Below are 70,357 nucleotides of genomic sequence, written 5' to 3' on the forward strand. Positions count from 1 at the left end.
GTATACCAACCTGCCATGGATGACTGCCAGAAACTTGCATCCACATCTGTATTTCCTTAACTGGTACCTAGGTAGCTTTAGTTAAGGAAGCCAGTCATCCAGGCAGGAGGAAGAAGAGCCAATGAAAATGAGAGAGAAATAACTGTCAGAAAGCTAGACTTACTAGTGACCCAATGAAGGGAATGAGGAAGAGTCAAAACCAGCCTAAGGTCCCATAGGATGTGGCCCCATCCACCAAGGCATTCTTATTTCATTATTCCTGCCCCAATTTTCCTCATTTGTAATACAATCTCATAGGGTTATTTTGAGGACCAAATGAGAAAGTATGTAAAGTGCTAAAACAGGGCCTGGCCTGCAGTAAGTTCTCAGGAAATTTTAGCTACATATAGTTACACTTCCCAATTTCCTACTCTAACCAGCCTGCACATCTTCATCCCAGATTCCAAATCCTTGTTCATGTTGGTACTTCTGTCTGGAATGGCCTTTCTAGTCTCCTCCACTTACACAGGCTACAGCATCCTATTCAGGCCCTACTTTCTCCAAAAGGCCTTCTGTGTACAAATATGACGTTTACCACCCATTCAACTCATCTTGATTAAGTAACAATGTTGCTTTGGCAGCTAACCATCTTATACCTTTAAGAAGCTATTTCTTAATTTTGGTGTGTTTTTCAGTGCCTAATACAGTGCTACACTGTAGATGTTCAGTAACTCCTGCTTGAAGAAAGGAAGGGGAAAAAAATCTGGATTCTGGGCAATAAAAAGGTCACCTGAACCTTGAAGCAGTGCTTCTCAACTCCGGTTTCCCAGTATGCGGAGAGGTCTTGCCAGGATGATCACAAAATGCTCTGCAATTCTCAAAACAAGATTACGTTTAATTATACTTTAGTTCTAAAGCAAACCTAAATCTGTCACACAGCACCTTCTGAAGAACGGAGTGTTATGAAATCAAACAATTATAGGGACAACACAACCCCCAAAGGTCTGGGAACCATTGATAATGCTGCATCTGGTAGACTGGTAAGGACAGAAGCAGACAGACAGCAGACAGCAGCAAAGGCAGTGAGAAATGGGTGCAGAGCATAGAAAACTCAATAGTATCTATTCCACATTGGGCACATACATTGATATTGTCAACAATCCTGTCAGGGAGGGATCATTATCTCCAGATCTGCCTGACTTCCAAGCCATGCCCTTTCCCTAATCCTCCTTGCCAATTCTGTTAATGAGAAGGGGTGCTGCATTTGGAGATGTTGTGTGGCCAAGTAAATATGCCTTCTTGGCCATCTTCATAGAGATGGTACTCTTTGCTGCTTGAGGGAAGGTAATGGATTTTATTTTAGGAAGCTGGGAGGGCCTCAAGGGGACAAGAATAAGGAGGGATGGAAGTTGGGGGTGAGAGGTGAGCCTCAGGCCTGGGGAGTAATCTACAGGACGTAGTTTAAGGGAAACCAATTAGCTCTCCTTGTCCCCAGATATCTCCTGCCCAACATATTAAGGTGCTAGGAATCAGCACCATTATGGTCTTATGGTTTAAGGCCTTATTTTCAGCAGGCCTTTAAGATATATGCATTACATGAAAAGAATAGTGAAAACAGGCCTATCAACACAGAAATACTAATTAGTTTATCAGATTAGTCATCACCTGGAGTGACATGACAGTAGGGCATCAGGATCTGATAGAATGAGACAAGGGCAGATTTAGAAAGTAGGAAGGAAAGGTCCACAGCTTGGAGTGTGTTTCTGAAATCACTCTGAAAGGGGGAGGGTGGTGGTAATGGGCACCTGGTGTGGACTGAGGGAAAGGGGAAGTGGAAAGATACGAAAGGTAAACTTAGCCTGCTTCCAAATGTTGGCTTTATCAAGCACCCTAAGTATGCTTTCACCTCCAGACACTGAACTCAAAGTGTCACAGGGTGAGGGAGGTGAGTGGGCAACTTGGATGCACATGGAAATCTGGAATACTACAGGCTACAACTATACTTCCAGCTTCCAGGAGCCACAGAGCTAAACCAGGCGCAAGGGGTACAAAAGTGCCACTTTCCAGATGAGAGGCAGGTGGGCTCCTCGTCAGCCCCTGACACATGTGGCTCAGCCCTGGCAGCTTAACAAGTACCATCCACCATCTCTTGCATCCTGGGAGAAGGCTCCTCTGCACAAATCCAGTCCACCCTCTGCGCAGCATTTTTCCTTTGGCCGGGAAGGGAACCGATCCTGAAAGCCACTAGAGGGCAGTATATAGCAGGGACCCTGTGCAGGAAGAGCATAGCCGCTACAGGGAAGGGTGGGCTCCTGGTGGTACCGCCAACCCCTACCATCCCCCAGGCCCTGACACTCTCCTTCCAGTGCAGTCCAACTTCCTCGGAGCTTCCATTCCTAACTCAGGGGCAGTTGCCTGCCTGGATTCCAGGTGTCTGCTGCGTTGGACCCAGAGGTTCCAGAAACACCCAGTCCAGGAAAGCAGAGCTAGAAATAATGGGAGAGGGGAGAGGGGAAAGGTGGAGGAAGCCAGTAGAAACAACAACCAGGACAGCTGATCAGGAAGGGGGCTCAGGTTTTAATTCCTATGTGCCCTTGCTTGGAGAGCCTATGCCCCCTCTACCCCCATACATCTGGGCTCAGCCCATCAGGAAGGATAGGTTCTAGCTCTCTGTCCAGGTTCTTTCTCTTGATCAAGAGTGTGTGGGGACTATCAGTTATGAATTAGCTAGGGATTCCCATGAGTCATCAGTTGGTCCAGTTACATCCCCCCAAAAAACATCAGCCCCATGTAGACCCCTTACACCAGAGTAGGATGGGGATTACGGTGATTCTTGAGGGAGGGACCAGGACTGCAGGCTAAAAATTGGGGGTCAGAATTCTTTAAGTATCAGTACCCACAGTGGCCTGAGCCACCTTTGGAGCCCCTATGAACAGAAAAAGGACATTTTTGGGTTTTCTTGTTCCTTGGGTAACCCTGGTCCCTCCAACAGTCGGTATGCAAACATGTGGGCAGAATGCTAGTCCTCTCTGGGTGGGAGAAAGAACTAGCAGCCTAGAAAAGGGCAGACTCTTCTGGTCTCTGTTGCTGGTCGATTGGGATGCCTCCTCTGAGAGGAGGAAGCAGGGTGGGACGACCTGCTGGGGAAGGAGAGGGGAATGGGAAGTAAAGTATGGTTCCCTTTCTCCATACCCCCTTCCCCCAATCTGGAGGTAAATCACCATCTGAATAGAGATCTTTCCCAATAAGCTCCTGGAAGCCTTCCTTTTATTAGCCCACTTGTAGGAAAATGTCAGATGTCAGATTGGCTCCCCTGTCAGATAACTGTTAACGTCGTGCCCCAGCCCCTCATCTTGCCAGGCGGGGCAAGCAGATCATTATATTACAATTTATAAATAGAAAATAAAATAAAATAATCGGGTGGGGCTGAGGCACTGGGGAAGAAGAGGAGAAATAGTCCTCGTCGACGAGTACCCATCATCAACCCCACCTACCTAGGACCCAACCTCTCAGTTAGAGGTTGCCCCTAAACCATCGCATCCATTTTTCTCCCTAACCCTCCCTCCCTCCCAATCAGCATCGTCTGCTGCCCACACCCCCAGATCTCAGCCCGCACACTCCCGTTTAGGCGGATGCCACGAGGTTTCTATGCCTGGAGCGCTCAGTCCAGCAGCTCCTCCGCCAAGCGATAGAGGAACCGAGAGTACCAATGCATGCCAGTTGGCTGGACGGCCCCGCCCGGAAGCAGCGCCCCCAGCGCGTGCAGCAGGCGCAGAGGAGCAAAGGCGCGGTGCGCCCACTGGTGACTCTCCAGAACCGCGTAGCACGAGGCCAGGACATCATTGACCAGCAGCGTCCCGTGCGCTGTGAGCGGTGCGAACACACCCACGGCTTCCTCCCGCGCCACTCGGGCCACGCGCGCAGGCCGAAGGGCGTCCCCGCCTGGCGCCAGCACCGAGTCCCCAGCGCGCAGCCGGCGCGCGAACACCGGTGCAAAGTCGCTTGGCTCGGGCGCGGGCCCTCGAGCGGCGAACACCAGGTGCCAGGGAGTGAGCAACAGCTTGCGCGGGGGCCGCTCGGTCTCCACAGCCACGAAAGAGGCCCGGCGCTGCAAGTCCCGGTCCAGGAAGAGCAGCACGGGCGTGGGCACCACCCGGCCTGCCGCGTCTGCCGCCAGCACCCAGTCACCGCGGTGCAGTTCCCGCAGCCCCTTCCGCTCGCCGCTCCGCAGGCGCACGGTGGCATTTCCCGGAAAGCAGCCGCCTGCCCTGACCGCCAGTGAGTTATCTGGAGGGGACAAGCAGAGAGAGGATTGGAGACCAGTTCTAGAATGTTAGTACAGATTGTCAAAGACGTGGGTCAAGCCCAGCGCAGACCTCACCAGTCCCGGAACAACATGCAAGTTCCAACGGATCTGGTCCTAACCTGGGCAGAAATGGAAGGGGGGTTTACAACACTAACGCCCGCGTGGTGTCCCCTAGAGTCGCAACAGGGCTGTGCACCCTCAGTTTCCCGGAGGGACCTCACCACCCACCCCATACTGTACCGGCTTTGACAGACACGTGGACGTGGTTGCGGGACTCGTAATAGACCCAGTCGAAGCCGGCTTCCACTGCCAGGCGCGCCAGCAACCCATACTTATTGCGGTCGCGGTCGGACGTGGTGATATCCAGGGCACGTCCTTCGTAGTGAAGTGAGTCCTGAGCGTGGTGGCCGTCCTCGTCCCAGCCCTCGGTCACCCGTAGGCGCACTCCGGGCCACATGTTCATCACCGCAATGGCCAGCGCGTTCACGCGCTCTTTACAACGCTGGCGGGGAATAAAGGAGTCAGTCTCCTCGGTACCACTACCACCAGCATGGGGGCTAAAGCGACCTGGACGGGCGGGTTAATTCTTCGTTTTCCCGACACCCCTCCAGTCCCTCCCAGATTTTGAGTGTCCTGAGGAAGTGAGAATCTGAATGGGTGTAGTCGCTAATCTATGCTCTCCAGAGCGTCGTTGGCGAACTGTGGGGTCACCCCTGAGATCAAGAGGGAGCGCCCAAACCTAGTTCTTTCCCCCACTTTTAATTTCCGCCCCTCATCCCTAGTTGTTCTGGGACCTCAGTTCAACCTGGGAGAGGGAAAGAGTGGAAAGAGCGGGTGTAAGCTTGGTCAGGGAGGGGTTGAGCAGCCCGGCTCCGCGAGAGGAGCCCCTGTTTTGGCCTGGACCCCGCCCCAAGCCCCGGCTGCCCTCCCTCAGCCTGATTCATCTTTTGTTTCGTTGCCTTCCCTGGCACCGGGCATCGCTTCCTTCCTTCCTTCCTCCTCCTCCTTTCAGCCCCTAGCATTAACCCTTTCGTGGTGCGAGTGCCCCCCACAGAGGTGCCCAAGCGGAGCCGTGCGGGATCTAGGCTGCTGGAAAAAGGGTTGGGTTGGCGGGGGCTGCGCGAAGTACAATGGCCATTCTCCCGGATGACTTAACCGAGCGAGAATCCCGGGCCGAGGCCGGGGACGCGCCGGGAGAAGCGGACTCAGCAGCTCCATCCACAAAGGCGCTTTTCAGCCGCCCCGGCTCAGGGAGAGGAAAGGGCAGAAAGCCGCGCCCCCCATCCCTGCTCCGGCCCGCCGGGTCCCCTCCCCCAGCGCGGCCAGCCCTCCCAGTTCCAGCTCAGGCTCCGCCAGCCCTGAGAGCCCCCCATCTCTCCGTCTCTGCTCCGGAGGCAGCGCAGAAAGGCGTGGGAGTAACACCTGAGAATAACGCGAGCAGCCCTTGCGCGGATCTGGGGGGCCCCCTGCAGGGTGGGAGTGGAGAGGAGGAAAAGCAGCAGCGGCTGGAAGCCTGCGCCGGGGGAGTGAGACCACGGTTATCTCGGCCGCTCCAGTCTGGGAGCCGGAGACCTTGGCGCGCACCACAGCACGGACCTCGCGGGAGGAGGCACAGAGAGGACAGCTTCCTTTTCTTCTCCCCGCTCTGACCTCTCCTCGGACTTGGTTTTCTCCTAACTGCCAGAGGGACGTTTCCCCCCTGCCCTTCTTCCCGAGTCTTCTACACCTCCGCAGGGTTGGAGAGGAGGGGAGGGGGAAGACAGGAAAAGTGGTAACTCCTTCCAACTTTTTGTCGTTTTGTCCCCTAAGGAGGCCCTGAGGCCTTGACCTGCGGGGGCAGCAGCCCAGTGCAGAGCCAACTCAATGGAGGCCTTTTGCAGCCAGGGTGTGGGAGATAAGCAGGACCGAGGGGGGTTCCCAGGCCTGTCAGAGCCTCTCCTGGGCCTATCCCTTGTTCTGCCCCCTCTGCTGCAGGTGGAAACCAGAGGAAAGGGCCAGGATATTCCATCCCTGGCCAGGAGGGAAGGAGTATCCCCTTCCCAATCTCTGGGTAGGAGGAATGCTTCAGGGCAAGAGCAAGAAGGAATTCTTTCTCCCCTGGACAGGTTTTCCTAACAAAGTAACCTGGAAAACTATGGCAGTTAATCAGAGGAAATCCGTACCCCTCCCTCTCCCCCCCACCTCCCCACTCCATACACAATTAGGTGGTGTAATGGAAAGTGTATAGGACTTAGAATCAGGAGTCCTGAATTCTAGTCCCAGGCATGCCACTAATTAGTTTCAAGATCTTGATTAAATCACTTTTCCTCCTGGGGCCCAGCTCTCAGATGTAAAAATCGGAGGGGGGGTGGTGGAAGAATGTGACCTCCAAGTTTCCTTCCAGCTCTGACATTTGAGATCACAGAGCAGAGGTGGTCCTTCACACCTCACCCTAGGTTGGTTAGGTTCTGGTTTGCAGCAGATGCTTAATACATGGTAGTTGAATTCATTTTAACCCTTTAATTCCAAGGAAAGTCCCTGAGCTACGCTGAGTTTGAGGGACACAGGAACCCTATGATTCTCAGGTGGGCCCATCTGTTCTTCCCATCAAAGATCACTTTTCACTCCAGGACAGTCGTTTAGACTCTAGAATAGCTTTACTTGGTTCTGGGATGCCTCCCCCGCACCAAAGACAATTCTTGCCCAACCCCTCCTCAGGTAGATGGCCTGATGACCTGACCCTTGGTCACCCCTTTCCCAGCCCCTTCAGTCTCTTGGGCCCACAGAGCTTTAACACAATCAGGTCAGGAACCAGGCTAAGGGTAGAGCTTTCTGTCTGCTGCCTAGCCAGCTCCTGGCCCCCAGCTCACCCCAGCCCTTCCTGCCTGGCTCGGTAGCTGACCCCCGGTCCACGCCTCAGCCATTTCCCGTCTCGCCTGCCGCCATCCTCCTTTCCCCGCCCTCCCTGTCTCTCCCAGCTTCACTCTCACTAGTCCCTTCTCCCCCTCCCCATGCAGCCTCTCCCTGGATCCCTCCTGATCACTCAGTACAGCCAGCAGAGGTGTGTGTGTGTGTGAGTGTGTGTGTTTTGGTGGTGGGGGGCGGGTGAGGGGTGAGGAGTGTAGGTAGGTCCTTGAGATCAAGGTCTCTATAGATGAAGTCCAGCTCACACCATCCCCCGTCCCCTCCGCCAGCTGCCGGAGGAGAGCAGAGAAATTGGCGGTGCCCTCGAGCAGGTGGGGAGAGGCCTTCCTTACCTCGGTCATCAAGCGGTCTGCACCACTGTTCTCCTCATCCTTGAAGATGATGTCGGGGTTGTAGTTAGGCACCAGGTCCCGGAAGCGCTCAGAGCCTCTTGTCACCCTCCCCTCGGCCGGCCCACTGGCGCCCAGGGTCCGCTCGGGCACGCTGGGCACAAATTGCTTGTAGAGCAGCGGCACGAGCTGTTTGCGCACGTAGCGGCGCCGGCCAACCGGCCCCCGGCCCGGCCCACAGCTCTGGGCCGGCAGCGCCAGAAGTGCCAAGCAGCACAGGGGCACCAGACTGGCCGGCAGCGCCATGGATGCAGCGGACTCGGGCCAAAAGGGAACGTTCTTGTCCTCACCAGCTCGCTCGTCAGTTGGGCATCTCCCCCTGCACCAGAGAGCGCAGCAGGCAGAGCTGCCCCCAGAGTGCCCTAGAGCTCTTGTGGCTCAGCACACCTGGCTGCCGCTAGCTCTGCCTACATACCTCCGGGGGGTCTGGAACCTGCTACTGACCGGCCATCATAGCAGGGAAGGGGGGTCGTGGGTAAGTGCCAACCCTGCCGGGCTCTGCCGTCAGGCTCCGGCTCTGCCAGAACGCCGGGGCTCCGCCTTAAGTGGCCCCTGGCCCCGCCCCCCGCCCTTCTCCCAGGACCGTCCCGCCCCCTACCACCGGGGCGGGGGCTCTAGTCGGCCACCGCTGGTCCACTTCGTTTCCACCACCCTGGAAACCAGGCAGGCACCTGCCTAGGAAATTCTAACAGCCGTACAGTCCTTGGCTGCCTGGATAAGCATCCCTCTACCTCTAAGCCTATGTGTGGCACCAAACCACCCTCCTCTGATACTCGAATTGGATCTTTGCTCTCCCCAAGCCTACCCTAGCAGGCCATGTCCCCCGCTATCACCTAGGAGCTATGGGATCCAATTTCTGCCCAAGGCCAGCCAAGCCCTTTGGGCACACAACCACAGCCTCCCTTCTGTGGTCCTCCCCCAACCTCCCTCACTTCCATCTCTCCTCCTTAGCAGTAACCAAGACTGGAAGGGCTGGATACCAGGGGACCATTTTCCCTGGTAGCTTTGCAGTCTTCTGCTGGGAGCTTCCCCAGAATCAGGAACAGAGCTTCATAGCTATAGTCTGGTTTAGGACTTCAAACTTTTGTCCCCTCTCTTATCCTTGCCAAACACCCAACTTGTGGATTGGAAACTGCTGGAGGGCAGTGGGTACTTAAAGTCATAGTCTCTAACAGGCTAATGATCTCTTCCCTTTACCCTCCATCTAGTCACCTCTTTATCTTTCTCCTTCTCTGCACCCCCTGGAGCCATTCGGGTCTCATCTCAGAGGCTTTGAGCCTGCAACAACACTTCACCCATTAATCTACTATCGTTTAGAAATCTTTCTCTAAGAAACCTTCCCTGATGTCCTGACACTGGACCTCTATGTTTCCTTGAGAACCAGTAATTAACTGCCATCCATTGTGGTATGGTATTAAAATTATGTCACCCTTACTACACAAAGCAGTTCTTAAGCACAAACTTAAACACAATCTTAGCTGAGCACCTGGCCTGTAGCAGGGTGCTCAGCCAGTATTTGTGGCAACTACACTCTTAGTTTTTCTTTGTATTCCATACTCACTCCTCACTCAGCTCCATGGCTAGCATGCACAGGAACTTTGTGTACATTAGAAAAAAGCAGCCCTTCCTCAAGCCACCTGATTGCCATTTGCAAGAAAAGTCATAGTAACTATACATACAGTGACTGTGAGGTGAATGGTGCCCCTAGAAGTTGTGCAATGTACAATCTACATAACCATGAGCAGAAACTTTGCCTCTACCCCCAACATAGCAGTGGGGCTTGCAGAGTATTCAAGGCACTGATAGCCTCGGGAAAGATGGAGTTAGGTTCTTCTCTGAGAATCATAAACCCTTGTCAGGCAGTCACTTCTTTTACTCTACATCCAATAGGCAGGTCAAGGAGGAAAGGGCTGGTGTAGGGGGGAAGGGGATATTATATAGGGGGATGTTATCCCATTCCTACACTGATGCCCACCTACCCCCAATAACCAAGGCACAGAAATAAGGCCTGGGCATAGGGAAAAGTCAGGTGACCAGCCAGCTTTAAGGAAGGCTAAGGGAGGAGGAGCTTCCCACTGCCTAATTGTATGGTCTAACACCAGACCCAAGTCCCCAAAAGTCACTGAGGATGCGGATGGAGGGGAAGGGAAAGGATGGTTGGAAGGACCCCTCTGTTTCTCTCTGTAGACTCAGGACTGGTGGGAGCAAAGCTGTTCAAACAGACACAGAGACAGACCCTTTAAAAAACCAAAGCAAACCCTGGGATCAACTTTATTGCTGATGGTTGTGGTCTCTTCCTCCCTATGCCCCCGTCTCTCCAGTGGTCCATAGCTCTTCCAGGATAGCACAGGGCTTAGGCTCTGCTGGGCCAGAGGCAAGGGAGACAATCTGCCTCCCAAGTCTGCCCCCAGCTCAGTCCCTCCCCTGCCCCCACCCCACCCTATTGCACATCAAATCATGTAAACATGGCTATGGGCATGGCCCGGAACAGCAGTGAGGCAGATTGACGTGTAAACGAATTTGGGACCAGGAGCCAGGCCCAGTCACCCAGCCCCACCTCACGCTGGGGCCCACAGTTAAATCTGGAAAAGCAGGGGGGCCTGGTCCCAAACTCTGGCTCAGATGATGCAACAGTGCAGACAGCTCAGCTCCCCTATTCCACCCACCCTCTCAGATTCCAGGTCCTGAGGTCCACCCACCCCTGGGCACCCCTCCAGGCCTGGGCAGCAGATGGCAGTGTCCAGTTTTCTCCCTCCCACCCCCAGCTGGAGGTCACTGGTGCTGGGTCTTCCTAGATGCCCGGGGGAAACCGGAGACCGGCAACGGCAGTCTGTCCAGCCCTGCGGAAGAGGCAGGGTGGGCTGTCAAAAGCGGGGTATAGGTTCAGTCCTCAGGGATAAGACAACCAAGCCACAGAATGGGTGGATGAGGTATGCTGCAAACAAAGCAGACAGCATGCCATCTCCCCTGTTGGGATGACCACTGTTCCAGAGGGCTCCACCCCACAACCACCCTACCAGCCTCACCCCCACTCCCTCTCACCAAAGGCCCGGATCAGCTCTGCCCGCACAGCTGCGGTGAAGGTTTTCACCAAACAGAGAGTGGTGAGGCCCGCGAAGGCTGCGTTGTAGAGGAACACGATGTAGAAATTGCCCAGCCAGTTGAAGCGTCCAAAGTCACCCAGAAGGTCCAAACGAGTGAGCCCTGAAGTACAAAGGCCAGGATGGGACGTAGGCTCCCCAACCCTTCCCTGGCTCAGAGCCCAGCTTTCTGCTGCCTCCTGGTGGCCACATCTCAACACTGCAACTGATAGGTTGGCTTCTATTCATTAGTTATTCCTGTCTCCCAAGCTCTGTCTCAGGGACAGTTCAGGGCTGTTGAAGAAAGTGTCAGCAGCTAGGCTTGCTTTAACTTCGCTTCCAGAGTTTGGCATCTTCTCCTCCCATGGGGGGTCCCCTCTGGCTCCAGGAGTCCTGAGGAGCACCCTGGGCCTGCTACTTGTTCCTGGGCCAGGAGCCAACAAGCAGGTCACCAAATGTTTTTTTCAGTAGACAGAGCAGTGCGGAGGCTAAGAGCTCTGACTCTGATCATGGCTGCTTTGGTTCATATCCGAACTCCACCCTATCTAACTGTGTGATCTGGGGCAAACTCCTTAAACATCTGTGCCTCAGTTTCTTCAACTATAAAGTAGAGAAAATAATGGGACTGTGAGAATTAAATGAGACAACACACATAAAGCACTATATGTGCCAGGCACTATTCCAACACTTACCGAGCCCCTAACAATAATAATATAATCATCATAAATTTAAATTCTGGAGCCCTGCCCCCCCCACTTAAAAAATATTCCTACCAGCATCCAACCTAAAGGAACTAACTGGTGGACCCAGAGGCCAAGTTTCCTAAGTTACCATGGCATAAGTACAAATGGTAGAGTAGAGAGAATATGAACTTAAGAATCAAATAGAACTGATTTAAATACTAAATCATGTACAGTATATGGATGATGATGGCGGGGAGGTGGGGAACCTATGCAACTCCCCTACTACCTTGGGTGAACCAGTTACACTTTTGAACATTTTCACCAGGTAATGCTAGATCATAGCTAAAGATGGGAGAAGAACTGAGCATGTTATTTGATGCCCAACGTGTAGAAAAAGCACTGGACTGGGGTTCAGGAGACAGAGGATCTAGCCTGACTTGGCTTTGCTTCAAACTAGCTGTATAACTCTGGGTAAATCAATTAGCTTTTCTGTTTCTCATTTTTTTTCTTTTTTTTTTTTAATCTTAGTTTGGCCACGCAGCACGGCAAGCCAGGATCTTATTTCCCTGACCAGGGATGGAACCCACACCCCCTGAAGTGGAAGCTGGACCGCCGGTAAAGTCCCTGTTTTTCGTGTTTTAAATGAGAATGTTGGGACTTCCCTGGCGGTCCAGTGGTTAAGACTCCGTGCTTCCACTGCAGGGGGCGAGGGTTGATCCCTCATGCCACAGAAAAAGAAAGAACTGTTTATCAGATGATCCACTGCAAAAGAAGATTTGGGGGAAAGTGGTGCTTCTCCACCAAAAAAAAAATGGAAGTAAGTAGGGGAGGCTGTGGGATGGATGTAGCAAATGGAAAAAGTATGAGCTTTGAAGCAACACTACTCTGAAGCTCAGCATAGCATTTTATAGAACCTCTGTTTCTCCATCTGTATAATGGAGATAACCCTTCCTCATAGGTCTGTTGTGGGAATTAGAGAGAGCATGAATATAAAGTGTCTGCTTAGTACCCATAGGTACTCAAAAAAAGCCAATTCTCTTACCTCCTTTTGCTACTTACCCAGGGTTCGAGAGAAGACAGGAAGTGCTGAGCTTAGGACCAGGAGACAGACACAGTTCCCAATTATCTGGGTGGGAGTAAGGAAAGGGCAGGTCAGGGTAGCAGAGCTGCCAGCACCTAGTGCCCAGGCACGCCCCCCAGGCCAGCTACCTGCGTCATGGCTGTGTCATGCCATCTGGGCCGCAGTCCCCAGAAGAGTGGAGAGCTGTAGAATCCCACGACTGAGGAAACCATCAGGTAACTGTCACTGGGTTAGGGAAGAACTGGTCTGCTCCCAAGGATTAATGCCACATCTCAAAGGGAACAGACCTCTCTCCCCCAGCGCTCCTTTCAAATCAAGTCTTTTCCTTCTTTCTGAACCCCAGGGTAGCCAAGTCTTGCCCCCTTCCCTATCACTCCCACTGTAGCTCTGCCCAGCAACCCAGAAGAGACAGGTTTGGTGAGGAGAGGCAAAGGTGGGTTTCCAGAAAGATACAAGATGAGTACGACCTGAACGACGGCACCAAAGGAGCCCAGCTTGGAGAAGGAGACCTGGCCCAGGGAGGCACCCTGAGAGATGGAGCAGTGTCACTGTGCAGCACGCCCCACCATCATCAATGCCACCTGCACCCAGCCTACCCTCTGGCCTCAGCTTCTGCCCCCTCACCCGGCCTTTCTCAGGCCCTCCCCAAAAGATACGGTGAGAGGGCAGCCCAGTACCTGCATGCCCCGGGGCATGGCAGCCTCATCGATGAGCAGCTCCAGGATGTGGATGGCCACAGTGAGCACAGACAGACCCTGTGTGAGGCAAGGTCATGGACTCCCATCCCTGTCCCAGCCCACGGTTGTATCCAGAGTTGAATGTTCAGAGCACACACTCTGGTCCAACATTTTCAGTTTCCAGTTAGCTGTGTGGGACCTCCTGAAGCCTGATGCTAGCAACAGAGCACCTTTGAGGGTATTATAAGATGCACCCTCTCCAGATGGAAGGATTGCAAAAAGGCCAAATAGAAAAATATACCTCTTCCTCCAGACAAATAAGACTTACTCCCAAGTCCAGGATGTAGCAAATGGGGGGATGGACTGGATTTCGACCCTTATTTTCACCCCAGAGCAAACCTGCATAACTGCTTAGGCCCTGCGTGGCCTTGGGCAAACTCCTTAACTTCTCAGTTTCGTCATCTACAAAATGGGAACTGATGTGCTCAGCACAAGGCAGAACACAAAGTAGATACTCGTTGAGAGACAACTACTATTACTGATGATAACCAGGTCCTTGCATCTCCTCCCTGCTCCCTGAGAAGGCCTAAGGTACTCAAGGGCCTACTACCTCCCACCCCCACCAAGGCTGGTATCCGTACCGTCAGTACCAGCAAGCACAGCATGGCCAGCGGGTAGCCCAGGTTCCGCTGCCAGGCTGAAGCCTTCCGCCGCTTCTCTGTGCAGGGATGGGAAGCAGTTAGCAAGGGCCTAGGATGAGGCACTATTCTCCTTGGGGAAAGCAGGCATCCCAGTGCCTACCAACCCACATACCCAGCAGGACCCTCTGTGTCTGCAGAGCTAGGACCTGTCTGTGCAGCAGTTCCATGTCCAAGGGCAGCCAGCAGGAAGTGGGATCTGAGGGCAGAGAAGATGGTGCTGTCCCCAAGTCCTGCACAGGCCCTGCCCTAGCCACGCTCACCATCCCAACTGGGAAGAGCTGTGTCTCACTGCAAATCCTGCGGGTCAAAGCTGCCTCCTCAAAGGCTGAGCAGTGCAGCTGCTCCTCCAGGTCCTCCAGCAGCTGTGGGGGTGGGGGGGAAGGGAGGGATGGACTGTCACAGGCTCCCTGATCCCAAAGGCCCCAGGAGAACCCTGCTCATCTCAGGGCTCCTTTGTCCTATTCCTTCCCCTACCCTCAGTCACCACCCTGTGGCCAGCAACTTTATCCAGTCCCTCCCAACTGCCTTGTGTTCTGCTTTGTATGTCTGGTGACCAGCTCGAGGTGATGAGGGTCAAGGATACAGGGGCCAGCAAAGGCTGTGGCCCTCTGCAAGGTGTGCGCTGCACAACTGTAGGGTTGCTTCATTGTTTGGCTCCAGCTTTGCAGGAAGCCCGCCCTGCAGGATCAAAGGACAAGGAGCACTACATACCCGGGGCTTGACCAGCAGCTTCCCAGTGACCGAGAACATGCGGGCGAGACCTAGCGGAGTGCACACTGTGGGGACAGGAGCCAGTCACCTGCCAGACCCTTCTCTCTACTGCTTCCCCTACCCACCCTTCCATTCCGTCTTCCACCCTGGTTGCTCTGGCCTGAGGACCTTACCCATTCCCTCCCAGGTCCTGAACACTCACCCAGGAGCAGCAGGACCCCGAGGAAGGAGATGCAGGAGTAGAGGTAGGGGAGGTAGTACTCCCAGAAGTCTAAGGGTAAAAAAAAGTACATCAGCCCGTCTATCTCCTCCTGCTTACTGGGGGATGACAGGCCTCAGAGTCTAGGCAAAGGCACAAGACAAAAGCCTATAGGGGTTAGGAAAGTAATGTAAATGAGGAAAGCTGGCCAGCAGAAGAGGGAGTGGCAAGAGACCATAGCAAACTGGAGATCCTAAGCCCTCTCTAAAGGGCACAACCACTATTTGGCCCAAGTCACTGGGGCCTAGTGTGGCCAGATCCTCAACCTTGTCAAGCAAAGCCAGAAACCTGGATATTAATGTCAAATCTCCCCGTTTCAATGGACTCACATTTTTATAAATCATTGCCTGGGCCCAACGGAACACTTGTACAGGTTGGATTTGGCCTGAAATCCATCAGTTTGAAACTTCAGTCTCAGGGAGAAGGTCCCAAACCTCTCCACTTTAGAGGGATACAGTTGGTCCAGGCAAGGGAACATCAGCCAGCTGAAGAGTCACCCAGCCTGGAGGGTGGGGAGGAAGCTGGCCTTCTCACCATAGAGGGACTCCCTGCTGGCCTTATTGTTGTCCACGATGGCTGACGCCACCCACACCATTCCCAGCACCAGCAGAGTGAGAAGCATCAGCATCACCACCGTCTCGTAGACCCGGGCCAGGACACCCTACAGGAGGAGGCAGTAGGTGGGGGGGGGGGCAGTGTGGGGAAGGAAGGAGACGGCAGAGATGGCAGCTTGGCTGGGGAACCAGAGAGGACCGGATTCAGGAGGCAGCGGAGGGCGTTTCCCTCTTATTCTCCTAAGTCACTCTGTCCTCCTACCCCACAGTCCGGGATCATTCCCTCTACTGGATATTCTTCATTTGCAATCCCCCTCCCCAGATCCCTTCTCCATCCTTGTCTTGCCCTGGGAGGCTGACCCCGAGGTCTGTGTCACATAAGCTCTTTGCCCTCTGGTTTCCTGTTCACCTTGCCCAATGGGAAGGGCTGGCAGGAGAGTGGAAGGTAGGAAGAGAAAGAGTCCAGGGTATTTTTTTGTGTTTCCTCCCACCTTGGGCCCCTTTGACACTAGCTCCTCTCCTGGGTGGCCACACTTCCCCAGCTTCCACTATCAGTGGGTTCCAGAAATTATTTCTTCCTTTGGCTTAGGGGTGGTAATGACTTCCTGTTGTCAATAGTGCCTCAAGCTCCTTAATGCTGATTAAACCTCTGCAAATAGTCTCTTCATTAAAATCTCTTCAGTTGAACCATCTCAGTGGACTTCTGTCTCCTGTCTGCACAGATTGATTGATACATTCCCCCACTCACCTTTTTGGAGCCAGCGAAGCCCTCAGACTCAGTGAAGAAATATGCAAAGGGCATGAGGAAGATGAGGGACAAGTTGGAGAAGAGGAAAACGAGGTTCCAGAGGCCTAGAGCAAAAAATGAGAAGCAGAGATGGTCATTAAGGGGGGACCCCAACCCACTGGGGACTGACCATGTGGCAGGAAAGGCGGGAGGGATGGGGTGCTCTATGACTGATTAGCCCCAGGCTGTCTGTGTCTGCCCTACCCTATCTGCTCCCCATCCCCACCCTCAGCTGCAACCAGGATCGATGTACCATGGATGAGGGAGCCGTTGAGCCACTGGATGTAGTAGTTCCGAGGCAGTGAGAGCAGCACCTCGTTGCTGATGATGGAGAAGGGCAGGAGCAGGACAGCACCCAGGGCGACTGCCAGGGTGAAGGTGCACAGCTCGAGCCTGGGCAGAGAAGGGGTAGTGCCTCTGATTAGCTCAGACACTCACTTCCCTGGGCCCAAGAAGCCCCATTCATCCCCACAAGCACTTGTGACTTCTCCTAGAACCAGCTGTAGCAGTGACAGACCTAGGGAAAGAGCTGTCTAGCTGGGGCTCTACCCACTGCCTCCCCACCCTAGCCCTTACCTCCAGGAGAGCCTTGGCATGTGGGATGGGAACACCTCAGGCATTTATGGGAAACTGGTCACCTGCCATGTCACTTGCCCAGACTGCCCCCAGGAATGTGGTCCTCCCGCACTTGCCTATAGGGTGTGCCAGGCATGATGCCAAGTTAAGGGGCCTGACTTCTCTGCTCAACTCAGGGAAGTGGATTTCTGAGCTTGCCTTCTTCAGCCTGGACAGGGCAGGGTCACCCCATATGGCTATGCCCTATGTGAAGGTACTAAGGTAAAAGGGGGACAAGGGGAGTTGAAACCCAGCTCCATAGCCAAGGCCTGTGCCCTGGGCTGCATCAGCTGAAAAGAAGGGACAATTATCTAGTTGGTCCATGGGAGGTGAGGGCGGGGGTTGCCTTTTAATCTGTTGTCTGTTGAATCAGAGGGGTCATCTCTATATTTTTCTCTTTAGGTGCTAGTGAATAATAACAGCCTAGAGTAAGGGCCATCCTCTCAGAACTCAGCATGCCCCGCCTTTGGGGGTTCCACCTTCCCCATCCCCTGCCATTTCCATCAGTCTGTATCCCCACCTCACTCCCTCTCCAGTGGCTGCTGGGAAGTGAAGCCAAGCTGGAGCCACTTCTGGTGACTCAGGCCCGCAGAAGAGGCTTCAGAGTTCCTGGCCAAGAGGCTGCTTGAAGCTCCCGGCCTAACCAGGGAGACAGGAACAGCAGCTTTTCCAAGCATCCCCAGGATAGCGTAAAGCCAGAAGAAGCCAGAAATGGGGCGGAAGCAGAAACTCTCTCTTCTGACACCTTACTCTCCCCCAGCTCCAGGGGCCTCACTAGATCCCAGCTTCTAAAGGCTACTAGTGCCAGGTGCTGAGGCAACGACACTTACGCAATCTTGTTGACTGTAGCATCTTCATCATCCGCTACAAAAGACAGAGGCATGGGGAAGAGGCAGGCCATCAGTGTGCAGCTCTGGGAGCCATCTGTGTTGCAGTGTGCTCTCCTGCTCCCACCTGCCTCCTGAAAGAAGGGCCTGGGCCCACTGAGGCAGAGCTGGACAGGAGGCCCTGGGAGAGCTCACACTATGAACCCCACAACCTATTCTCTGGCCAGGGTGGCAGCTTAAAAATCAATGGTCCCAGGTGGAGAGAGTATGGACCAGAAATTCCCCCACTTCCCTCCTTCCCCAGCTCTCCTCCATCATAGGTTCCTCTCTGTAAGCCGCAAATACAATGAATGACTGGTCTGTGAGGTTAGTTACATCAGTGGCTAGGTATAGCAAAGGGAAATGGCAGTGGTGGGGGCAGGGGGGGAGGGGAGAATCATGGAGAAAGTCCCCAGGGAAATCACACTGAGGACTAGCTGCCTTCTTGGCTGAGGGTGCATAAAGCCGTCTGGAGGGGAGGAAAGGTTCAGGCCAGGACAGGAAGATCTGGACGGGCTGGAGCTAGGAACTGCGGTAAGTGTGTCCCTCTCCTTAACCACACAATGCCTACAGAAAGCTTTAATCTGAACGCTCTACCAAGAGAAAGGTCACCATCACCAGGTCCTGGGGCCCCAGTGGTCAGGGAGGTCTCTGGTCCTGGGTATAGGAGCACTAGGAGAGGAGATGACAGAGCTTGTGCCCATGATAACATTCACCCTGCAGTTGCCTGCTTTAGGTTCACAGAGAGCTTTCACATTAGCCATCATATTTGGTCTACACAATGACAGTGGACTGGGTAGAGACTGTTAGGCTCATTTTGTAGAGGATGAAACTGAGGGTCATAAGAGTTACATTACTTGCCCTGTGGCTCTGTTAGTTGAGGGACTTCCATCTAGACTTTCCACTCTACCACCTTGTCTCTGCCTGTGGAGCGGGGGAGGCAGAAGAGGCAGAGGCTCCAGAACAGCCACCTCTCCTTTCCCAGCAGGCACCATAGGCCTCTTCCCTTGAGGCTGGTGCCATGGCAACGGGAACACTGGCAGAGGGCAGGCAGAAGGGAGGGAAGTCACAGGTACCTGTGGTGAACTCAGCAGGCTTCTTGAAGTGGGTCAGGGCGATGTGGCAGAGGATGTAGAGTGTCGCAAACAGAAGTGTTGAAATCTGTGGCAGAGTGCGAGAGAGATGAGAAGCTCTAAGCCCCACACGTTTCACAGCCCCAGTGGCCTCTCTCTTCCACAGGGACACTTTCCCAAAACTAGGCTCCATACTTCCAGGGGTTCCATCTTTCTCCCCAGTACTTCCTTCTATTCAAGGCCTCAGGGGCCTATAAGAAGCATCAGACAGGGGCTGTCCCATGCACTTGGGAAAACAGCACCATGCCCAGCTCTACAAGGGTTTTTTCCTAGGAAAAAAATAGTTCCAACTGAACCCTGGTTGGTAAATTGTCAGAGAAGACTCCTAGAGATGCACATATCCACACACCTGAAACAGGCCACAGAACCAGAGGGAATTTACTCCTAGCACATTATTGGAAAAGGAAGCAGGTTTGAGGGGAAGAAGGGGATGTCTGCATTGTCCTGGTGCTCCACCCCCCTCTTCCTCCACTCCCACCTTGATCCAAGCTCTAGGAGAAAATAAGTAGGAATCATGTTCCTAGTCCAACTCAGAGCTTCTACTCTGTTTATTCAGGGGCCCTGAAGGATCAGGTCTGCTCTGGGCCAAACTAGAGCCTCTTTGATGCCCTGTCCTTAATAGTAGGTTTTTAAAAAAAAATTATTTGATTTATTTATTTTTGGCTGTGTTGGGTCTTCGTTTCTGTGCGAGGGCTTTCTCTAGTTGCGACAAGCGGGGGCCACTCTTCATCGCGGTGCGCGGGCCTCTCACTATCGCGGCCTCTCTTGTTGTGGAGCACAGGTTCCAGACGCGCAGGCTCAGTAGTTGTGGCTCACGGGCCTAGTTTCTCCGTGGCATGTGGGATCTTCCCAGACCAGGGCTCGAACCCGTGTCCCCTGCATCGGCAGGCAGATTCTCAACCACTGCGCCACCAGGGAAGCCCAATAGTAGGTTTTAATTGGGGCCCCACATCTATAAAGTTTCTAGAGCTGGCATCAGCCCCTTTAAAAGCTATCAATCCCTGGTCCCTACCTAAGGTGATTTCCAACTGCAGGGAAGGCCTCAAAGGGTCTGTCCCATGCCCCTGGGTGACTAGTCCTCCAATGGACAGTTATGGCAGGACTTGGCCAGGTTATTCTACACATGCATGCATCCCTACTCTACCGCAAGTAAGCTGCTGTTGCCCAGGGGAGGAGCCACTGGACAGCTTGGCTCCACAACCAGGGCCAGAGAATCTTGAGATTTTATTGTGTTTGAAGTAGGCAGGATCAGGGACTTCCCTGGTGGCGCAGTGGTTAAGAATCCACCTGCCAATGCAGGAGACACGAGTTTGAGCCCTGCTCCGGGAAGATCCCACATGCCACAGAGCAACTAAGCCTGTGCACCACAACTACTGAGCCTGCACTCTAGAGTCTGGGAGCCACAACTACTGAGCCCACGTGCCACAACTACTGAAGCCCGCGCATCTAGAGCCCGTGCTCCGCAACAAAAGCAGCCACCACAATGAGAAGCCTGCGCACCGCAACAAAGAGTAGCCCCCGCTTGCCGCAACTAGAGAAAGCCCGCACACAGCAACGAAGACCCAACGGAGCCAAAAATAAATATATTAAAAAAAAAAAAAAAAAAGAAGGCAGAATCAGTCTCATAGGTGCTCCAGTCCCCAAGAGGAGCTGACCCTACAGGGAATCTGCACACAGCTATCTACGCAAAGAGAGAAGCCATAGACCCCAGAAGAACCAAGGGTCCAGGACAAAACTGTAGCTTTTAATATCAGGGAAGTAGGGTAGAATGAGCCACTCAGATTGTAACTGCAAGATTTTTACTGCCTAGTGCTCTGCCCTGGGCTTGCTTAATAAGCAGGAAGGTGGGAGGGCTCAAAAGGTCAGACTGGAGTTCCACGCAGTTCCATGCAGTTCCAGCAGAGTCTAGGTCATTTTCTAGAGCAGGGGATTGGAGCCAGGTGGGGGAGGTACTAGAAGCCTTCAGGCTGCCCTTGGCCAGCACTGATGTCCTCAACTAATGGGACTAAAGGATGGGGGAGACAGCCAGGAGGCTGCTTCTCTGTCCAAGGTCTCATCCCTCCCTGTTCTCTAGGAATGTGGGTCTCTGGCTCTACACTGTCTCAAGGCCTGGGTGTGCCTCCATGATATGCCCAACCCTGCCATGTGGAACTCTCCACTAAGAAACACACAAGGAAAGCTTCCTGAAAGCAGATCTGGAGTTCTACACATGGACAGATACACTCCCTACTTTTCAGTCCTCACAGATAAGGGCAGACCTAGTTATGCCGTGGCTCACTTTAGCCCTCCTCCAATCTGAGGCTGCCCAGGGCAGACTAGAGCCAAGTTTGAGAAAAATGAAGGATGACCCCATCAGTGGGTTCTCCACTCACTAACTTCTATTCTTCTAAACCTTTCCCTTTCCCTTTAGTATTTGGGGGTGAGGGCTACCCTGGGGAGCTCCAAGGGAGGAGACAGAGGAGAAAGGAGAGAGATGAGAGTTCAGAGCAGGCCTGAGAAAGATGCAATCCCCTAAACTCCACTGGGTGCCCCTGGCCCAGAAGCAAGGAGTCCCTTGCTGTGTGGCAGTTTCAGCTGTTACTCTAGGTGGCAGTGAGGCTGTAAGGAAAGCAGCCAGGTGCCCTCTGTAGCACCAGGGAAAACCACTCACAGGAAATCCCTGAATGGCTGGGAAGCTAGGAAACTCGGCTTGCAGGATTTCTAACAAATGCCAATAAGGGGGAGGAAAAGAAGGGGAAACTTTAGTTGTTCTCCATCTCTACACAGTAGAATCCACCTCAGCAAGAATACTTTCTTCTAAAGTGGGAAACCCACCAAAGTCCACTGTTCGTCTCCCCTTCATCAAACATTACTTGGGTTTGAGGGATAAGTGCAAATAAGCCTTCCCCCAGCCAAACTCATCCCTCTCCGACCATCTGACTAAAACCGGCAGGTTCACCAGACTCCCAGACACACGAAGACCTAAGACCTGCACTCCGAACACGGGTGGGGGTGGGGGACAGGAGGGGGGGAGGGGCGTGTAGAGTGGGAAGAACGGAAACCGATCGGCTTTGTTTATCGCGCAGCTACCCAGCTGACCCGATCTAGGGATTCGCCAACCCGAGCACTGGTCGGACCGGGGCCCTTCGTCGTTCGCCCCTGGACCAAGCAGGGTCTGCCGGCGCTCTGAGCGCAGGTGGTCTCACTCCGACCCGGACTCTCCCTCTACCGCGACTCCCGTTTCCCACTTGGTCCTACCCTTCCTGCCCGGGTCCCGCACTCACAATGCACTCGCGGACCCTCTCGTGGAATAACTGCTCTCGCACGGATAGCACTTCGTAGTCAGCTGCTTCCATACTCTGCTCAGCATGACTGGGGCGGGGGTGTCTCCGGGCCCGGGGAGGACCAGCGGGGATGAAACCGCCGCCGCCAAGCACCCGGACCCAGCGAAGGAGCCTTTTCTTGCAGCCTGTGACGGAGACTTAGGGTAATCTGGGGCTCAGATTCTGTCGTCTGGACGCCCTTCCCTTAAAGGGGCAGGCACCCGCGGGCCTCGTTTTAAAGGGCCCCGGCCCCCCGCTGCTCCCTCCCCTTTAAGGTCAGGCTTCCGTAGAGTTTCAACGCAGACACCCGCCGATAGGCACGCTAAGAGGAAGCGCAAGTCCCGGTTCTATTTTACTAGAGGCAGAGTGACAACACAACGGATGGGCGGGATCATTCCAGAGAGCGGAACTCATTGGCTCCTACGGAGCTGCCGCTCTTCACTAGAGGAACGCTGATAGGCTCGCCCCGTGGAAAGAGGCGGGATCTTTGGGGCTTACCGGTGCTCGTTCTAAAACTAAGCAACTGACTTTTTCACCTCCCGTAGTTGATAAGCAACGAGTGTGACCTTGGTTAAATAAGCCATTTGGATCAGGCCATCCAGGTGGGATGTGACAGCACCATAGGGTTCCGAAAGGTAACCACTGCTCAGTAACACAAGGCCCGTAGTAGCATTTTCTTTTTTTTTTAATTTAATTTATTTTTTTATACAGCAGGTTCTTATTAGTTATCTATTTTATACATATTAGTGTATATATGTCAATCCCAATCTCCCAATTCATACCACCACCACCACCACCATCCCCTCCCGCTTTCCCCCCTTGGTGTCCATACGTTTGTTCTCTACATCTGTGTCTTTATTTCTGCCCTGAAAACCGGTTCATCTGTACCATTTTTCTACGTTCCACATATATGCGTTAATATAGGATATTTGTTTTTCTCTTTCTGACTTACTTCACTCTGTATGACAGTCTCTAGATCCATCCACGTCTCTACAAATGACCCAATTTCATTCCTTTTTATGGCTGAGTAATATTCCATTGCGTAGTAGCATTTTCTGAAAGTGTTTATTGTGGGGTGAGGAACCCACTGCCGCCACGGAGTTTTCACCCAGTCACTTTTGTGGGAGCCCTAGTGTATGCTAGAACAAATACCAAAGAAAAGTGGATAACAAACTACAGAAATATCCATCTGAAACTTTGTGAGGAAATGCCCACAGGGGATCATGGGCTGAGTCAAACATTAGCTGACCACCTACTATGTGCCACTCACTTTATAGATTTTATCTCATTTTACCCAGGGAAAGGTATTATGATTAGCATTTTAGAGATTAGAAAATGGTGAGAGGTTGTCACAAGGGATGCAAGTTACCTTCCTGTGACCTTGATACATGTACTGTTTGGGAAGTCCCACCTTCATGAAGTTAAACCCTTCCTCTAAGGTGGAGGGAGCAGTACAGGGAAACTTAAAAGAAGGGCTGAGTTTTGCAAAGCCCCCCACTGAAGAATAAGAGCGCAATTCTAAAGGACTAGACTGTGTCCCGTTACTATCTGAGCAAGAGTCAGGGGCCAGAATGAACAAATGAATTCTGTACTCTTGAAACAGGGCATGTACTTTTATCTCTATTCTGTTTCCCCAGTGATTTGAAGTAGAACCTTGGGAAATAAAAAGCATATACTTGTATATACATACATATTTGTATTTGTGTGTATGTTATATATAATATACTACACATGTGTATGTATATATGTATACATATATATATATGTCTTTGGTAGTAGCAAGATAATGAGAGGACGTGAATAGCTGATTTCCCTTTTAGCAGTGAAGCTTGGAGTGAAGAGAATCCAGTGGGGAGAGTGGGAAGAGATAGAAAGAGAAGATAGCTGGCTGGGTCCTTGGCTCTGTTGCAGGGAAGGAAAGGAGAGCACAGGGAGGTGGCTTGGGCCTATCCCGTGACCCTGGTGCTTAACTCTTATCTTTATCTCAAGCCAAAGTACTTTAACGATCTTGTTAAAACACAAATCAGATCTGTCCCTGCTCAAAATCCCTCAAAAGCAATCCATTTGCACTTGGAAATTCACCTGCTTTAAAGTAAGAATACCAAGCCCTGGGAATTCCCTGGCCGTCCAGTGGTTAGAACTCGGCACTTTCACTGCCGAGGGCCCAGGTTCAATCCATGGTCTGGGAACTAAGATTCCACAAGCCTCTTTGCAAATGAACCAACTGACAAAGGATTAATCTCCAAAATTTACAAGCAGCTCATGCAGCTCAATAACAAAAAAACGAACAACCCAATCCAAAAATGGGCAGAAGACCTAAATAGACATTTCTCCAAAGAAGATATACAGATTGCCAACAAACAGATGAAAGAATGCTCAACATCATTAATCATTAGAGAAATGCAAATCAAAACTACAATGAGATATCATCTCACACTGGTCAGAATGGCCATCATCAAAAAATCTAGAAACAATAAATGCTGGAGAGGGTGTGGAGAAAAGGGAACACTCTTGCACTGTTGGTGGGAATGTAAATTGATACAGCCACTATGGAGAACAGTATGGAGGTTCCTTAAAAAACTAAAAATAGAACTACCATATGACCCAGCAATCCCACTACTGGGCATATACCCTGAGAAAAGCATAATTCAAAAAGAGTCATGTGGGCTTCCCTGGTGGCGCAGTGGTTGAGAATCTGCCTGCCAATGCAGGGGACACGGGTTCGAGCCCTGGTCTGGGAAGATCCCACATGCCGCGGAGCAACTGGGCCCGTGAGCCACAATTACTGAGCCTGCGCATCTGGAGCCTGTGCTCCGCAACAAGAGAGGCCGCGATAGTGAGAGGCCCGCGCACCGTGATGAAGAGTGGCCCCCGCTTGTCACAACTAGAGAAAGCCCTCGCACAGAAACGAAGACCCAACACAGCCATAAAATAAAAAATTAATTAATTAATTAATTTTAAAAAAATATTAAAAAAAAAAAAAGAATCAGAAGAAACATTAAAAAAAAAAAAAAAAAAGAGTCATGTACCCCAATGTTCATTGCAGCTCTATTTACAATAGCCAGGACATGGAAGCAACCTAAATGTCCATCATCGGATGAATGGATAAAGAAGATGTGGCACATATATACAATGGAATATTACTCAGCCATAAAAAGAAACGAAATGGAGTTATTTGTAGTGAGGTGGATGGAGTTAGAGTCTGTCATACAGGGTGAAGTAAGTCAGAAAGAGAAAAACAAATACAGTATGCTAACACATATATATGGAATCTAAGGGAAAAAAAAAAAGGTCATGTAGAACCTAGTGGCAAGACGGGAATAAAGACACACACCTACTAGAGAATGGATTTGAGGATATGGGGAGGGGGGAGGGTAAGATGTGACAAAGTGAGAGAGTGGCATGGACACATATACAGTACCAAACGTAAAATAGATAGCTAGTGGGAAGCAACCGCATAGCACAGGGAGATCAGCTCTGTGCTTTGTGACCACCTAGAGGGGTGGGATAGGGAGGGTGGGAGGGAGGGAGATGCAAGAGGGAAGAGATATGGGAACGTATGTATATGTATAACTGATTCACTTTGTTATAAAGCAGAAACTAACACACCATTGTAAAGCAATTATACTCCAATAAAGATGTTAAAAAAAAAAAAAGGCCCTCAGGGATTACAAAATGGTGGCCTCTGGGCTGCATTAGACATGCTGTGTTTTGTTTGGCTCACAGAATCTTTAATAAATTTGAACAAACATGCCCTTGTCAGCCCAGCTGTGCATTTGAGTTTGTGACCTGTGAGCTAGCACCTCTCTACTGCTTCAACTTGGCATCATCTTCACCCTGACCTTTGGTCAGTTCCTGGTGGACCCTGCGAAACTCTTTCCTTCCCCAGGGCTCTGCACTTGCTGTTTCCTCTGCCTGGAAGAGCTCTCCCCTTCCCCTGCTTCTTCCCAGTTCACTTTTGGTTGGCTCTGGTCTCCTTCAGGTTTGAGCTTAAATGTTACCCCACTGCCTTATCTAAAGCAACCTATTTTTGTAATTTCATTTATCACAAGTTGCCATAATTTAATTTGTTTGCATTTGTTTGTTTCCCCCGTATAGGCTCCTAAAGGGAAATAATCATATTTGTTTTGAATGTGGTTATTTCCTTAACTCTTAGCCCCATGCCTAATTCATGTAGGCGCTCAAATATTGGTAAATGTAGTGAGAAAGATGGCAGGCATTGCTAATTATCAGAAGAGCTGAGTTCTGGTTCTAGCACTGTCATCCTGGGCTATGCTTGATCTCATTTGCAAAACTAGAAGACCCTTAAGATTACTTCCAAATCTATGAATCTAATGCTCACAGTCCTTTACAGTTTACAAAGTGCTGTGACCTCACCCAAGTCACAGACTATTACATCTGATTCTTTCAACAGTTGGCTAACATAAACTCTGCTTAAAGACTTATCATCATCCAGAATGTACAACTGAAGTGAACTTTAAGAGGCAAAATATCAATAAACAAATAAACCGGAAACCTCATAGTATAAGACAAACTTGAGCTCAGAACTGAGAGAAAGAGTCTAGAAGACTTCCCTTGAGAAAGTAGTTTTGAGCCCAGCAGCAATCTGATTTATTTGCCCACAGGTCCTTGAGTCCTTGTTTACAAATCCATTGGAAGCACAATAACTTTTTTCCATTGCCTATGTTTAGAATTGGTGAAAGCTTTTGTTTACTAAATTACCACTCAGAACACTATGCAAAAAGACACTACACATTCTCTTTTTAAACTTACCAAATCTCGTAAAGTTGCAGGATACAAAATTAATGCACAGAAATCTCTTGCATTCCTATACACTAATAACGAAAGATCAGAAAGAGAAATTAAGGAAACAATCCCATTCACCATTGCAACAAAAAGAATAAAATACCTAGGAATAAACCTGCCTAAGGAGGTAAAAGACCTGTACTCAGAAAACTATAAGACCCTGTTGAAAGAAATCAAAGATGACAGAAACAGATGGAGAGATATACCATGTTCTTGGATTGGAAGAATAAATATTGTGAAAATGACTATACTTCCCAAAGCAATCTACAAATTCAATGCAATCCCTATCAAATGGCATTTTTTACAGAACTAGAACAAAAAAATCTTAAAATTTGTATGGAGACACAAAAGACCCCGAATAGCAAAAGCAATCTTGAGGGAAAAAAATGGAGCTGGAGGAATCAGACTCCCTGACTTCAGACTATACTACAAAGCTACAGTAATCAAGACAATATGGTACTGGCACAAAAACAGAAATATAGATCAATGGAACAGGATAGAAAGCCCAGAGATAAACCCACACACCTATGGTCAACTAATCTATGACAAAGGAGGCAAGGATATATGATGGAGAAAAGACAGTCTCTTCAATAAGTGGTGCTGGGAAAACTGGACAACTACATGTAAAAGAATGAAATTAGAACACTCCCTAACACCATACACAAAAATAAACTCCAAATGGATTAAAGACCTAAATGTAAGACTGGACACTATAAAACTCTTAGAGGAAAACATAGGAAGAACACTCTTTGACATAAATCACAGCACAGTCTTTTTTGACCCACCTCCTAGAGTAATGGAAATAAAAACAAAAATAAACAAATGGGACCTAATGAAACTTCAAAGCTTTTGCACAGCAAAGGAAACTATAAACAAGACAAAAAGACAACCCGCAGAATGGGAGAAAATATTTGCAAACGAATCAACGGACAAAGGATTAATTTCCAAAATATATAAACAGCTCATGCAGCTCAATACTAAAAAAACAAACAACCCAATCAAAAAATGGGCATAAGACCTAAATAGACATTTCTCCAAAGAAGACATACAGATGGCCAAGAGGCACATTAAAAGATGTTCAACATCACTAATTATTAGAGAAATGCAAATCAAAACTACAATGAGTTATCACCTCACACCAGTTAGAATAGGCATCATCAGAAAATCTACAAACAACAAATGCTGGAGAGGGTGTGGAGAAAAGGGAACCCTCTTGCACTGTTGGTGGGAATGTAAATTGATTCAGCCACTATGGAGAACAGTATGGAGGTTCCTTAAAAAACTATAAATAGAATTACCATATGATCCAGCAATCCCACTACTGGGCATATACCCAGAGAAAACCATAATTCAAAAAGATACATGCACCCCAATGTTCACTGCAGCACTATTTACAATAGCCAGGTCATGGAAGCAACCTAAATGCCCATCAACAGACGAACGGATAAAGATGTAGTACATATATATACAATGAAATATTACTCAGCCATAAAAAGGAACAAAATTGGGTCATTTGTAGAGATGTGGATGGACCTAGAGACTGTCATACAGAGTGCAGTAAGTCGGAAATAGAAAAACAAATATTGCATATTAACGCATATATGTGGAATCTAGAAAAACGGTACAGATGAACCGGTTTGCAAGGCAGAAATAGAGACACAGATGTAGAGAACAAACGTATGGACACCAAGGGGGGATGGTGGTGGTGTGGTGGTGGTGGGATGAATTGGGAGATTGGGATTGACATGTATACACTAATATGTATAAAATAGATAACTAATAAGAACCTGCTGTATAAAAAAATAAATAAAATTAAATTTTTAAAAAGACAATCTGGTTAACAAAATAGATTGAAATCAATCTGAATAAGTAAATAATAATAATAATAATAAACTTACCAAATCTCCCTTTGTCCAAATCCTATGTACTTCCAAGCCTCAACCCAAATATCTTTTCTTCCATCTTTTCTTGAAGGGATTTCCCCCTTTTCTAAACTCCCGAAGCAACATCCAGTTGTATAGTTCAGTGACCAGTTAGACATATATGCACCGTCTCGGACCATTCATTACCTTGAGGTGTTATTTAAATCTTTTGTGTTGTTTAACTTTACCACCATTTATGTGTTTTCTCCTCTCCTCTCCCCTTAGAGAGTTGGAAACCTGTATTTGGCTTCTAATTCACCCCTTTCATTCCAACACCAGTTCTTAACCCAGTGCAGTTGTCCCAGTGAACACTTGAAACAATGTTTGTGGATTTGATCTGTCCAGGAGATAAGTTACCTATTCTTAGTAGGGAAGGGGCCATCTTGACTGGGGAGAGTAAATTTCAATGTCCTCAAGCAACACAGGGAAGGGAACTAATCCAGACTGAGCCTACCGTAAGTGCTAAGCATTAACAGATACTTTACAAAGATTAGTTTATTTGGTGTCACAAGGATCCTACAAAATAGACTTTATTTATTTTTTTTAATAGATGAGGAAACAGTTCAAACAGATTAAGTATCTTGTACAAGGACCTACAATAGTAAGTGGTGTAACTGGGATTTGAACTTGGTCTCTCTGACTCCAAAGCCTCCTTTTTCCCCAGTATTCTGCAGTTGCCTCTTAGTAGATATACCCCCCTAGTTCTGTATTCCCTTCATTACTGCTTAGATACTTAGTGTAATAGAAGGCTAAAACTTGAACTTCAGTATCCTCAAGAACCCTGGTACCTTCCATTTCTATCTAAAGGGCTCACTGTTCTGCTCCTTCCTGTGGGGCTACCTTTGAGCTTCCAAATGATGAAGACTTACTGCTGAACAGCACTTTGAGAGGAGCAGACAGAAGGCCCAGGGCCACCCATCCCAGAGGTGACTGGGATGGGAGAGGGACAGAAAGGGGCATTAGGAAAAGTTGCTCTTTTTTTTAAATGAAAACTTCAAAAACTTTTCATTCAGATTATAGGTTATTTTCATTTTCTCTTTGCTTACCTACATGTCCTAATTTTCCCACAGAAAACACAATAAATACGGAAAAATTCCTGCTCACTCTAAGAATACCATGGACTGAATATGTCCCCCCAAAACTTATATGTTAAAACTCTAACCCTCAATGTGATGTATTAGGAGGTGAGGCCTTTGGGAGGTAATCAGGTTTAGATGAGGTCAAGAGGTACAGCCCTCATGATGGGATTATCTTTTTTCTCTTTTGGGGGGGGACCACTGCTGCAGGATCTCCCACCAGGGCTTGAACCCATGCCCCCTGCATTGGGAGTGTGGAGTCTTAACCACTGGACCATGAGGGAAGTCCTGGGATTATCATCTTTATAAGAAGAGGAAGGGAGTAAAGTTTTTTTCTCTTCTCCACATGAGGACGCAGCAAGAAGACCGCCAGCCATCTGCAAGCCAGGAAGAGGGCTCTCACTTGACACTGAATCTGCTAGCACCTTGATCTTGGATTTACCAGTCTCCAAATCTTTGAGAAATAAATGTTTGTTGTTTACACTATCTGATCTATGGTATTTTGTTATAGCAGTCCAAACTAAGACAGGCTATAAACTTTCTTCCTTATCTCTGATGGAAATTGGACTAATTCCTAGAAATAGACCAGCAACTTTGGAATTGCCCTCTTGTCTAGGCTGCCAGGGAAGCCAGAAAACCAAAGGTTCCCATTAGGCAAGGCCTCTCTGGGTCTGAGAACTTTCGTTGTTTTTGTTGTTGGCAGGGGTGAGGGAAAGGGTTTAAGAAACATGTTTTGAGAGATTCTGTTCCTTTGTTCCTACCTATCTCTGACTTCTCCAAAAATACTTGAGAGAATAGTCATAATTAAAGATTCTTGAGACACCAGGAAAATTTGTGAAATCTTAGACTCTGGGAATCTTAGAAGGATATTAGAAGCCTTCAGTTCTGCCTGTTTGTCCTTCATGACATGGATGGCACTGTGGTCCATTGTTAGGCCTAGCTAATTGTTACAAAGTGAGCTGCAATGTTCTTCCTCATCCTTTACTGTGCTCTCTGGGTTTTAAGGAATGAGCCTGCTGCCATTTCTGGACAGCAACTCTTCATGGGTTTCTCTTGTAATCTAAACATCCTCATTTCTCTGAGTTGCTTTACCCAGTACCCCTTGCCATTCTACTTACCCCTTGGAGGAAACTCACTTGTCTGTCCATTTCCTTCCTGAGGTGCCCAGAACTGGGTAACAATTTGCATAGTAGGGTGACCAGTGAAGAGGATGGTGGGATCGCTCACTTGCCTAGCTTTACACAGTGTTGTATAGAAGGAATGTCTAAGGTGACATCAGCCTGTTCTGGCAGCTGGGTCACACCTTCACTCATGGCACACATGCATTTGATCAATGTGAGCCAGTAGAAGTTCCTGCATGCTAGTATCATGAGACATTAGAGCTGAGACCTTAAAGCTGGGCCAGAGAGAGGCTGAAGGACTTTTTTTTTTTTTTTTAATATTTATTTGGCTGCACTGGGTCTAGGTTGTGTCATGCGGGATCTTTGTTGAAGCATGTGGGATCTTTTAGTTCCGGCATGCAAACTCTTAGTTGTGGCATGTGGGATCTACCTCCCTGACCAGGGATCAAACCCGGGCCCCCTGCATTGGGAGCATGGTGTCTTAGCCACTGGACCACCCTGAAGGATATTATTTATGAAGAATCTTTAGAACAGAACAGCAGCTTTCCCTTCTACCTCCATTTGTTGCCACTGTCCACCCTATAGTGTCTTCCTGAGGCATCTTAGATCTTTGGGCCTGGAGAAAAAAGGAAGGTAGTATAGGGACAGTCACCTTTAGCTTTCAGAGTTAAAAGTATAAATCTGCTTTCGTTCAAAATTAATTCTTAGACTATGAAAATATATAATGGAGAATCTGACCTAGTCTTACCTAGCCTTCAAGCCCTTGAATAGGAGACACTTGGGTTTTCATCATCAAAGGAAGAGAGTATGAGTTAACTGGGCAAAAGTGGTGGGATCAGTTATGGTTGTAAAAGGTATTATAGGCAGAGAGAAGAGTGTTCGAAGGCCCCAGGAATGAGGTGATGGGCTTGATTCCATCACTGCTGGACACAGTAACATACAGCAGGCTGTCAGTTGGGAGATGGGTTGGTCAGTTGAGGGATGGATGGGTGGGGTAAGGTATTTATTTTGGCAGAGAGGAAGAAGCTGGCCCCTGAAACACAGTGATATCAGTATCTACATGATGATGTCCACATCATCGGGTGGTTATTAATTTTGTATCAGTATTGAGTTCAGTTTGATCTGGCAACATGCTCCTCCATTATTACATGTTGACCCCAAGGCCATATTTTTAAACTCATTCCACCCTGGGAAGCACCCTAGAGGCAGGAGCTGAAGTCGAGAGCTCCAACAGTGTGGGGATTCCTGTGGCTGACTGATTCACAGTGGCCTAGCAGGAGGCTCAGCTGCCTCCAGGAATGGACAGAACAAAAAGTGACAAGCCCGTGAATGCCAGGTCAGTCACTTCCTGTTTGTGGTGTATCTTTTAGGCTCAGCTCCAAAGTGACAGGGAGAGCAGAGTTCACAAATCTGAGCTTGACTTTTCTGGGCAGAGAACTCCTTGTCAGTGGTGCCATCTGCAGGGCATTAAAGAATTTGCCAGGAATTTGATGGGAATGGGAGGGGAAAATGGCATCTCTCTCCTCCCTCCCTCAAACTCTTAATCTGAGCATGTCCCTAAATCATAGCCCTGGTCCTCCATAGGGCTAAAAGACCCCTATTTCTTGTGACATTTTGGCAGGCAATATTTAAGGAACCTGGTCCTACAAGGCAGGACCAGGGCTGTGGTATCACTTCCTTTCTTCCCTGCCAATTGAATCTGTCCTCTGTAAAAAACGAAGTAGTGGGCTCCTCCCATTTTAAGGTCACCTCAGTGAGGCTGAGAATGCTGGGTTGTGAAGGCACTTAAGCATTATATTATGGTGTTAAAATTTTGTAAAATGTGGACTTCCCTGGTGGCGCAGTGGTTAAGAATCTGCCTGCCAATGCAGGGGACATGGGTTCGAGCCCTGGTCTGGGAAGATCCCACATGCCGCAGAGCAACTAAGCCTGTGCACCACACCTACTGAGCCTGTGCTCTAGAGCCTGCGAGCCACAACTACTGAGCCCACATGCCACAACTACTGAAGCCCATACGCCTAGAGCCTGTGCTCCGCCACAAGAGAAGCCACCGCAATGAGAAGCCCGCACACAACGAAGAGCAGCCCCTGCTCGACACAACTAGAGAAAGCCCACACGTAGCAGTGAAGACCCAATGCAACCAACCATAAATAATTATAAATAAATTTAAAAAAAATTTTTAAATGTGGGTGGGTATAAATTGAAGGTGTTGATGTTGTTAAGGTTAATAATCATTATTATCAGTATCATCACCCTCGCCATCTCTAAGTAAACCCTCCTTGAGCTTTATTTCTTTCTATTTCTTTTCTAAATAAATGGTTCATTCTTCCTTGGCAGTGGCTCTGGTGTCCTGCTGAGCAGAGCTGTCAAGTCCTGGGGTACCCTGCCCCTCACTTCCCAAGCTTGGACACACAACTCTAAGCTTACAAGTCCTTCCAGACTTGATTGCCCTATTTGCCACCCCTCAACTCCCCACACACCTGGAGAAAGACAGGATGGAACTCTATAGTGCAAAAGGGGAAATAGGCCCAGAAGGTTCAGAGAGCCCGACTAGAACAAGGAATCAAGTGTCTCAGTCAATCTGTTTCCAAGGCCTCTCTACCCTGAGGCTCAATTTCTCAGAGGGTGCTAAAAGAGACTTGGGCCTGGTAAGAATGTGAATGTGTTTTACAAAACCCTAGAGTTTGCTGTTTATATTAAAGAGAGCAATAAAGAATCTGGCTTAAGAGTGAAATAAATAATCATTATTTATTTTTACTTCCATTAAAGTACTCTGTGAGCCCTAAACCTTACCAGGCACTGTGATTGCTGCTGGGGCAGAGATGTAGATAATAATACTCTCAAACCCCCCACCAAAGGAACGCTTGATGGCATTTCCTGGTTGCCTCGGCATTTCAATATAGCCTTTTCCCACCCCCCACCCCCATGTCCCACACTGAATATCTCATATTACCAAAGGCTTTGACTACTAGTACCTGCTAGTTATCATCTTGACCTATAAGATGAATGGGAACAGAGGGGACAGAGGGAAATACTGAATTTGAGCAGCAAGTCAGATCAACAACCAAATAACTAGGGTATAAAGGGGACTGGATAGTTTAGGAGTGTAGATAGGAGGTGTCTGTTCTAAAAAACAACCAGACACTGAAATTGGAGTTTGAATTGTAGAAAATGGAAAATCCCTTCCCTCTATAGGTTTCCTCTTTTAAAAAATGAAATATTTCAAGCATACAGGAGAAAAGGATAATTGGTATTCTATTTGATAGAAACATTAACCCTTAGGGTTTTGTATATAACTCCCACTGATACTTGCCTCCTATCATTGTGTAGTTTCCTCCCACATTGAATAGGACTGACATGTGTAACGGACAGGATATTGTAGAATTGAGTGTGACTTTCGAGGTTAGGTCATAAGACTTTGTGGTATTCAACTTACCTTCTCTTAGCTCACTCTGGGGGAAGACTGCTCCAATGTCATGAGGACACTCAAGCAGCCCTATGGAGAGGTCCATGTGGTGAAGAACTAAGGCCACCTGCCAACAACCAGCACTAACTTGCCAGGCATATGAGTGAACCACCTTGGAAATGAAACCTCCAGCTCCAATCAAGCATTCAGATAACTGCACCCTCAGTCAACACCTTTACTGAAACCTTATGAGAAATCCTGAGTCACAACCATCCAGCTAAAGTGCTCCTGAATTCCTGACCCTCAGAAACTGCATGAGGTTTTACATATAAAAATATATACATAGTTTTTTCTTTTTTATACACATACATTAAGCCACAAAGTTTTTGGACAATAGATAACGGCATTGCAAACATCTATGTACCTACCACCCAAGCAGTCATAACGCTTTATTTACTACAGATCTTTTCTTAAAAATACAAACACCCCTCCCCCCAAAAACAAAAAAATAAAAATAAAACATTAGATATAGTTGAAACCCTGGCTTCCTCTCTATCCTGCCCCTGCCTTGCGCCTCAGAACTCCTAAAAAAAGCACCATGGCACACTGGATACCTAGTGTGTGCTTTTCCTGAAAAGCCCCTGTTTTTTCGTTTCCCAGGCTCCAGCCTAGTTCTTTCCCTCTTTAGTCATCTTTAGTCATCTCTCAAGATGGTCTTTCTCTGAGAGTTCAACAGTAACTCAAAATCCTATCTGCATTTGGTCACTAATTCCGTTAGGGTTCCCCTCCGTGCTTTAAAGCCCTGGGATCTGCCGTCCCCTGGGACCTGTGGTATCTGGCTATATGGGTGTTGCTGTGCCACCCTACTGAGCTTTCTCTGAAAAGTCTATAGATTTTTTCAGTTGAGGACAGCTATTTTTAAGTTTATAAGATTTATGGACTAGGGAAAAAACTGGTAAAACTTTGGTCTTCTCTACTCTTAAACCAAAACATCAATGTCTTCAGACCTTAATAATCCCTGTGCTTCCTGAATTTGAAATGTACATCTTCTCGGAGGCAAACGAGATGCAAAGGGATTTAACCTATCTCTACAGTCAACTTTAGATGTAGCCAAACTATATACTGGAAATAATGTAAACTATGCCAAGTGCTTTAAACTGTAAACTTTTATCCTAACCTTTGCAAATGTTGCCATTCCGTCCCTCGTAAAGCAGCCACTCAGCCGCTTTCCCACACATGCACATAGCTTACTCCCCACTTTTTTTTTTTCTATACTAGGATTTTTGATCACCAGAATTCTGATCCTGCAACTTTTCTTCTCCCATCCTCCCTACAGGTGGGAAACAGCTTTTACATCTTCCTGCTCAAATATTCTCCAGCCTGATGTTTACCTGTTCAAGGGTCACTAAGATTTTTTTGTTCCACTGATAGATTAGCAGGCCTCTTTAAACAGCAGTGGTATTTGTAGCATATTAAAAACTACTTCCCATACCTAACTTGTAATTACCCAATAACTTCAAGATCTAGATTAGCAAAACCACTCTCATCTGAATTTACATTTTCCCAAGCCCCCTGACCTGGATTTCAACACTGGTTGATCTAAGAGTGGATGTATGTGTAACTGATTCACTTTGCTATACACCTGAAACACAACATTGTAAATCAACTATACTCCAACAAAAATTAAAAAAAAATTAGATTGTACATCTGAAAACAAAAAATATTGGTTGAGGTGAAGTTAACAGACCAGTTTCAGAATCCAGCTCTTCTGTTTTTCCAGACCAATGTGCTCCTTCCCCCCATAGAGATTTCTAGAGTGAAATCCTTGATATTACCACCCTGTTGCAGAGACTTTCAGGTGTAGGAGTGGTAGCACATCTTGAATTGGAGAAACCAATTTAGAAGCACAGAACTCTTTCTTTCTTAAAGCCTTTACTTTTCAGACATGACAGAAAAATCTTACAGGTACACATGGAAAAGCAATACATGATCACAGTTTAAAGTGAAGACAATCTAGTCAGAAAGCTTTTACTCATGTCAGCTAATGTTGAAGCTGAAGTTCTGCATATGACATGCTGCAGGGCTGAAAGGAATGGTAATTAGTACTCTTCTCCTTCTTCCTCTCCCTCTCCTTCAACAGAATCCACACCAACCTCCTCATAATCCTTCTCAAGGGCAGCCATGTCCTCACGGGCCTCAGAAAACTCTCCTTCCTCCATGCCCTCACCCACGTACCAGTGAACAAAGGCACGCTTGGCATACATCAGGTCAAACTTGTGGTCCAGGCGAGCCCAGGCCTCAGCGATGGCTGTGGTGTTGCTCAGCATGCACACAGCTCGCTGTACTTTGGCCAGGTCTCCACCAGGTACCACAGTGGGAGGCTGGTAATTAATGCCAACTTTGAAGCCAGTGGGGCACCAGTCCACAAACTGGATGCTGCGCTTGGTCTTGATGGTGGCAATGGCAGCATTGACATCTTTGGGAACCACGTCACCACGGTACAACAGGCAGCAAGCCATGTATTTACCATGGCGAGGGTCGCATTTCACCATCTGGTTGGCTGGCTCAAAGCAAGCATTGGTGATCTCTGCTACAGAAAGCTGTTCATGGTAGGCTTTCTCAGCAGAGATAACAGGGGCATATGTGGCCAGAGGGAAGTGGATGCGGGGATAGGGCACCAGGTTGGTCTGGAATTCTGTCAGATCAACATTCAGGGCTCCATCAAATCGCAGGGAAGCGGTGATGGAGGACACAATCTGGCTAATAAGGCGGTTAAGATTCGTGTAGGTTGGGCGCTCAATATCGAGGTTTCTACGACAGATGTCATAGATGGCCTCATTGTCTACCATGAAGGCACAATCAGAGTGCTCCAGGGTGGTGTGGGTAGTGAGGATGGAGTTGTAAGGCTCAACTACAGCTGTGGAAACCTGAGGGGCTGGGTAAATGGAGAACTCCAGCTTGGACTTCTTGCCATAATCGACAGAGAGACGTTCCATCAGCAGGGAGGTGAACCCGGAACCAGTTCCCCCGCCAAAGCTGTGGAAAACCAAGAAGCCCTGAAGACCTGTGCACTGGTCAGCCTGTTAGAAAAGAGGAATAGAAAAAACATAGTTATTGCTCTTTGTGATACCATCATAGTAATCATAGTAAATATTTTCACTTTTCATATTAATTCCAAAGATTTAGATCATATTTTGACAAGAAACAGTTTTTTTAAAAATGTAGACCTTCCTTACTCAGCATTTATCAAAAATCTTTATTAATATTTATAAAATGACATCAAATAGTTCATATTTTAATTGAACTTTAAAAAAAACTTTAAAGGAATAATTAACCTCACTATTACATTTCAATTCTGTGTGAAAAAAAGAGCATATTCCAAATATCTCCCTTAGGTTCATTAATTTACTTTATTCTTCAGAATAAACATACCAGTTTCCGAATTCGGTCCAAGACGAGGTCAATGATCTCCTTGCCAATGGTGTAGTGACCGCGGGCATAGTTATTGGCAGCATCTTCCTTGCCTGTGATGAGCTGCTCAGGGTGGAAGAGCTGGCGGTAGGTGCCAGTGCGAACTTCATCTGGAAAAGGAAAACGAAGCAGCCACCCATCACTAACAACCTGCACAAGTCTGCTCGACCCCAGGGCATCAATGGAGCCCCCAGGACACACCTCCTGTCCCGGACCCCCGGGATCTCACTCATTGGGGTTACTGAGGTCAACTCACCAATGACCGTGGGTTCCAGGTCTACAAACACTGCCCTGGGCACATGCTTGCCAGCGCCTGTCTCACTGAAGAAGGTGTTGAAGGAGTCATCTCCTCCCCCAATAGTCTTGTCACTTGGCATCTGGCCATCGGGCTGGATGCCGTGTTCCAGGCAGTAGAGCTCCCAGCAGGCATTGCCGATCTGGACACCAGCCTGGCCAACGTGGATGGAGATGCACTCACGCTGTGAGAGGGAAGAAAAAAAAACCATTAAAAACCAATTAGTGATGACTGTGAAGCAGAACAAAATGTTTATGGAAACTTCATCTTACAAATTTCCTTTCAAAACGAATTACAGTGTAATGCTTTTTTTCTTAATCTAGGAGAAGGGCTATACTTTTGATTTCCATTAGTTTTAATTAATTTCCTTTTCCCCTCTAAATTGGGAAGGCCTCTTTCCAGATCAAGAACAGACCTTAGTCATTGCTTCCTCCTTTGGAGGATCAAGATAAGGAGGAGGTCATCCATCTAGCGCTCACGCCCCAGAATCCCATTTTAGAGTAGGTGGCCAGATTTCTGGGCAGCTCCCAACACAGGAAGCACGTGGCCAGAACAGGGCGGAGGAAATGTCTGGCTGCAGGGACGAGGGGTGGGGCTCTGCGGCAAAGGATGAATGAGCAATTCCGGGTGCGCGCGCCCGCGCCCGCGCACCACCCCCGCCGCGGTTCGCGGAGCCGCGCAGCTGCAGAGGCTCTCAACAGCCACGTCTGCAGAGGCGCAGCCATGGCCAACCATCCTCCGCTTCCCGTAGGCATTGAGTTCAGTCCAGCACCTCCACATGTCACGACGCAGCAGGGGATTATCGGCGGCCCAGATCTGGACCAAGATCCGATTTCCGTTCCCTCAAAACCCCTCACCGCTACCACCTGCTCCCACACGCATTCCTAACACAGCAGAGGGCAGGGAGGGACAGATGGCCTCTACAGACTGTTGGGAGCTAGCTGCCCTAATACACTGGCATAGCGCAGTACACCGATAAGGAGTCCTTCTCCACATTCATCTTACCGTTTTTATTTTTTTAAAAGAAAGAACTCAGGGTAACAGGAGACACGCCCTTCAGCCATAGACCTGCAGCGCCGCTGCGCGCCTGCGCATACTGCAGTGGCGGGCTCCCGTCCACTCCCTGGCGGGAAGGTAACGGTCGCGCGTGCGCTTTTGTGTCCAGCTCCTTCCCGCCTCCGCTTTTCGTGCTGAGGAGGAAGTGAGGGCGGGGAGAGCCCGCGCGCGCGCTCGCCAAAGGCTGGGGGGAAGGGGGGGATGGGAACGCGCGGGAAAAGAATGCAGTCTTGAGGGCACCGCGCCCAGGAGTTAAGGGCTAAATGAGAGTCCCAACCACGGTGAAGGAGAGCTAGTGCCCCGCCATCCCCTTCCAGAGTCCCAGAAAAAAAGGCGGTGGGCTCCCTCCGTTCCCTCTTCCCGGGCCCCAGCCGTTCTCCACAAACCGGGATCTATCTACTCTCATCCTCGGCCCTCGCTTTGCTCTTCGCCCTCCAAGTGGACAGCGGTGGCGCCAGCCCTCTCTAGCTAGAGGCCCTCCGCGCTCCCCCGGGCTCGCTTCTCCCCGTTTTCCCGAGAGAGGCCGGCGGTCCACTCACCATGGTGGCTACGGGTCAGCAGGCGCAGGCAACAGGAGTAGACACCGGGTCCCGGTTACCGTCCTCGACAAGCTAAGAGTCGAGGTAAGTAACGCACTGAGGCGGGGGCGCTGCGGGAGCCACTTAAGTAACGGTCCGGGGAGGGGCTGGCGGGCACAGGCGGTGCCATGGCCGCAGGCCCCACCCCCGGCCCGGCGTACCCACTCGGCGCCCGGCTCGGCCGCCGCAGAGGCGGGCTCCTGGCCCCGAGCCCTTCCCCGCGCCGGGCGTGCGGGGCGGGGTCCGCCGCGCCTGCGGGCCGCGAGCTCCGGTGCTGCAGTCTTTGGCGCATGACCGCCAGGGCCAGGGCGGGGGCGGGGGTGGGGGGGGGGTGGGGGTGGGGTGGGGATGGGGATGGGGGGAAGGGCGCATGTTCGGAAGAAACCAACGTGGGAATGGGTGTTCGATTGCTTTAATTTGGACGAATCCTAAGATTTAAGAAGTCCACGCAGTTTTAAAGATGAAGCACCATGAAATCGAGAAACTTCTCGTCCAGATAGCTCAGCTGATTATTTTCACGTTGTCACCATTTGTCAATGAGTTTTGTTTTTCTCTTCCCACTTCCTTTAAAGGCAGTTCAGAAAGCATTTACCTGATTATGTGGAGGAGCAAGGTTTAGAAAAAATAGTTCTATTTGGTTTACTTGTTATTTAAACTAAAGGTACCAAACAGTATTTCAGTCATTCAGAGTAAGCACCTAAGCATTGAACATCTAAGCTGTTAAAAGGGTAAGGTAGGCCCCATTTTTAGACCTAAACCAACCAACTTTATGAAACAGCTCTAGGGTCTTTTAGAAAGAGAGATTTAAAGACACATTTCAAATTTGGTAGCTGAATTGAAGGAGTGAGGACAGAAACTTGGGGAGGGAGGACAGAAACTTGGGGAGGGAGGAAATTGTTTGACCCTGAAAGATATTCAGGAAGTAGGGATTCCTTGTACTATTTAGAGTTTTGTAAAACTTTTTAAAATTGAAGCATAATTGACAATGTTACATTACTTTCAAGTGTACAACAGTGATTTTACATTTATGTACATTGTTACCCTCAAAAATAAAGCAACCAGTTATTTTACCAGCAAGGTGGGTTTATTCAGGAATAGCAGAGAATCACAATTTGAGACAAGCAAGCAATGGGGAATCATAGGCAAATCCAGAGAACAAAGGAGAGTGACTTGCTTTTATTAGATTTTGGGAGGAAACTGAGGGGGGACTGTTTGAAGAGAAGTTCTCTGGAGAAGAAGGAGAGTTCAAGATTTTGAGTTTCTCTCTGGCTGCAAGTGGTGGTTAGAGTGTTGTTGCTGGAGCTGGGAGGGATTTTCCTTCCTTCTTTTAAAAGCAGGAGGTGAAATTCCTATGTAAAAATGTCCTCCCTTGTACCAGAAGAAAAGTAACATTCTTATCTTCCTTTTTCCTGCTGATTATGCAGACTGCAACTGGTGCTACCTGTATTGAGAGTCCCCCCTTTAGGGCTTCCTGACTCCATTTAAAATGAAGTTTCCTTTATTTATGTTCACATTTACCCCTTTCGATCAAGACCTTCCCTTAAAAGGGGCTTCCCTGGTGGCGCAGTGGTTAAGAATCCGCCTGCCAATGCAGGGGACATGGGTTCAAGCCCTGGTCCAGGAAGATCCCACATGCCGCAGAGCGACTAAGCCCGTGCGCCACAACTGCTGAGCCTGCGCTCTGGAGACTGCGATCCACAACTACTGAGCCTGCGCTCTGGAGACTGCGATCCACAACTACTGAAGCCTGCGCGCCTAGAGCCCGTGCTCCGCAACAAGAGAAGCCATCGCAATGAAAAACCCGCATACCACAATGAAGAGTAGCCCCCGCTCGCCGCAACTAGAGAAAGCCCGCGCACAGCAAGGAAGACCCAATGCAGCCAAAAATAAATAAAATAAAAATAAAAAATAAATAAATTTTAAAAAAACCAACTCTATATCTTACCAAGGTCTTAAGCATTGGAGATCATCTTGAAGTGTTGAGCTAACGTCACTCTCTTGGGTAAGTCATTTCTACAAAGATTTAACAGGCAACAGGCACAAAGCTTAAAAATGATTATGTGAAGCAGAATTTAATATAAGTTCAGTTTGTATGATGGTGCGAAGCCAGGAGCCCACACCTGAAGGTAATCAGCTAAATAGGTCAAAAGACCAGGCAAGGGCCATCAGGTGGAAGGTGTAACCAATGGGCTTGTTCCCTGATTTTGTGTAACTGAGTTTCTGTTTTTCCAGAGGCACTTATCTATACGCAACAGGTGGTATTTGCTGTCGTACAAATGCCTCCTTGCTCAGCAAGTTGATAATCAAAGGCCATGCAGTTATCCAAAATTACTTTAGTCAACGAGTCAAGTGGTCATTGTTGGGTTGCTGTTGCTTTGGCTGCGGAATCAGCTAGCACTCCTGATGTTCGGGAGAGATCTCTGATCATGCATTTCATTGGCACTTATTCTGACCCAAAGGAGAAAGGTTCTCCCTATGGAGGCATACTTGGAGTCATGTATGCCTCCTTGAAGTTCTTGTTTAAGGTGACCAGGGAGGCTTAATGGGGTGGAACAATGGGAAGCTTCAAAAATCTTACTTTGTAGCTGTCATCAAGGAACACCAGGTGAAATCAGCAGTAGCACTTGGGAAAAGTGAAAAAAAATTCATTACAGTATGGACTAAAGGTTCACTATTGTTGTGAACAGATCAAGGTTTCTGGTGGCAAACCCAACAATTAGATAAGTTTTCCCCTTTTGTAGTAGACTGAGAAATACAGATAAGAGCATTTCATCCCAAGAAAAAGAGGGAAAGGATAAGGTAGGAAGTAACAGTGGGATATGGTATACAGGCCTGGTCTGATTATCTTGGGAAAGCTGTCTCCTTCAGCTGTCATCTACTTCAGTTCCTGGTCAGTTTGATTCAGAGGTCTCCAGTGCTTGTACAGGACTGGATGTCAGTTGGAGCCTTCTTTAGCTGTGAAATGTGTACCCAAAGCTTGAGTCTCAAGTTTGGCCGTTCACCTGTGTAGTGAGGAGGACCTATTATAGTCCCTTCCAAGGAGATTTAAGGGCAATTGTTGTTTTCATTGATTTGAAATCAGAAGGGTGAGAGAAATTGGAAACGTTAGTTTGGAGATTGGTAGTCTGATATATGATGAAACTAGAAGAGTTTAGGATCCAGTCCAGCTCAGGTGTATAACCTTAAAGATAATTAGCAGGACAAGAATCTAGTATCTACAAAGGTGCAAACATAATTTCTCTCTTCATAATTATCCTCCTTTTTGTCAAAGATAATCATAGTAAAACTAATTTGGTTGTATTAAATTTGGCCTGATTATTTACATAAACACAGCGAGAATAGTGATTGATCATATTAGCTCTTTTTAAGCTTACCTTGTTGGAAGCTTGAAAGCAAGGTACTAGGCCAATTTTTACAAGTAGTTCCTTAAAACTGTCTGATTATTTCTGAGTCTATGTATATCTCTCTTGAATATGATAAGCTAGTTAAAGCCTTGGTAAAATAGCCAATATTTCCAATTGTTTTCTGTTACAAGGAGAGTAGATTTTTATTGAACTTATGCAAATACATATGTTGTGATTAACAATAAGAATAATGAGTCTGAATTCTGGAGGGATCAGGAAGGGGAAAAAAAGATATATATTTGATCTTTGCTTACAAAGATATCTTTTACCAAATTGCTGTTAAGTCATAGATGCTTAAGAGAAAAAGTTTCGTTAAATCTGGAAAAATAAAACATTAGAGAAACAGCATAAGAAGTCAAAATTTATAATCATCCTTATAGGTTCATTTAGTCTCCTGTAATTAATTCTTGTTGATCTTGATCTTGGGTTAGCAACTTTATGAATCAATCAGTTTGCCATTAAAGTCTTAGAAATTTTTATCCACTTCAGTGTTATGATCTTAAAGTTATCAGAAACCTGCATTCCAGGGACTTCCCTGGCGGTCCAGTGGTTAAGACTCTGCACTTCCACTGCAGGGGGCACGGGTTTGATCCCTGGATGGGGGAACTATGCACGGCCAAAAACAAAACAAAACAAAACAAAAAACCCTGCATTCTAGAGTACTTGTCAAGGTCTTTCCTATGAATCTCTTTGAAGATGAAATTCCTTCAGGTTGTGGGAACATTTTTGCAAAGCATCAGAGTAAAACAATAACTATCTATAAATGACAAAAGACTTAAAAATAGCAAAAGTTAAAGATCTAAGAGTTCATTATAATGCAGGTGACAAGAGAATTTGGTTATTTCTTTGACATACAACATTTAAAGATAATAGCTGAAATTACGAATGATAACGTTATACCAGGACATATCAGATTCTCAGGAATGTCATATAATTTCTGAAACACTTATATACCTATACAGATGTAACGTAAAGAAGGCTTAGTATTATTTCTTTTTTTTTTTTTTTCAATAAATTTATTTATTTATTTATTTTTGGCTGAGTTGGGTCTTCACTGCTGCGCGCGGTCTTTCTCTAGTTGCCGTGAGCGGGGACTACTCTTCGTTGCGGTTTGCGGGCTTCTCATTGCGGTGGTTTCTCTTGTTGCGGAGCACGGGCTCTAGGCGTGTGGGCTTCAGTAGTTGTGGCACGTGGACTCAGTGGTTGTGGCTCGCGGGCTCTAGAGCGCAGCCTCAGTAGTTGTGGCGCACGGGCTTAGTTGCTCCGTGGCATGTGGTATCTTCCCGGACCAGGGCTCAAACCCGTGTTCCCTGCATTGGCAGGCGGATTCTTAACCACTGCGCCACCAGGGAAGTCCAGTATTATTTCTTATTTGAAAGTGCTTCCCATGTAATTTAACATATCAAATAAGCCTAATTACTTTAATATCTTCGTTTTTATAAGGTAAGAGAACAGATCCTTTGAGATGCTCCAGGGGCCCTCTGGAAAAATCCCAGAGGTAGTGTAAGGTCAAAAAGTCTTCATTTAGAATTTGATTTGGGGGATGATTGTCAAAAAGATCAAAAGGTTTGGACACTTAACTAAATAGGATCATGGATCATTGTGAAATAATATTTAATTATTCATTTAACCCAAGTGACAAAAAGATTTCAAAAGCAATTATAGAAGCTTACCTAGCTGTAAGAAGCCTTAGCTCTTTTACAAATTGATTTTGGCAAGGGATCTTTTATAGCAATCTGTATTTTTTTCTCACAATTTCAATTTTATTAGTTCAAATATTGTTTTCTCAATTTCAAAAACTTACAAAGCTTATCTAGAGAAAAAATGATTGAAGGCAGTTGTTACAGAGTAATTTCAGATTTACTCTTAGAGGATAGCGTAATTGCCTATGCATTACATTAAATGAATATAAACTCTTTCTACATAATATAGTTAAACCATATGCTTTTTGGAAATTACAGTGTAGAGGCTCATTCTGACATGGCTCTGCTATACTGGGAATGATAGAACAGGGAAGGGCAACAGGATCCCTGCATTATTGCTGAAGAGAGTTGCTCTAAGATAAGTAGGCAGAATAAAGATTTGAAAGATGGGACAACAACTTCTAAACTGATGGCAGAGTTATAAATATCTGGTAAGCTACCAGCAGATTTCCCAGCCTTGCAATAGTTATAAGAAAGGAGCGGGGGTGTTCTTTTAAACAAAGATTGCTGCCTGGCTGTCAAGGCAACAAAGTATGAGCCTATCAGAGAGTGATTACCTCCTGGCCTTGAGGAGTTATCATCGATTATGTACAGGGCAGAAAGGGAAGTGGTTCTTGTTTTGGCCTTTTCAGCTGGCTGCATAGACCCTTTTTGTTGCTCAATTTACTGTGGCATAAGAACAGTGGCTTTTAAATGTGTTGGATCATTTCACAGTAAGAAATGTAGTGTATTTATGGCCCAGCACATACTTACATATATAAAACCATATAAGTAACTGAAATAAAAGTTTAAGGGACTTCCCTGGTGGCACAGTGGTTAAGAATCCGCCTGCCAATTCAGTGGACACAGGTTCAAGCCCTAGTCTGGGAAGATCCCACATGCCGCAGAGCAACTAAGCCCGTGCACCACAACTACTGAGCCTGCGCTCTGGAGCCCGCGAGTCACAGCTACTGAGCCCGCACGCCACAACTACTGAAGCCCACGCACCTAGAGCCCGTGCTCTGCAACAAGAGAAACCACCGCAATGAGAAGCCCACGCCTGGCAACGACACTCGCCACAACTAGAGAAAAGCACGTGCGCAGCAACAAAGACCCAATGCAGCCAAATAAATAAATAAATAAATTTATTTGAAAAAAAGTTTAATAAGCTGACATGTATTTCCTACTTTAAGTATATGCCATGCATGTATTCTAGTTTGCCTTTTATGAAATTATTCTTTTATTTATAAATAGATAATAAATATAAATCTATCTATAAATTATAGATAAATTAAAGGTACATATTATCCATTTATCTATACAGATTAATATAGAAATATATATTTTCTATTTAGGTACATGTTAATCATAATTCATCAATGTTCTGTGATCACAGTTTGAAAAACAAGAAATTACAGTAAATCGTCCCACAGTAGGAGAAAGCTTTCATGGGCGTTCCAGTGCTTCTTAGCTTCCAAAGGGGTGCTTGCTGCTTTGCCTGCATTTTCTCATTATCAATGCACATAGTTTGTGCAGAGTTAATTTACACTTCTTACTCAAAATGTTTTGACATTTTCTCTTTGATTCATTTTGTATTCTCAGCTCTCTTTCTGACCTTTTTAACTATAATCTTTGCTTCCCAGTGAAAACTAGAAAGCAGGCAATTGTGAACTGTCTATCATATATGAACATCCTGCAGTAGATTAGCAAACTTATAAATACATTTTAAAATGCTTCTTCATAATACATTTTTTCAGTGTGGCATAAAACGTTTGTTAATAGACCTAAATATTTTTCATCTCTGTAAAAGTTAAAAAGCCAAAAGTAGATACATTTATGTTTACCATTTAATGTTTATTTTAGTTAGAAATGATTTAGATATTCAGTGAAAATCCATTATCTAATTTAACTCAATAAAAACTTTTATTTTCATTAAAAAAAACCACTTGTGGGCTTCCCTGGTGGCGCAGTGGTTGAGAATCTGCCTGCCAATGCAGGGGACACGGGTTCGAGTCCTGGTCTGGGAAGATCCCACATGCCGCGGAGCGACTAGGCCCGTGAGCCACAATTGCTGAGCCTGCGCGTCTGGAGCCTGTGCTCCGCAACAAGAGAGGCCGCGATAGTGAGAGACCCGCGCACCGTGATGAAGAGTGGCCCCCACTTGCCGCAACTAGAGAAAGCCCTCGCACAGAAACGAAGACCCAACACAGCCATAAATAAAAAAATAAATAAATAAATAATTAAAAAAAAAAAAAACCACTTTTTTTTTTTTTTTTTTAATGTTTATTTATTTATTTATTTTTGGCTGTGCTGGGTCTTCGTTTCTGTGCGAGGGCTTTCTCCAGTTGTGGTAAGCAGGGGCCACTCCTCATCGCGGTGCGCAGGCCTCTCACCACCACGGCCTCTCTTGTTGCAGAGCACAGGCTCCAGACGCGCAGGCTCAGTAATTGTGGCTCACGGGCCCAGTAGCTCCGCGGCATGTGGGATCCTCCCAGACCAGGGCTCGAACCCACGTCCCCTGCATTAGCAGGCAGATTCTCAACCACTGCGCCACCAGGGAAGCCCCAAACCACTTGTTTTTAACAGCGATGCTTGGATTAGACATTAAACAGCTAACCATCATCTTAGGGGTTTTTTTGTTTTGTTTTTTTGCTGTTGACAAATTGTGTAACAAATAGCATGAGCTCATTTGATCAGTAAACTCAGGTAGAAAAAGTTGTGTGTTTGCATTGCATTCAATACTGCTAACTCTGGAGACATGCGTATTTTCATTAAGCCAACAAATTTAAACGAGCTTTTATTTATCGAAGATTATCTCAGATCATGAGAACTTGAAAAACGTTTGGGTTAGTTTCTATATTTCTAAGAGTGTACCTGATTTATATAAATACTTAGTTTTTCTTTAAGTCAATTAAATAGAGCTCTTAAGAAATTAATTTTGGCAATATCACCCAGAGGTAGAAAAATATCATATACTTATAATGTACACATATAGACATACATAATATACAGATACAGAGATCTGATAGCTTTTTTAAAAATTTTTTTAAAGTCAATTTATTTATTTATTATAAATTTATTTATTTATTTATTTATTTTTGGCTGCATTGAGTCTTCGTTACTGCACGGGGGCTTTTTCTAGTTGCAGCCAGCGGGGGCTACTCTTTGTTGCAGTGCGCAGGCTTCTCATTGTGGTGGCTTCTCTTGTTGCAGAGCACGGGCTCTAGGCACGCAGGCTTCAGTAGTTGTGGTGTGTGGGCTCAGTAGTTGTGGCTCGTGGGCTCTAGAACTCAGGCTCAGTAGTTGTGGTGCGCGGCATATGAGATCTTCCCAGACCAGGGATCGAACCTGCATCCCCTGCATTGGCAGGCAGATTCTTAACCACTGCACCACCAGGAAAGTCCTGATAGCTTTTGTTTTTTAAAAAATTAGCCATAAGGAATTCCCTGGCGGTCCAGCGGTTAGGACTCCATGCTTTCACTGCTGAGGGCCTAGGTTCAATCCCTGGTCGGGGAACTGAGATCCCAAAAGCTGTGCGGCATGGCCCAAAAAAAAAAAAATTAACCATGTCTTGGGTATAAAACTCAAAGGAATAGTTGGATCCAAATTGTGTTTCTGGCAGATGGAATAAGTTAAGGTTACTTGCTCAGATGACCAGTTTTATTTTTTTATTTTTTATTTTTTTAATTTTTTTTTTAAAGAATTTCACTTTATTTATTTATTTATTTATTTATTTATTTATTGGCTGTGTTGGGTCTTTGTTTCTGTGCGAGGGCTTTCTCCAGTTGCGGCAAGCGGGGGCCACTCTTCATCGCGGTGCGCGGGCCTCTCACTATCGCGGCCTCTCGTTGCGGAGCACAGGCTCCAGACGCGCAAGCTCAGTAGTTGTGGCACACGGGCCCAGCTGCTCCGCGGCATATGGGATCTTCCCAGACCAGGGCTCGAACCCGTGTCCCCTGCATTGGCAGACAGATTCTCAACCACTGCGCCACCAGGGAAGCCCTTATTTTTTAATTAAAGTAAAAAATTTTTTGGCCATGCAGCGCCGCATGTGGGATCTTAGTTCCCCCGACCAGGGATCGAACCTGTGCCCCTGCAGTGGAAGCCTGGAATCTTAACCACTGGACTGCCAGGGAAGTCCCTCAGATGGCCAGTTTTTTACTAAAAAATTTTTTATTTGCATACTGTAAGTCATTTTGTTTTTTAAAAGCTTCTGCATAACAATCAAATAATGCATTCCAGTGTCTCTGAGAGATTTGGGATCCTCTCTTTTAAGGGTGCCCCTTCAGGTGGACTTATCTAAAACATAAGTTCCCCAGAATGGCCATTGCAATTCCAACTTATCCAAAAGTTCACCTATTTTTCCAGAAAGGCACAAGAGCCTGGTCAAGGACCAGGTGAAACCTTTCTTGCCTTTGATTCCCTAAAACATCTTAATTATGAGGGCCCTTTTTTCCAACAGCTGGTCTAAAACACTGGGAATCATGTGTTTTCCCCCATTTTGAACAAAATGGGTGACTTACCAGGAAGCTTCATAAAAACAGATCTTAAATAAAAACAGAGAACTCAAAATGCAAAGAATGTGGAGCTCAGATCCAGAAGAGACTTACCCTCAAACTCCAGGGTTGGTGAGAAAGGAGTGAGCTCAATGGGCTCTATGGGTACTGGCACCCGTTTGCACACCAGCATTGGAGTTGTTGGGGGTCTTCTTTGGATCCCACTTCAGATCACCAAGTAATGTCAATCTCAAAAATAAAGCAGCCAGTTATTTTACCAGCAAAATAGGTTTATTTGGGAATAGCAGAGAATTGCAATTTGGAACAGACAGGCTGTAGGGAATCACAGGCAAGCCCAAAGAACAAAGGAGTGTGGCTGGCTTTTATTAGGTTTTAGGAGGAAATTGGGGAGGGTTGTTTTGAAGAAAAGTTCATTGGAGAGTTCAAGGTTGTGACTGTTTTTCATTGGCTGCAAGTAGTGGATAGATCGTTATTGCTGGTATGGGGAGAGATCTTCCTTTTTTTTTTTTTTTAAAGCAGGAGATAAAATTCGTCACTTGCACCAGAAGAAAAGTAACATTTCAATCTTCCTTCTTCATGCTGGTTATGCAGGCTTCAAGGATGGTACTTACAAAAAAAAAAAAGAACGGTACTACATGAGAGCTCCCCAGGACTTCAGGGTTTCCCGACTCCATTTAAAATGAGGTTTCCGGACTTCCCTGGTGGTGCAGTGGTTAAAAATCCGCCTGCCAATGCAGGGGACACAGGTTCAAGCCTTCTTCCGGGAAGAACCCACATGCCGCGAAGCAGCTAAGCCCGTACACCACAACTACTGAGCCTGAGTTCTAGAGCCCACGAGCCACAACTACTGAGCCCGCATGCCTAGAGCCTGTGCTCCGCAACAAGAGAAGCCACCGCAATGAGAAGCCCGCGCACCGCAACGAAGGGTAGCCCCCGCTCTCCGCAACTAGAGAAAGCCCATGTGCAGCAACAAAGACCCAACGCAGCCATAAATAAATAAATAAATAAATAAATAAATGAAATGAGGTTTATTTTATTTCACATTATGAGATAATCACATTGATAAGTCTAGTTACCATCTGTTACCAGTTAAAGTTATTACAGTATCATTGACTAAATTGCCAGTTCTGCATATTACATCCCCATGACTTATAACTGGAAGTTTGTGCCTCTTAATCCCCTTTACCTATTTTGTCCATGCCCTGAACCCCTCTCCTGTCTGGCAACCATCATTGTAAACTGTCTATATAATAACTGCTTTCTGTTCCTAAGTCAAGGTGGATTAACAAGTTATAGCTTAGTGCTAGGAGGCCCAGAATAGAGTGAATAGACTAGTTTTTTTGTTTTGTTTTGTTTTGTTTTTTTCTTTCAGGAAAATCTATTCCCAAACCATAAAATTCATTGTTATCCCTTGGAAATACATAAGGTGGTTAGTTAGGGTTAAAGTGTGGCTTTAAAATGGACCTAGCAGAAACCTATTCCTGTTACTACACTACTGAAAATATCCCCCCAGTGATAGTGTATTAGTAACAAAAAAGGTAAACACAGACTGTAAAAATTCATAGTTCATAGTCAGCTATTTTCTTATTTGCATTTGGTAAAGCTTTCACCCTTCATATCAGACAAATAACAAGCTTACACTGTTAATATGTGTGTAGTATATATATATATATAAACATATATGTATATTTTTTATGTATATATATATATATATATACACACACCTGGAATGCAAACTAGGAGGCTCTTATTTATTTCTAATAAATATTTTTGTAGTTATATTAAAAGGTTTTCAAGTCAAGATCCAAATTTGTTTTATTCTTTTTTTTTTCTTTTTTTTAAGTTTTTGGCTGTGTCCGGTCTCTTAGTTGTGGCACGTGGGATCTTTCGCTGTGGTGCGTGGGCTTCTCTAGTTTTGGCGTGTGGGCTCCAGAGTGCGTGGGCTCTCTAGTTGTGGCATGTGGGGCTTAGTTGCCCCGCGGCATGTGGGATCTTGGTTTCCCCAACCAGGGATCGAACCTGCATCCCTTGCATTGGAAGGAGGATTCTTAACCACTGGACCACCAGGGAAGTCCCAAGATCCAAATTTGTACACGTTTCCCAAACTGGGTCATTGGAGACAGGAATATATTTGAATATTGTCTCCCTTATTCTTAAAAGAAGGTGGAAAATAATTAGCTTGCCTTGACTGGAAAAATGAATGTTAGGGAACCACACTGCTGAACTCTATTTTGCTGTCTGCTCTGGATGAAAGCCATTTGAAAGTAGGCACCTCCCTCCTCCTAGCTCTGCAGAACCTTAGAGCTTTCACTGCAGAGAATTTCTCCTGTCGGCCTATGTGTTTCCTCAGGTACCTTTCTAAAACCATTAGCTTTGCTAGCCTTGTTATCTGTGAATTCCCCTGTTGTGAATGAGGAAGTATTTGAGGTTTTTTTAGGTCCCTGATGATACCTTACATTTCAGAGAGTAATAGACCCATAAGGGACCTTTAAATATAATTTAGTCTGGTATCTTTATGCAAGAAAAATATTGAATAATGCTAAGGTAGTTTATTTTGCTACCTCTTATAGTACCTGAGAGGAAAGTCTGACTTTTTTTTTCCCATATTAAACTTACATGGGTCTATTTATGTATATTATATATAGATGTATACACTTTGTCTATATTTAACAACTAAATAGTAGTTATCTATTGCTGGAATAGAAACACAGTATTATCCACTGTCTTAACATTTTATTTATTATTATTTTTAAATTTATTTTAATTTATTTATTTTTGGCTGTGTTGGGTCTTCGTTGCTGTGCACGGGCTTTCTCTAGTTGCCGTGAGCGGGGGCTACTCTTCGTTGTGGCATGTGGACTTCTCATTGGGGGTGGCTTCTGTTGTTGTGGAGCACGGGCTCTAGGCGCCTGGGCTTCAGCAGTTGTGGCATGCGGGCTCAGTAGCTGTGGCTCGCAGGCTCCAGACCGCAGGCTCAGTAGTTGTGGCGCACGGGCTTAGTTGTTCCGCGGCATGTGGGATCCTCCCAGGCCATGGCTCAAACCCGTGTCCCCTGCATTGGCAGGCGGATTCTTAACCACTGTGCCACCAGGGAAGCCCTTAACATTTTAACTGATTGTATAGGTCTTTCATTTGTCAGACTGTTTCAAGGCCTGTAACTATTTGCTTTGAGTCTTTGATGTAGTGGGAAAACCCTGTGTTGGTATTTGAGCCTCCCATCTTTCCTACTTAATATCCTGGGCATTTGCTACTGTTCTAACAGTCAGTAACATTTTTGATAGTTCCATTTTGTGGTTTAGACACAAAACTTCACAAAGTATTTTGTTCATTTAACCAGCTCTATAAGGAAAGACAAAAATAATAAATAGAAACAACTCACCAAGCATCAACTATTTTCAAACATTTGGCCTTTTATTCTTATTTATTACATTGTTATAAATTTATATATGCCATTTTGCGTTCTGTTTTTTTCACAGATGGGGAAAGAAAATGTGCTTTGATTTCAGATAGTACTAATTTCAATTCTGACTTTATCAGTTAATAGTGGTATGACTTTAGACCCTTTATTATCTTTCTCAACGTTCATTTATGGACGGAAATCAGTATTAGCTTGGAATCATCTTTTTTGTTTGTTTGGAGTTTCGTTGTTGTTGTTGTTGTTTTGGCCCCGCGGTATGCGGGATCTTAGTTCCAAACCGGGGATCGAACCCGTGCCCCCTGCAGTGGAAGCGTGGAGCCCTAACCACTGGACCGCCAGGGAATTCCCTGTTTGGAGTTTTGTTTGTTTGTTTGTTTGTTTTGTTTTGTTTTCTTTTTTAATTATTTTTTAAAATTAATTAATTTATTTATTTATTTTTGCTGTGTTGGGTTTTCGTTTCTGTACGAGGGCTTTCTCTAGTTGTGGCAAGCGGGGGCCACTCTTCATCGCGGTGTGCGGGCCTCTCACTGTCGGGGCCTCTCTTGTTGCGGAGCACAGGCTCCAGACGCGCAGGCTCAGTAGTTGTGGCTCACGGGCCTAGTTTCTCCGTGGCATGTGGGATCTTCCCAGACCAGGGCTCGAACCCGTGTCCCCTGCATTAGCAGGCAGATTCCCAACCACTGCGCCACCAGGGAAGCCCCTGTTTGTTTGTTTTTTTATTTATTTATGTTTTCATTTGGAAATGTTTAAATCAGTGCAGTGAAACTAAGTTTTAGAGACACTGGACGTCATTAGTTTGGATATCATTAGTTTATTATAAGAGGGAGACATGGAAATTGAAAGATTTCAGAACTTCCATGGAATGGGTGGCTTCATGCTATGCCACTTCAATAGTGATTTATTTCAGTCTACATACTTTCCAAGAATGTCACCAGCTCTAAATAAGAAATAATCCTTGCTGTCTAGATCTACTTTAGCGCCTCCATATTCTGGGAGAAGGACTTTATCTCCAACTTTCATGCTAACTGGTTTCCTTTAGAGCCCCATCCAATAGCTACTACTGTTGCTTGCAATAATTTTCCTTGAGATTTTTCTGGAAGCATAATCCCTCCTTGGTTACAGTTTTGGCTGTGCTCCTTTCAACTAATACTTGGTCAAAGAGGGGAAGAAACTTTCCAAATGCCTGTCCTGCCTTGACTGGCCCCTGCTGCAGTTCATACTCTGCGCCTCCACTGCGAGGAGAGACCCGAAGTTGGAATCATCTTTTTATCATGCTGTCACATTCAGTTCCATTAGTAAATTCTATCAGCTTTATCTTCAAAATATGCCTATTACTTTTTATCACATCACCTTATTTCATAGCACTTATAGAATATGAAATTACTTTGTTTGTATATTTATTTACTTGTTTAAAATTTCTCCCTAATTAGAATGCAGAGTCCATGCCTGTTTTTGTGGAAATCAGTTTTGATTGCCCTCCCCAAAAACACTTTTTTCCATTATTCTTTGCCAAGATAACCCTCTTCTTTTTTTTTTTTTAAGCGTATGCACGTGCTCAATCCCAGGGATTGAGGGAACCCTGTTTCCCTTTGCCAGATACTTGCTTTCTCAGTCTCCTTCATATTTGGACCCAGTTCTGGCCAAAGGGTGTTTCTGGGAATGTTTTTTCTCCCTAATCGAAAAAGATTGCATCCTGAGGAAAGCTCTCTTGTTTCACTCCTATCCCTTGCTTTCTGCTTTTGGAGATGTTCTGTGAAGGTATGATGCCTGGAACCAACTTAAGACCTTGAGGGTCTTAATGCAAAGAGAATCAGAGATGCCAACTCAGTGCTCTCACATTGTGAAGCTGCTTAGCCAACCTTAAAACCAGCTTTCTCCAGATGTATTACTACATAGTAGGTGCTTAATATGTAATTTGTTGTTGAAATGTTGAACTTGGTGATTGATTGGATATAGGGTGTGAAGAAAACTGAGAAATGAAGGTTAATTTTCAGGTTTTTGGTTTAAATAACTGGTTGAATGGTGGTATTTTTCAATGAGATCAGAATCCTGAAGGAAGAAGTAGGTGGGAACTGAAGAAGGGACACAGGGGAAGCTAACAGTTTAGCTTTAGACACATTTTGAGGTTTAAGTGTTTGTGGTACATATACCTGGAGATATCCATTAGTCAGTCATATATGCAGATATGAAGAGAGGAGAGAGAGATATAGATTTGAAAAGTTTTCAACATAAAGATGATAATTAAGTCATGAGAATGGTTAAGACCACTCAGGGGGGATATGTAGAGCTAGGAGAGTTGTGGTCTTAATAGAGAACCTGGCTTTAGTAGGGAATCTGAAGAATGACCATATTTGAAGTAGAGAAAAGGATTCTATAAAAGGAGTCTGAGAAGCAATGATCAGAGAGGGAGAACTGGGGGACTCTCACAATCCAAGGAAGGAGAGAGTTTCAAGATGGAGAAGTGGTACAATGTCAAATGCTGTAGAGAGGTTAAGTAGGATAAAGACTGGAAAGTGTCCACTGTGTGTATGTAGAAAACAATATGGCTTCTATTTTTATTTATGTATTAGACAATATTTATTGAGAGCCTACTATGGCAGGTACTCCTTTTAAGTGTTGGGTAGATATAACAATGAACAAAATATGTCCTTTCCTCATGGAGTTTATATTCTAGGAAGGAGAAAGAAAATGAACATATCCAAAGCAATATGAAATATATCAGGTACTAATAGATGCTATGAAGAAAAATAAGTCTGGAAAAGAGACTGAAGTTACAGAGGGGTGCTATTTTAGATAGAGTAATCTGAGAAGGCCTCTCTGAAGAAGTAGGAGTTTTTTTTGTTGTTGTTGTTTTTTAAATTTTATTTATTTGGTTGTGCCAGGTCTTAGTTGCAGCAGGTGAGCTTCTTAGTTACAGCTCACCAACTCCTTAGTTGCAGCATGTGGGCTTCTTAGTTGTGGCATGTGAACTCTTAGTTGTGGCATGCATATGGGATCTAGTTCCCTGACCAGGGGTCAAACCCAGGCCCCTTGCATTGGGAGCTCGGAGTCTTACCCACTGTGCCATCAGGGAAGTCCCTGACGAGGTAGTTATTTGAGCAAAGACCTGAATAAGTGACAGAATGGGCATTTCAAGCAAAGGGAACATAAGTACAAAAGCTGTGAGGTTGAGGGTGTATGTCTTTTTTAAGCAACATCAGTAAGGTCAATGAGACCAGAGCAGAGTAAGAGGGAGAGTTATGACATGAGCTCAGAGAAGTAGCCATGTAAAAAGTCTAGAACATGTTAGGGTCTTTCACGTTAGCCATAGAAAGACTGTGTTTTATTCTAAAAATCATGGGAATCCATTACATAGTTTTGAGCAAAGATGTGACATATTCTATCTTATCTTAAAAGGCTTGTTCTGGCTGCTGTGAGAATAAATCATAGGAGGTTAGGAGTGGAGTAAGGAATATGAGCTGGAAGGGAATGCAGTAATGCAGATAAAATGTGATAGTTGCTTGGACCAGGGTGAGCCAGTCAGTGGGGGAGGTGGTTCAAAGTGGTGGGTTTTTGGATGTATTGATAATTTTGAAGGTGATGCTGACAGGATTTATTATTAATGCATTGAATGGAGGGTGAGAAAGAAAGAGAGACATCAATCCTGAGCCCAAGGGTTTGGGCCTGAGCAACACTGGGGAATACTGAAGGAGGAACAGGTATAGGGAAATGGAGGGAATCAAAAGTTCAGTTTTGGATGTTAAGTTTGAGATGCAGTATAGAGATGATGATTAGGCAGAAAGCTAAAGTGCAGAGAAGTCACGTTGGAGGTAAATTTAGGAACCATCAGAATAGAAACTGGATGAGCTCACCTAGGAAGAAAGTAGATTAAAAGAAGCCAACGGGACTACCCTGGTGGTCCAGTGATAAAGAATCTGCAGGGGATGCGAGTTCGAGCCCTGGTCGGGGAACTAAGATTCCACATGCTGAGGGGCAACTAAAGCCCGTGTGCCACAACTACTGAGCCTGCACTCTAGAGCCCACGAGCCACAACTACTGAGCCTGCGTGCCTCAACTAGAGAGCCCTCATACTGCAAACTACAGAGCCCACGCGCTCTGGAGCCCACACACCACAACTAGAGAGAGAAAACCCGCACGCCACAACTAGAGAGAGAAAACCCGCACGCCACAACCAGAGAGAGAAAACCCGCACACCACAACTAGAGAGAAGCCCGCGCGCCTCAAGGAAGAGCCCACGTGCCCCACAACAACAACAACAGATCCCGCATGCCACAATGAAGACCCGACGCAGACAAAAAAAAAAAAGAAAAAAGAGAAAAGAGAGGTCTGAGGACTAAATCCTGGAGCACTTCAGCTTTTAAAAATTAGGAAGAGGCTCCAGTAATTGAAAGTGAGAAGGACCAGATAGTGGTGCAGAAAGAAAGTCATGAAGAGTGTGATGTTCTGGAAACCAAATGAAGAAAGTGTTTCAAGCAGGAAAGTGATAACGGTGTCAAATTTTTCTGGTAGTCTGGTTAAGATGAAGTCTGAGAACTGGCTAGTAGATTTGGCATTGTGGAGGTCACTGGTGACTTGGGCAAGAGTGGCTTCAGTGCAACAGTAGGGATGAATGAAGGCCTGATTGGGGTGGGTTCAAGAGAGAATGCAAGGTGAGGAAGTGGAGAAAATGGAATAATAACCTCTTTTGAGGAATTTTGCTTTAAGAGAGTAAAGGTAATTTCTCCTCTTTCTCCCCCTATTCCTTAATAAGAAGAGAACCTTGATTTTGTTGAGAGCAGGGTGCTGAGCTTCTGTTCCAGCTACTCCATGGGCATCCATGTGACTAAGTTCTGGTAAGTTGTTAGTGGAAGTTGTTTGGTGGGTTTTCTGAGAAACGGGATTAACTGAGCTGGTGTATGTCTTTGGCCCTTTCTCTTTATCTTGCTTAGAATGTGGACATGATGACTGGAGTTCTAGCAACCATCTATGATAATAAAGTGATCTTAAGCCATTGCTAAGGATGGAGGAAAATGGAATCTAGATCCCTGATGACACTGTGGAGCTACCACATAAACCGTGGATTGCCTACCTCTGCACTTCTCATTATGGGAGAAAATAAAACAATTTGTTTATGCCTCACTGATTTTTTCCTTTTTTTCCGTGTGTGTGTGTGTGTGTGTGTCTGTCTGTTATTTGCAGCTGTTTGTAATTCATAACTGACATGGTGGTGGGAACTTGTGGAATTTTTCTTCTGAATTTATTTTTCTTTTCTTTTTTTAAAAATGAAATGAGGAGGGGAGAGGTCATTGGCTAAATGTGAGGATTGGGGAGGGAGTGTTGGAGGTTTGAGGAGAGAAAATATATAAATTAGTCATCTCTGAGAGTAAATTAACTAGGGAAATAGAGTAGAATTTCCAGGTATCGTTGAAGGTATAGTAGGCTTTTTAGACATTTGTAGTTGTAAATATATATAAAATGAGATCAGTCATCCTGGTTATGTTTTTCTCTAGTCCAGTTCAGCTGCTCAGGTGAGGTATGAAATAGGTAGAGAGTTGGATTTATTCAGGATCAGTGTTCTGCTAAAACTACTGGTCACCATTGTGAAACAGAAGACAAGGTAAACTAGAGTCACTGGGAAGATAACTGAATATATGAATGGATTTTTAAAAACATGTAATAAAAACAATAGACTAGAAAATAAAACTTAAACACATTTTTCAATAGGTAAATATTTCCGTGATTCAAAAATTGAAGCGATAAAAAGATATATTGAGAATTTTTGCTCCTACCCTGCAATGGTTAATTTTATGTGTCAACTTGACTGGGCCACAGGATGCTAAGATAACTGGTTAAATATTATTTCTGGATGTGTCTGTGAGGACTTTTCTGGACGAGATTAGCATTTAAATTGGTGGACTGAGTAAAGCAGATGGCCCTCCCTAATATGAGTGGGCATCATCCAATCTGTTGAGGGCCTGAATAGAACAAAAAGGCAGAGGATGGTTGAATTCACTCTCTGCCTGACTAGTGACTGAAGTGGGATCTCCTCCTGTCCTTTGTGCTCCTGGTTCTCAGGCTTCGGGTCCAAACAGGAATCTGCATCATTAGCTCTCCAGCCTTTGAACTACATCACTGGCTTTCCTGGGTCTCCAGCTTGCAGATGGACAGCAGAGTGAGACTTCTCAGCCTCTATAGCCATAAAATCTCTCTCTCTCTTTCTCTCTCTTTCTCTCCCCACCCTCATTCCCACCCCACCACCAGTTCTGTTTCTCTGGAGAATCCTCACTAATACACACCCATGTGCCCAATCATCCCATTCCTCCCCTCTGCCCCCTATTGATAAGCATTTGTATTATTTGTTGTGAATGCTTATGGTTTCTTTATGAAAATGCAAATATCAATTGATCAGTCTGTTTATTCTTATTTCACTCTGTTCTTACATACAAAAGGGTAGTAGCAAACTATAATGCATGCTGTTCTGTACCTTGCTTTTTTCACTTGTCAGTATATGCTGGATATCTTTCCATATCAACACCTGGAGAGTATCCTCATTATTTTTATTTTTCATCTACAGAGTATTCTGTTATTATAGGTATATCATGATTTAGTAATATTTTGAAAGCAAGGCCTTTATTTGGAAGAACTAGGTTTTGTTAAGTCTTTGTGGGTTTGAAGGCGCTAGTATAGCAGGACTTCGCATATATATATATATATATATTTTTTTTTTTTTTTTTTCTTTTGGCCACACCACGCAGCACGCGGGATCCTAGTTCCCCGACCAGGGATCTAACTCGCGCGTCTCAACCACTGGACCACCGGGGAAGTCCCAGGACTTCATATTTGAAATTTATTCCAGGATCCACAGAAATGTGAAGAATGCATGATGATGAAAAAAATCATTGTATCTCCAAAAAGAAGTAAGAATTCAACCAACAGACAGGAAGTGGTGAATCTGAGGCAGAGTGATTAAGGTTTAGCTGCTTGTGGGTTCCCGAGACAAGATCCAGCATTCTTATATCTTACTCCACTGGGCCTTGGCCCTGGCAGTTGAGGTGAGGGTGGATTAGCCAGGTGAGGAGACGTTCTAAGCAGATAAAATCTGTGTTTTGCTTTCTAGGATATAGCCTGAAGGACTGCAAGACTCTTCAGGAAGTGCAACATCTAACATATTGCCTGAGCAGGGAAGTAGCCATGGCTGAGGAAGGTGCCTAGGCAGACTAAAAGCAGTCTTACAAATTCCTTCACCACACCCCACCAAAGCACCTGAGAGCTCCCAAGTACCCAATGGGATGTGGAAGTTCTGAGAAGGCTGGCAAACTGAAAGAGACTTGGAGCTGGAATAAAAAGGACTTAGTCCAGAGGTCAAGGTAGGAACCCTAGATATCAGCACAAGAAGTCTGAAGATAGGTGGGGCAAACTACAGCTCAACAGAGGCCAGCAAGGACAGAAAGTACAGGGATCAGATTCCCTTCCTCCAATTCAAGAATTATACCCAAGCCCCTCTAGGAACTTAAATCACCTTAGAGAGGATAAGAGAAGGAGAGGGTAGAAGAGTTTAAATCTTGATTTTGACTACATATTCACTCAAATGAGACTATTCTAAACAAGAAGTAACTGATTTATCTTAAAAGTAGTATTTAAGTTTTTTTCAGTTGCTGGGGGTTTGTGAGATGATGAATTTCAGTTATAGAGAAGGCAAACCCAAATGAACTAAAAAAAAAAACAGAAAAGGAATTAGTACTACTAATAGGCCTTTGGCAGAGATGTGGGAGCACTTGGAAAATTTTATATGGAAAATCAAGCAAAAGATGAGGCAGTGGACTTCCCTGGTGGCGCAGTGGTTAAGAATCCGCCTGCCAATGCAGGGGACACAGGTTCGAACCCTGGTCCCAGAAGATCCCACATGCTGTGGAGCAACTAAGCCCCTGCACCACAATTACTGAGCCTTTGCTCTAGAGCCCATGGGCCACAACTACTGAAGCCCATGGGCCACAACTACTGAAACCCGTGTGCCACAACTACTGAAGCCCACGCGCCTAGAGCCCTGCTCCGCAACAAGAGAAGCCACCGCAATGAGAAGCCCCTGCATCGCAACAAAGAGTAGCCCCCACTCACCCTACAACTAGAGAAAGCCCGCGTGCAGCAACGAAGACCCAGCACAGCCAAAAATAAATAAATGAATAAATAAATTTGTTTTTTTAAAAAAGGAAGCATGATTACAGTGCACTATTTGCTTCAGCAATGAGTAATACCTAAATAATCATAATAATATAAGCACTGGCTTATTTAAATTGAAACTTTGTTGGTGAGATAGCCAGGAGGCAAAATGTGAGGAGTATAAAAGAACTAAGGTCTCAACTAATATGGTGAAAAGTAAATAGGTAATATCTACAATTGATAAATCAAGACATAGCTGCATAGACACATTATTTAGAAATAAGTAGGTTAATTCCAAGGGAAATGGTTACATGAATTGCTGGTAATTGCCTGTGGTGAACAGGTCTAGAGTAGAGGAGGAATGATACAGGAAAACCATTGTTTTAAAATAACTACTAGACTTGTGGTTTTCGTAAATTTTTTATTGAAATATATATGTAACAACCTACATACAGAAAAGGGTACAACTCATAAAAGTACAGCTTGATAAATTAACCTAAAGTGAACAAACCTGTGTAAATTAGCAACCAGATCAAGAATGTTTCATTTTTAAACCATGTACATATATTCTTTGACAGATATTTAAAATTAATAATACTAAAGAGTTAAGATATCAGGAGAGAGAAAAATGCTTTTGATAATACTGCTTTTGAAAATACTACTAAAATCTGGAGCAGTGCTGTTCAATATGGTAACCTCTAACTGCATGTGGCTATTGAACACCTGAAATGTGACTAGTCTGACTGAGGAACTGAATATTTTATTTTTGTAAATTTTAATTTATTTAATTTTTTTCAGTGTTCTTTTCAATTTTTATTTTATATTGGAATGTAGTTGATCTACAGTGTTGTGTTAGTTTCAGGTGTACAGCAAAGTGATTCAGTTATACATATACATATGTATTCTTTTTCAGATTCTCTTCCCATATAGGTTATTACAGAGTATTGAGTAGAGTTCCCTGTGCTATACAGTGGGTCCTTGTTGATTATCTATTTTATATATAGTAGTGTGTATACGTTAATCCCAACTTCTTAATTTATCCCTCCCTCCCACCTTTCCCCTTTGGTAACCATAAGTTTGTTTTCTAAGTCTGTGAGTCTGTTTCTGTTTTGTAAGTAAGTTCATTTGTCATTTTTTAAGATTCCATGTGTAAGTGATATCATATGATATTTGTCTTTCTCTGTCTGACTTACTTCACTTAGTATGATAATCTCTAGGTCCATCCATGTTGCTGCAAATGGCATTATTTCATTCTTTTTTATGGCTGAGTAATATTCCATTGTATATATGTACCATATCTTCTTTATCCATCCATCTGTTGATGGACATTTAAGTTGCTTCCATGTCTTGACTATTGTAAATAGTGCTGCAATGAACATTGGTGTGCATGTATCTTTCCGAATTATGGTTTTCCCTGGATATATGCCCAGGGGTGGGATTGCTAGATCATATGACAGCTCTATTTTTAGTTTTTTAAGGAACCTCCATACTGTTCTCCATAGTGGCTGTACCAATTTACATTCCCAACAACAGTGTAGGAAGTTTCCCTTTTCTCCACACCCTTTCCAGCATTTATTATTGTTTGTAGACTTTTTGATGATGGCTGTTCTGACAGGTGTGAGGTGATACCTCATTGTAGTTTTGATTTGAATTTCTCTAATAATTAGCAATGTTGAGCATCTTTTCATGTGTTTTTGGGCTATCTGTATGTCTTCTTTGGAGAAATGTCTGTTTAGATCTTCTGCCCATTTTTTGTTGGTTTTTAAAAAAATATTTATTTATGGGCTTCCCTGGTGGTGCAGTGGTTAAGAATCCGCCTGCCAATGCAGGGGACACGAGTTCAATCCCTGGTCTGGGAAGATCCCACATGCCGTGGAGCAACTGGGCCCATGAGCCACAACTACTGAGCCTGCGCGTCTGGAACCTGTGCTCCGCAACAAGAGAGGCCGCGATAGTGAGAGGCCCGCGCACCACGATGAAGAGTGGCCCCCACTCGCCGCAACTAGAGAAAGCCCTCGCACAGAAATGAAGACCCAACACAGCCAAAAATAAATAAATAAATAAATAAATTTTAAAAAAAAAATTTATTTATTTATTTATTTAGGCTGTGCTGGGTCTTAGTTGCGGCATGTGGGATCTTTGTTGCGGCGTGTTTGGTTGCGGCATGTGGACTCTTAGTTGTGGCACGTGGGCTTCTTAGTTGCGGCATGCGGACTTCTTAGTCACAGCATGCAGACTTCTTAGTTGCAGCATGCAGACTTCTTAGCTGCGGCATGCAGACTCATAGTTGCTGCATGCATGTGGGATCTAGTTCCCTGACCAGGGATCGAACCCGGGCCCCCTGCATTGGGAGCGTGGATTCTTACCCACCCACCCACCAGGGAAGTCCCTTTTTTTTTTTTTTTTTTGATATTGAGCTGCACGAGCTGTTGTATATTTTGGAGATTAATCCCTTGTCGGTCACATTGTTTGCAAATATTTTCTCCCATTCTGTGGGTTGTCTTTTTGTTTTGTTTATGGTTTCCTTTGCTGTGCAAAAGCTTTTAAGTTTAATTAGGTCCTATTTGTTTATTTTTGTTTTTTATTTTCATTACTCTAGGAGGTAGATCCAAAAAGATGTTGCTGCGATTAATGTCAAAGAGTGTTCTGCCTATGTTTTCCTCTAAGAGTTTTATAGTATCCGCTCTTACATTTAGGTCTTTAATCCATTCTGAGTTTACTTTTGTGTGTGGTGTTAGAGAATGTTCTAATTTCATTCTTTTACATGTAGCTGTCCAGTTTTCCCAGAACCACTTATTGAAGAGACTGTCTTTCTCCATTGTATATTCTAATTAATTTAAATTTAAATAGTCACGTGTAGTGGCTACCATATTGGACAGTGAACATCTAGAGACTTGAGTATTTAAAGTTTCTATACAGAGAAGAAAGGAAAGCTCAACTTCCTCAGGTTAAATGAGAACTGGTGACAAGGCATTTTGAAAGTAATGAAAATAAAGTACCAATAACAATTAAAGAGGATTAAGGAGAATATTAAGTAGAGATTAACCATGATCTGAATTTATGTATATGAACTATAGTCTATAAGAAAGGAGTACAGATTCAGAAAATAATTTAAAAATTGAGAAAGCAAATTCCTACAGTAGTTACAAAGGAAATACTTTTTTTTTTTTTGGCCGCGCAGTATGGCATGTGGGATCTTAGTTCCTAACCAGGGATTGAACCCATGCTCCCTGCAGTGGAAGCGCGGAGCACTGACCACTGGACTGCCAGGGAATTACCACAAAGGAAATACTTAATAGGCTGATGTTTACCCTGTGAAAAGAAAACGAAATCTCAATATTGACTGGTAAGATTTGTGGTGATTGAAAAAAATTTCCTTCTGCTTTTCTATATTTAGCAAAATTTCTTTAATCCAAATGCATTACTTTTTAAAAAATTTTTTATAAATTTATTTATTTATTTATTTTTGGCTGCGTTGGGTCTTTGTTGCTGCACACAGGCTTTCTCTAGTTGTGGCGAGTGGGGGCTACTCTTCGTTGCGGTGTGCAGGCGTCTCATTGTGGTGGCTTCTCTTGTTGCGGAGCACGGGCCTAGGTGTGTGGGCTTCAGTAGTTGTAGCACGCGGACTCAGTAGTTGTGGCTCGCGGGCTTAGTTGCTCCGCGGCATGTGGGATCTTCCAGGACCAGGGCTCGAACCTGCGTCCCCTGCATTAGCAGGTGGGTTCTTAACCACTGCGCCACCAGGGAAGCCCAGGGGGAAATCTTTTAATGCCTAAATTAAGGATTTGCTTTTTCTTCTGCCAGATGCCTGGGGGCACTACCATTGTAGGAAGACTTTAAACTAAACTCGTGGCTTTAGGATTTTTGGAACACCCAAGTTGTGTGAATTAGAGTTGCAAATTCATGGAAGAGCTGGTTATTCTGGCCATTTCTCAGGTATTCTTTTTCGTTTGTTTTTCCCCTTTTACCTGCTTATATCAAGGCAATTTTCATTGCAATCCCCTGAAGAGAGGGTTGGGGTAGATTTACTTCAAGCTCAATGTTACACTGAAGGTTTAACCCTTCAGAGTGCCAACTTTTTATCACTTGAAAATGGACGATGGCAGATATCAAATTACTGTGTTTTAAGATTCTATTAGTTGTAACAGAATAGTGTAAGTTTTACTTTACAATGTCAAAATTTACAGTATGCTTAAAATTACATTCTTTTTTAACCACAAGCTTAACTTGAAAATTTTTAGGTATTTCAAAAATGTGAAGACCACCAATTTAGAGGAATGGTCACACAATTGTTTAAGAAGACATTTATACCCATCTAATCTCATGGCTTTAAATATTATCTGTATAATGGTGAATACCAAATTTATATCTCCCACCCAGGCTTTTCCCCTATTCCCTGAAGCACATATCCAGCTGCCTACTCATCTCCAATAGGATGCCTTACAGGCATCCTAAATTTATCATGTCCAAAACAGAATTCTTGAATTCTACCCTCTCCCTATACAGTACTCACATGCACACAGTCTGCTCCTTTCCTCTCCTAGTGTTCTCCATCTGAGTACATGTTACCTCTGTTCACTCAGCTGCTCAGGAGTTTTTGTTTTTTTTTTAAATTAATTAATTAATTAATTAATTTTTGGCTGTGTTGGGTCTTCGTTTCTGTGCGAGGGCTTTCTCTAGTTGCGGTGAGCGGGAGCCACTCTTCATCGCGGTGCGCGGGCCTCTCACTGTCGCGGCCTCTCGTCGCGGAGCACAGGCTCCAGACGCGCAGGCTCAGTAGTTGTGGCTCACGGGCCTAGTTGCTCCGCAGCCTGTGGGATCTTCCCAGACCAGGGCTTGAACCCGTGTCCCCTGCACTGGCAGGCAGATTCTCAACCACTGCGCCACCAGGGAAGCCCTCAGGAGTGATTCTTAACTCCTCTTTTTAAAATGTTTTTTATCATCTAATGCATCAGCAAATCTTGTCAGCTCTACCTACAAAATATATCCTAAGTTGTCTGTTATCTCTCTTCTAGATGTAAAAGTAGTCTACTCACTGCTCTCCCTATTTCTATCCTTTTTTTTAAAAAAAATTATTTATTTATTTATGTATGGCTGCGTTGGGTCTTCGTTGCTGTGCGCGGGCTTTCTCTGGTTGTGGCGAGTGGGGGCTACTCTTCGTTGCGGTGCGTGGGCTTCTCATTGCAGTGGCTTCTCTTGTTGCAGAGCAGAGGCTCTAGGCGCACAGGCTTCAGCAATTGTGGCGCACGGGCTTAGTTGCTCCACAGCATGTGGGATCTTCCTGGACCAGGGCTCGAACCCGTGTCTCCTGCATTGGCAGGCGGATTCTTAAGCACTGCACCACCAGGGAAGCCCCGCTATTTCTATTCTTACCGTCTGCTTTTAAAAAGTGTTCCTTTAAAAACATAACTTTAGGGCTTCCCTGGTGGCGCAGTGGTTGAGAATCTGCCTGCCAATGCAGGGGACACGGGTTCGAGCCCTGGTCTGGGAAGATCCCACATGCCGCAGAGCAACTGGACCCGTGAGCCACAACTACTGAGCCTGAGCATCTGGAGCCTCTGCTCCGCAACAAGAGAGGCCGTGATAGTGAGAGGCCCGCGCACCGCGATGAAGAGTAGCCCCCACTCGCCGCAACTGGAGAAAGCCCTCACACAGAAACGAAGACCAACACAGCCAAAAATAAACATAATAAATAAATAATAAATAAAAAATTTAAAAAATATATATATATAACTTTGATCATGCCCACTCTGAAGGCTTCTTTTCATTCTTAGAATAATATCCAAATATTATACTTACACTGTTCTGAAAGGTTCTATGTGGCCTGGCTCCTGGCTGCCTTTCTGGCTTCATATTATATCATTTTCCCACTCACTCATTCCACTTCAGCTGCACTGGCCTTCTTACTGCACCTCGAACACAGTAAATATGCTACTTTGCCTCTACTTTTACAGTTCCCTTTGCCTAGTTTGCTCTTCCCCCAGATATCCACTCCTTCATTTCCTTAAAGTTTCTCCTTCCATATTATCACCTCAAACAGGCCTTGACCTTTCTTTGTAAAATAGCATCTTCCATCCCTTCCTGTCCCCCTTAAATTCTTAGCACATTTATTATTTGCTTATTTTCTACCTCCTCACTGGAATATAAGTTATAAAAGGGGAGTATCTTGTCTGTTTTGTTCACTGCCTTAACCCCAGCATCTTCTGTAGTAGGTGGTGAATAAACATGTATTGAATATGAACTGAATGTATAAATGTGTATCACCCAATGCCCGCCATAGGGCTATTTATACATTTAGTTTTGAAAAGATATTAAATGAATGAATGAATGGATATAGTATCACTCGTGTACTTCATTGTTTTCCTTTATTTGGGAAGATTACATTGTGCATAATGTGAGGACTGTTTCTTTCTCAGTTTGTTAGGTTTTGAGATACCAACCCAGGTTCTCAATCTTAATCCTCAGCACTTCAAATGACTTTATAGGGTCTCCATTCCCTAACTTCTAACAGTATGGACAGGAAGCCTGCCCAGTGAAATTTTAAAGGACAGACAGCGAATTATTTTTTAGATTTTTAGAGTTTAGATTAACTTTGTAAATTTTATTTTTGCCTTTCAACCTAATCAAAATGAGCTTAGGCCACTTTTCTTGCCTATAATATAAACATTTTTGTCCCACAGAAAATATTATAAAGTGATTTCATCTTGCAAAAAAGGAATTACTTGTCATTTTGGCACAATACAGGTTCAAGAACTAATTCTCATGTGTACTATCAAATAACACTCATTTCTGCATGATAGAGAAAACAAGGAATTTTTTTTTAAACAGTAAAAATATCAATCACATTATCAAACATAGTTGCACATAGGTACTATCCTTAGTAACTCAGAAAGAATAGCAATTATGTCGGGTCAGTAGTGAAAAAATGCTGACTTTACCTCTGGTGTTTTTGAAGAGAGGACAAACTGTAAAAATGAATGAGAAGCTGGTAATTTTGAAATATTCACTCAAGTTAAATTTCCATTAATGAAAATTTAAAACAATATATTTTATATATGAAGGAGGGGAATTGATGTTTAGTCCTATATAGTTTTTTGGGGGGAACTATCTAAGTAAGGCTTTTCTTTAAGATGAATGAAATCTATATCTCACTGACTATACTAGCTTCAATACTCCTAAAAAGTATAAATTGGGAGATATAAAATATGTAAGTTATGAAGACTGTTGGCATATTTTCAACCAACCAAAATATGATTCTGTAGGGGAAGCAGACAGATATTCTGCTTCTATATATATTAGGAGAAAATTATGCTGTGTTTAAATTTCCCATCTGGCAGAACTTCAAGTTCAGAATATTAAATAAGGATGCTTTAAAAGCTAACTCTCTCTCTCTCTCTCAAATTAGAACCTACCTTGCCCCTTTTAATACATTGTACAGAAGATGTCTTTTTTTTTTAATATTTATTTGGCTGCATTGGGTCTTAGTTGTGGGATCTTTAGTGCTGCATGCGGATCTTTCATTGCAAAGTACGGGCTCTTCATTGCGGCGCCCAGGCTCCAGAGCGTGCAGGCTCAGTAGTTGCGGCACGTGGGCTCTCTAGTTGTGGCGCGCAGGCTCTCTAGTTGTGGCACACAGGCTGTAGAGCACGCAGGCTTAGTTGCCCCATGACATGTGGGATCTTAGTTCAACAACCAGGGATCGAACCCGCATCCCCTGCGTTGGAAGGCGGATTTTCTTAACCACTGGACTACCAGGGAAGTCCCTACAGAAGGTGTCTTAATGCTGTTCTCTACTGTAGCTGTAGAATAAAATATTCTACTTAATAAACCCAAGTAGGGAAAAATCCCTGCATCTTATCACAGATGTAAAAAGCCATCCCAGTAGAACGATCGTATTGGATCCCTGATGAGTATAGAGAATATGTTGTGCAGCACAATAGTGTTCCTTCAGGGAACATTAATTATAACTAATACTTCTGTCTAACAATGAATAATATTGCATTTAACATCATCAAATAACTATAAAACATTGTTGAAAGAAATTAAAGATGATCTAAATAAATGGAAAAATGTTTAAGTATTGGAAGACTTACTATTGTTAAGATGGCAACATTCCCCAAATTGATATACAGATACAATACAATCCCTATCAAATCCCCCAGCTGGCTTCTTTGCAGAAATTAACAAACTGATCCTAAAATTTATATGAAAATTCAAGGGACCAAGAATAGCCAAAAAAACTTGAAAAAAAAACAAAGTTAGTGGACTCATATTCCCTGGTTTCAAAACTTTCTACAAAGCTACAATAATCAAGACTGTGTGGGACTTCCCTGGTAGCACAGTGGTTAAGAATCTGCCTGCCAATGCAGGGGACACAGGTTCAAGCCCTGGTCGGGGAAGATCCCACATGCCTTGGAGCAACTAAGCCCGTGTGCCACAACTACTGAGCCTGTGCTTTAGAGCCCACGAGCCGCAACTACTGAAGCCCGAGTGCCTAGAGCCCGTGCTCTGCAGCAAGAGAAGCCACCTCAATGAGAAGCCCGCGTACCACAATGAAGAGGAGTCCCACTTGCTGCAACTAGAGAAAGCCCGCATGCAGCAACGAAGACCCAACGCAGCCAAAAATAAGTAAATTAATAATAAAAGACTGTGTGGTGCTGGCATAAGTATAGATATGTGGAATAGAATTAAGAGTCCAGAAATAAACTTGCACACTTACAGTCAATTAATTTTTGACAAGGTTTCAAGATAATTCAATGAGGAAAAAATAGTCTTTTCAACATATATTGCTGGGACAACTAGATATCTATATGTAAGGGAATAAAGTTAGATCCCTTCCTCACACATACACAAACATGTATACACGCATTAACTCAAATGGATCATAGACCTAGTGTAATAGATCAAACAATAAAGCTCTTAGAAGAAAATATAGACGTAAATCTTAATGACCCTGGGTCAAAGCCTTCTTTGATATGACACCCCAAGCATAGGCAATTAAAAACTTCTGTGTTTCAAAGGACTCTATCAGGAAATAGTACGGGGACTTCCCCGGTGGGCCAGTGATGAAGACTCTGTGCTCCCACTGCAGGGGGCGCAGGTTCGATCCCTGGTTGGGGAACTAAGATCCCACATGCTGCGTGGCCAAAAAAAAAGAAAAAAATTATGTATATAATATCCATTTTATTTATTCTCACATAATGGGAGAAAATATTTCCAAATTATAAGATATTCATATCTAGAACATGTAAAGAATTCTTACAACTCAATAATAAAAGACAAATAATCCAATTAAAAAATGGGTAAAGAATCTGAATATACATTTCTCCAAAGAAGATATACAAATGGCCAGTGAGTACATGAAAAGGTGCTCAACATCATTAACCATCAGGGAAGTGTAAATCAAAATCCAAGTGAGATACCACTTCACACCCACTAGGAT

At 45.5% G+C, this 70,357-nt stretch overlaps 3 protein-coding genes and 1 pseudogene across 11 annotated transcripts; all 4 read right to left on the reverse strand.

Moving 5' to 3' along the window:
- Positions 1-3,229: 3,229 nt before the first annotated feature.
- DHH (desert hedgehog signaling molecule) lies at positions 3,230-8,094 on the reverse strand. Its single transcript, XM_036866778.1, has 3 exons — positions 7,522-8,094; positions 4,526-4,787; positions 3,230-4,266 (listed from the first exon to the last, which is right to left on the reverse strand). The coding sequence occupies exons 1-3, from the start codon at positions 7,822-7,824 to the stop codon at positions 3,641-3,643; spliced, it is 1,191 nt and encodes a 396-aa protein (XP_036722673.1). The 5' UTR covers positions 7,825-8,094; the 3' UTR covers positions 3,230-3,640.
- Positions 8,095-9,816: 1,722 nt separating this feature from the next.
- LMBR1L (limb development membrane protein 1 like) lies at positions 9,817-22,361 on the reverse strand. 9 transcript variants are annotated; one of them, XM_036865163.1, is made up of 17 exons: positions 21,989-22,361; positions 18,669-18,753; positions 17,557-17,590; positions 16,365-16,504; positions 16,073-16,176; positions 15,305-15,431; positions 14,714-14,782; positions 14,512-14,576; positions 14,090-14,162; positions 13,913-13,996; positions 13,741-13,817; positions 13,100-13,177; positions 12,876-12,949; positions 12,551-12,641; positions 12,401-12,467; positions 10,621-10,782; positions 9,817-10,418 (listed from the first exon to the last, which is right to left on the reverse strand). In XM_036865163.1, the coding sequence occupies exons 1-17, from the start codon at positions 22,058-22,060 to the stop codon at positions 10,351-10,353; spliced, it is 1,470 nt and encodes a 489-aa protein (XP_036721058.1). In that variant the 5' UTR covers positions 22,061-22,361; the 3' UTR covers positions 9,817-10,350. The 9 variants fall into 9 exon arrangements, with proteins under 9 accessions (XP_036721058.1, XP_036721055.1, XP_036721054.1 ...); XM_036865160.1 differs by having other exon boundaries at positions 9,817-10,408; positions 21,989-22,231; XM_036865159.1 differs by having other exon boundaries at positions 9,817-10,408; positions 13,913-14,162; positions 21,989-22,231.
- A 13,912-nt stretch (positions 22,362-36,273) lies between these two features.
- TUBA1B (tubulin alpha 1b) lies at positions 36,274-39,871 on the reverse strand. The gene is made up of 4 exons (XM_036865168.1): positions 39,720-39,871; positions 38,086-38,308; positions 37,791-37,939; positions 36,274-37,438 (listed from the first exon to the last, which is right to left on the reverse strand). The coding sequence occupies exons 1-4, from the start codon at positions 39,720-39,722 to the stop codon at positions 36,458-36,460; spliced, it is 1,356 nt and encodes a 451-aa protein (XP_036721063.1). The 5' UTR covers positions 39,723-39,871; the 3' UTR covers positions 36,274-36,457.
- A 13,811-nt stretch (positions 39,872-53,682) lies between these two features.
- LOC118902765 lies at positions 53,683-54,943 on the reverse strand (annotated as a pseudogene).
- Between the last annotated feature and the right edge of the window lie 15,414 nt (positions 54,944-70,357).

The sequence above is a fragment of the Balaenoptera musculus genome, chromosome 10 (genome assembly GCF_009873245.2).
Source record: "Balaenoptera musculus isolate JJ_BM4_2016_0621 chromosome 10, mBalMus1.pri.v3, whole genome shotgun sequence".
NCBI lineage: Eukaryota > Metazoa > Chordata > Mammalia > Artiodactyla > Balaenopteridae > Balaenoptera > Balaenoptera musculus.

Excerpts from the sequence above, each read along its gene's own strand:
- DHH (XM_036866778.1), bottom strand. The coding sequence starts at position 7,824 with ATGGCGCTGCCGGCCAGTCTGGTGCCCCTGTGCTGCTTGGCACTTCTG. Across the intron at positions 4,788-7,521 it reads CAGACCGCTTGATGACCGAG|CGTTGTAAAGAGCGCGTGAA; the intron begins GTAAGGAAGGCC and ends ATTCCCCGCCAG. Across the intron at positions 4,267-4,525 it reads CCACGTGTCTGTCAAAGCCG|ATAACTCACTGGCGGTCAGG; the intron begins GTACAGTATGGG and ends TGTCCCCTCCAG.
- LMBR1L (XM_036865159.1), bottom strand. The coding sequence starts at position 22,060 with ATGGAAGCAGCTGACTACGAAGTGCTATCCGTGCGAGAGCAGTTATTC. Across the intron at positions 16,177-16,364 it reads CAACGGCTCCCTCATCCATG|GCCTCTGGAACCTCGTTTTC; the intron begins GTACATCGATCC and ends TTTTTGCTCTAG. Across the intron at positions 12,950-13,099 it reads CCATGCCCCGGGGCATGCAG|GGTGCCTCCCTGGGCCAGGT; the intron begins GTACTGGGCTGC and ends TCCATCTCTCAG.
- TUBA1B (XM_036865168.1), bottom strand. Across the intron at positions 37,940-38,085 it reads CCTGGAACCCACGGTCATTG|ATGAAGTTCGCACTGGCACC; the intron begins GTGAGTTGACCT and ends TTCCTTTTCCAG. Across the intron at positions 37,439-37,790 it reads TGGACCGAATTCGGAAACTG|GCTGACCAGTGCACAGGTCT; the intron begins GTATGTTTATTC and ends CTTTTCTAACAG.